Raw genomic sequence first — 72,089 nt, 5'->3', positions numbered from 1 at the left:
AGGTTTTTTAACTGCATGAGAGGACACACACAAGCTAGGGACCCCAACGTAGAGAAATACTTTGGCGTAGTGTTGGGGCTCTATTGCGTTGATCAATTCAGTAGCTAAATTTCTCTTGATTCATATGTTCATGGCAGTAATGCAGATTCCATTTTTCACATATTCACTCTTGCATATAGCTATTGGATTTTTCAAGTCAGTATTCACACAGCAGTTTCTGCTATTTCATGATTTCATGTATTCACCTTACATAGTCACTGGTGTGCATACCTTATCTCCCCATAACTCACTTTCTCTCAGTCTGAGCTGTCAGTTTGACAGCCGGGACTCAGAATAGCCGGCTCCTACTACAGGGTGGCAAACGGGGAGACTGCCGGGGAGACTCTGAGACCGCTACATCATGCGGCCCAACAGCGCCCCCTGACAGTGGAACATGCCCCGTGAGCCCCCCTAGATACGCCTTTGACATGGAGCAGAAAGGAGAAGACACAAGGGACCAATACAGAAGAGGTCACAAATTAGGTGGGTAACCCTTTCATCCAGGCTTTTGAGAAAATCAGACATCTTGAAGTATATACAACTTTTTTTGTTGGAATCGGAAAGTCTGGACATTGACCATCAAAACTGTTTTTATAGTTTTTTTAGGTCTCAGTCTGCCAACCAATTTTCATCATATTGTTGGATCAGACTTTCATTACTGTTTTGCTTCCAGATTTTGATTAATATTTTATCAATGTCAGTTAATATCAGAGTTGCATCATTTTTCCTTGTATGCAAAAAAAGCCCCTGAAGATTTTTCTGTTATGTTGTAGGTGAAGAATAGACATCGCAAGGATACATTGAGCATAAGTCCCACTGATATCGACGTCCCAACGCTGCCTTCTGCCTCTGTAAAATGCCAGGGATGGGGCAAGCGTGGGTGAGGGTCTTTGCAGAAGTCCTCAACCTACCCCGGCACAGTACAGACACGGGGGGCAGAATGGAGTAGGTGTTATGCGATAGTGTGGGAGGTAATACCTTCTGTCAGCTGCTGTCGTTCACTCTCTGAGTCCCGTTCACTCCCATGGGCTTCAGGCCCCATGCGCACAGTAAAGAGTTGGATGCAGGGTACAACTTGAATAGTTTCACTGCACAACAGTCCAACAGCCATTTTCCATCTTTTCAGTACATTAACATCGTCATCCTCCTTATCTTTCAGACACTTCAGTTCCAACAACCGGCTCGGCCTTGCGGGGACGGCCATGATGACTGACTGATGACTGACCCTTCCTCTTCGGACCCACTCTCCCAGCATGGTGGTGGGATATTCGGCTAACAGACGGGTAGACCACTTGCATTACCGCCGCAACTGCTTTCCCTAAGATGACGTCTGAGGTAGGAGCACCACTGGACTTAGGTCCCACTGCAATAGAGCCCTTGCCATCACTTTGCTGTTCTCTTTCTTTCTGATTCTGTTCCTGTAGCAGGGACCAGGGGATAGTGAAGGTCTGGGCTTCCTTCACTCCTTAGGTCCTGTCCCTGTCATCGCCACCTTTCTGTGCTCCACTCTGCACTTCTGTCCCTTCTTGACTTTTCTCTTGTTAGTTTCTTACACTTGCACTGCTCCCTATCTGAATGAAATAGTGATGTGTCGGTTGCGAACGATCCGACACAAAGATCCGGCTCCCTGCTGTGAACGACAGGAGCCGGATCACCAGTGTGAGCCACTGAAATATCTAAATGGCTCTTTTCGCCGTCAAAACCCCGCCCACCCGCGGCTAAACTCCGCCTACTCAATCTAAGTGGCAGCTTGTAAGTGGGTGGGGCTTAGCCATGGGTGGGCGGGGCTTTGGCGGCGTTTCTATAATCTTAAATATGTGTTCACCTGGGGTGAACACATATTTAATAAGGAGCCGAGAACGAGCTGAAAGATCCGGCTCTTTTTGGGGAACGGAGCCATAGGAACCGGATCACCAAAAAGAGCCGGACTGCCCATCACTAGAATGAAACAGGAAGCTGCCTTTCTCTATATCTCTTCCTGTGCTGATGAGTCAACCTCTCACTTAAAGGGAACCTGTCAGGTCCAATATGCACCCAGAACCACGAGCAGTTCTGGGTGCATATTGCTATTCCCTGCTTAACTGTCCCTGTATACACTAGCATAGAGAAAGATCTTTAGAAAATGTATTTCTAAAAAAGTATTTCTAAAACTTTTACCGTATGCTAATGAGTGTGGGGACTAGCCCCCTGGGCGTAGGTTCCCCTGCCAGTCATTCCCATTAGCAAATTAGCATGTTAGTACGTCCCTGTGGGTGTGCTCACATGCTAATGAATGTGCAGCATCACAGGATGATCTTACTCACCTCTCCGCCGCCATCGTGTCCGACACTGGAAATCGGCTCAGTGCACATGACCCCGGAGTTTCGGTCAAGTGCACTACTTTAGTTTGAAGCCAGCACGCATATACCCAGCTTCATAGTGCGCATGACCGGAACTCCGGGGTCATGCACACTGAGACGAAATCCCCCGACGGAGGCGATGGCGGCAGAGAGGCAAGCGAGATCATCCTGTGATGCTGCTGTGACGCCCTGGGCAAGCCAGGTAGTCACAGAGAGCCCCGCACAACACCAGTCCCCTTACTAGGTAACACCAGCCAACCACATAACACCCAATTCACCTCCCTCAGGGCTGGATGGACACACCAGGGGGCGGAGCCAGGTGGTTGGACACGCCCATGTGACGCCCTGGGCAAGCCAGGGGTCACAGGTCATGACACCACCACACCCTACACCCCGAATAGGTACACCAAAGCTACACCAGAAATCCTTGTTGCCTTCTTCCAGGGGCTGATGTCCACACCAGGGGGTGGGCCAGGCGGTTGGCTCCGCCCACCGAGGAGTTCACAGTCCTGAAGGCGGGAAAACCAGGCACAAGTTGAAGGCAGATTAGTGAGAGTTGTAGAGAGAGTGAAGTGGTAGAGGAGCAAGAGAGAGGAGTTAAGGTGGAAGAGAAAGTGACAGTTGAAAGCCTGAAGTTGGTCCGGGTGTGTGCCCCGGACTGAGACAGCAAGGTTAGCAGACGGTGGTGACCGTCTGCAGGAGAGGCAGGTTGCCGAAAGGACCGTGGATGGGTGGTGGCCCGGCGGTACCTGACCGGTATACGAAGAGAAGCCAGCACCATTGGCAGGGGCCTTTCGGATCCCGGCAAGGCTAGGAGTCGCCGTGAATTTGCCAAATCCGTCAGTGAAGGGGACCTCCGGGTCTCCCAACAACTAAGTCCCGATTGAAGGCAACAGTCCAACCGTAGGAGAGAGACACCGCCACGGCACCAGTTTCTCAGGGCCAGCGCCTGCGGGCAAAGAGGGGCTCCTCCGGCCCATATCCAAGTCGGGGAGTGGGTTATCGGTGGGAACCCATCGCTACCAACATTTCACTAGGTGCAGGGACAGAGACCGTCACCGCCAACTACCGGGGAAAAGCAACAGCAGCCGTCCGTGGGAACCGTCTTTCCAGCCGTGTGTTTTACCGAGAACTGTGTCAACATCTCAGGCTGAGTGAATACCACCGTGCCGTACGGCACAGCGCTGTTCCCGCGACCCTGCACCTCACCAGGCCCCGCACCCGGCCTGCCATCCATCCCTACCCCATCACCGGGCCCCGGGACAACCAACCCCCTACCCACGGAGGGGAGGAATAACAACAAAGCTGCTCCCTGTCACCGCTCCCAGGATCCCCATACAGAGCAGCGGTGGTGTCCACACAATCACCACAACCGTGGGTGGCGTCACGGACAACAATAAATCCCCAAAACCAATCCCCTTTTCACTCATGGGCGAGGAGCGCCGCTCGAGTCCCCGGGATCCGGCCCATCGCTCGAGCCACCGAGCAGCAGAGGCCGCAGCAGCAGCGGCAGCCGCACCCGAGCAGTGGGAGAGCGCAGCGTCACCTCCTCCGCCCGCGACAACTTGGCGTCACGAACAGGATCTTACCGCTCTGCCGTTGGGTAGAGGTGCGCCTTGTTACCGCCGGAGGTGTCCGGCCGAAAAATTTCAGAAGCCGCCATCTTTGGCGCGAAAAGTTCCCGCTCGAGCATCTCCTAGTAGAGGCGCGAAGGCCAAAACCCCGCCCCGATAGAGGAGGGGCCGGAAAGAGGCTAAGGGGGACGGAAACAAGATGTCTGCGCCCGACGGAGCCGCTGGAGGAGCGGTGGTCGCAGCCGCAGTGGCACCCGTGGATGGGAATGGGCCTGCCCAGGTCCCGGCCGCGCTAGCGGGGGGTGCCGCGGTCCCAGCTCTCGCTCAGGTGATGCCGTTCTCCTTGCCCTATGTGCCCGGAGATACCTGGCTACCGCAGTACGACGGGAAACCTGATGCGTTACAGGTCTTCCGGAAAAAGCTTAACCCGCTCCTGGAATTGTACCCCTTGACTGATAAGCAACGTGCAGCGGTAGTGCTGGGCCAGCTAACCGGCGCAGCTGAGCAGGAGGCGGAGACCTGGGCCGAGGGGGACCGGTTCTCTGTAGCCACCATCTTTGAGAAACTACAGACCGCTTTTGAGACCCATACCAAAGCCGAGCTGAGGATGCAGTTTTACCAATGTCGGCAACGGCCTGTGGACAGCATTCGGGACTACGCTTTACATCTGCAAACCGCCCTCCGCACACTGAAGCGGGTGGACACCATCAATGAGGCGGACAGCAACAAAATGATAGTAGAGCAATTTATGCAGGGGATGAGGTCCTCTGAGGATCGCAAACAACTCCGGCTGTGGGCCCTAGAACACTCTGATGTGGACTTTGCTGTCTTAAAGGAACGGGCCATTAAAGCCCTGCAACCCCCAGCTTCGGAAGTTTTGGAACCAGGCCCATGGCCAGTTCAGACGGCCCCCGTCGTGGTGGCCCCTGCCCTACCAACCTCTCCAGTACCTACAGCTCCAAGCAGCACGATGGAAGAACTGGCTGCCCAGGTCCGTCGCATGGATGGAGACCTCACCAAGATTCTCGCCGCACTCCAACCTCTGACCAGATCCCAGCCTCCAACCGGGATACAGCTCGCCGACAGCCCTGACGATGTTCCCTGGATGCAGCGGAGAAGTGCTAACAACTCGCGGAACAGACCTCCAACTTGCTACAGGTGCAGCAAGCCTGGCCATTACTTCCGACAGTGCCCGTTAAACGAGCAACCCCTGGGGCCACGGGCCAATCCTCAGGAGTAGAACCCCGTGGCCCCCCAGACTGGCGGGACCGGTATATCGGGGCCCGGCCCATCATCCCCGTGGCTGTGGACGGCATAGCGGTGATGGCTCTCTTGGACACTGGATCACAGGTAACCACCATACTATACACATTGTACCAACGGTATTGGGGGACAGACGAGCTGGCTCCCCCAGATACTAGTATAACACTGATTGCTGATGATGGACTCCCACTGACCCAAGTGGGGTATAAACAAGTGGCCATGACTGTGGGGCGAGCTGAACTGCAACACCAGGGTATAATTGTGATCATGAATGAACCCAGTGATCATAACCCGAAGATAGTGCTGGGAACCAATGTGATGGAGCACTGTATGAGTGATGTGTTGGCCCTACTGCAGCAGCTGGCCGCCACAGCGGCGGGAAGCCGACAGAGCTGTGCAGCGTGAGATCCGAGCCTTGATGTACCGTCAGCATGTGAACTCAACAGGAGGAGAGATTGGTGGAGTGAGAGTGATGGATGCTGCTCCGTTGATTGTGCCCCCTAGGAGTGAGATGATGATTTGGTGTAGGGCAGCAGTAGGGCCTCAGGGGCGTGACTACCCTGCTATGATGGAGCCCATACCCTCCGAGCACTGGCCCACTGTAATGGCCGCCCGAGGGGTGGTAGATGTAAAAAAGGGTAGAGTGCCCGTGAGGGTGCTGAACTGTGGGGAGGAAGAAGTCAGGCTTCCCCGGTATGCTACCCTTGCCAAGTTGCTCACCCTGGATCCCCACACCATCCACGGGGCAGCTCCTCCAGTTTCCCCACCTGCTACCAGCCCTCACCTGCCCCAAGAGGAGTTAGACGAGTGGCACCAACAGTTACACGTGGGCACTGACGATACCCCTACACATCACAAAGAAGGGGTATACAGGGTGGTCCGGGAGTATGAGCAAGTTTTTAGCAAACATCCACTAGACTTTGGGCAGATCAAAGGGGTCCAACACCACATCCCCACCGGTGAGCACCCCCCTATCAAAGAGAGGTACAGGCCTATTCCCCCTGCACACTACCAATGTGCCAAGGATATGTTGAGGAACATGAAAGAGGCAGGGGTTATTAGGGACAGCTGTAGTCCCTGGGCCGCCCCGTTGGTACTGGTCAAGAAGAAGGATGGCACCATGCGGATGTGTGTGGATTACCGGAAGATTAACCAGATAACGCATAAAGATGCTTACCCACTGCCCCGTATTGAAGAGTCTTTGGCCGCACTGAGAACTGCGAATTACTTCTCTACCCTTGACCTCACCAGCGGGTACTGGCAAGTAGCGGTGGCACCGGAGGACCGGGAGAAAACTGCCTTCACCACCCCAATGGGGCTCTGTGAATTCAATAGTATGCCGTTCGGGCTGTGCAATGCCCCTGGAACCTACCAACGGCTGATGGAGTGCTGTCTGGGGCATCTAAACTTCGAGACCGTCCTGTTATACCTGGATGATGTGATTGTGTACGCTCAGACGTATGAAGCCCATCTGGAGCACCTGGCCAAGGTGTTCGCGTCCCTTGCCAAATACGGGATGAAGTTGAAGCCCTCTAAGTGTCACCTGCTGAAACCCAGAGTGCAGTACCTGGGGCATGTGGTGAGTGCAGAAGGTGTCGCCCCCAACCCTGAGAAGATCACTGCCATCCAAGACTGGCCAAGACCAACCACAGTGAGGAAAGTAAGGTAGTTTCTGGGTCTGGTGGGGTACTACCGATGCTTCATCAAGGGGTACACGAAGATGGCTGCCCCCATGCAAGACCTCCTCGTGGGACAGACCAAAGGTGGTAGACCCATCGGAGCCCCACTGGTGTGGGAAGAAAGGCATGAGGAATCCTTCCGCCAGCTGAAAGTGGCCTTGACCGGAGAGGAGGTCCTAGCGTACCCTGATTACAGCCACCCATTCATCCTCTACACTGATGCCAGCAATGTGGGTTTGGGGGCAGTCCTATCCCAGGTTCAGGACGGGAAGGAAAAAGTGATTGCTTATGTGGCGCCCCTGACCTGGTCAGGCACCACTGAGTACTGCACCCATGCTGGGGACAGTACAATACAGGTAATCCAGAAGGCTGACAGGGGTGTGGAACACAGGCGCATAGTGATCAGGTCTCACACATGTACCCATGAGAGGACCCCTGGGGATCCCAGGAGGGGGCAAGCCTTCACCTTCACTGGAATAGTGGAGGGGGTAGAGCCTCCATCTCCTCTCAAGGGGTGTGGTGGAGAGTCTGGTTGCTAGGTGGCGTAGGCAAGAACAGGAGAGGAGGAGCAGTGAGCCAGTTGAGTGTAGAGTCCAGGGAGCTCAAGTGAGGAGCAGATCCCTGGAGCTGTGCAATCTGACAGCGTCCGCGCAGTGGCTACAGACGGGGGAGAACGGTCAACTAGGAGTGCTGCCTGAAAGCCAGCTTCAGCTAGAGAGTGCAACGGAGTGGGAAGTAAGGAGACTGCTAGAGAGCACCAGGCCCAACCGGGCGGCAGATCCCGAAGCGAGGATAGATTCACCTTTCCCTGCTAAACCTGCCGGTGTGGGGCTCTTAAAGCCCACACCACAACACTACAAAAGCCGCAGCCACGTAACCACAAGTTAGGGCCCATAGGTCATAGGAGGCAAGAGGCTGGAGTGGCCTGGTCCGGGGAACAAGCGCACGGCGAACAACAAGGGGAGAGAGGCTGCAGCATCTTCCCTGGGTGACCCCCATAGGGACTCAAAGTCGGGGTCACCCCAAACCACCAAGGGCTAAGGAAGGCGAGTCAGTAGTCACCCTCATAAAGTCAGCCTGAAGGATACCTGGTTCCCACCTGGTTCATCCCAGCTACGCCCGGGCTACTCACCCTGCCATCAAATGTGAGTAAAGCCCTTGAAAGACATCCTGCCTGTGTGGTCATTCTGCGACTTGTGGTACTACAAACCTACACCGGGCCCTGGGGCTTGCCTCACTCTCAGGAGGCTCCTACATCTAACTGCACATATCATCAGCCCCAGGCATCCCTAACCTGCAGTGGCGGTCCCCACTGACCGCAATACTGAGAGTGGCGTCACGATCAAAACAGAAGACTTCCTACCAGTGACGGAGATCCAGCAACGTGGAGTCCCTGAAGGTAATGCACCGACACTGACACTACACCTGTGGGGCTTCACATCTGGCGTCACGAACAGGATAAGGACTAGACCTGTCCAGACAGGTGACCATGTGCCTGGGCGGTCCGCTTGAAAAATTGGAAGCGCCGCCATATTGCCACCATGAAAAGCGCGCTGAAAAACAACAGCAGCCCGCGCTGGAAGAAGTTACCGCCCACGAAGAGGTGTGGCTACCCAGAGATCCCCTGCAGAGTTCTGACCTTGCCGGCTGTGAGAGCGGAAGCGTCCAGAAACGGCGAGAGAGAAGGGAAGCCACAAACCTGCTGCTGCGGAGAGCAGAAATGGAATCCAGACGAGGATACCCAGAACCAGGCTCTGCTGCCTGGTGGTGCCGGGAGCTTGCCCTCTTCTGTGATCAGCTGGAGGCCAGGATTATGCGACGGCTCTATGAGGAACGCAAGGAGCTTCTAGAGAAGGCTGCAGCGGTCCGGACCTATGAGGAGAGAGCCGCGCGGAGCCTGCCGGATCGAGCGGCGACGACGATTCAGACCCCGATGGGTGAGTCCGGTGTTGCCCCGGCTAGAACAAGAGCCCCGACCCTAGCTGCTACGACCGCGGTCCCAGAGGAGGCGCCCGGCGCGGCGACGCTGAGTGAGGCCGCAGCCACGCTAGGTGCGGCCCGCCAAGCCCAGGCCGCTGCAGCGATGCCCCGCCTGTCCCGCAGGGCTCCGACCACCACGGCGGTGCTCATCCGTGCTGCAGGTGTAACGCTGACCCAGGCTGCCACCCTGCTGAACCCGGTCCGCCAAGACCCCAACGCAGCAGTGACGCTCGTCCGCGCCGCAAGTGATATGCTGAACCAGGCCGCAGCCCCGCCGGGTGCGGCCCGCCAAGCTCCGATCACTGCAGCGACGCCCGGCTCAGCCTGCACGGACCCCATCGAGGCTGCGACGCCAAGCGAGACCGCGGCTGCAGTGTCCAGTCCGGCCCGCCAGGAACCGGCCGCGACAGAAACGCCAATCCAGGCCGCCGCCATACAGGGCGCGGCCCGCCAAGACCAGGCCGCCGCCATGCCAGGCGCGGCCCGCCAAGACCAGGCCGCCGCCATGCCAGGCGCGGCCCGCCAAGAGGAGATTACCTCGCCATTTACCCCGGCCTGCAAGGCCAGAGCAGACACCGCTCCCCAGTCCACAGAGGTCCCTGCTAGGAAGACCCTGATAGGAGAGGACCCTGAATATTGGAAGCTGAAGGCTGACCTAGAGGCCCAGTTCCCACAAGAGATGGTGGATCGGTACCTGCTCCCTCCGCATACCCCCAAGGAAATACAGGCAACCCCTGCAGCTGCGCCGAAGAGTCCATCGCCTGGGCCAGCTGAAGAACACTCATCCCCAGCGCTGCCACAACCAGAGTGCAGCGAAGAACTAAGGGGGAGAGGAGACCAGGAAGCAGAAGGGCTGACTCTGACGCCAACCGCAGCAGACCCCTACCCAGAGCCGGAGATGCTGCCCTATTCCCGCTGGGAGGAGGAAGACTTGACACCGTCAGCAGATGAAGATCAACCCAAAGACCTCACCTGGGAGCCCACAGGCATGAACCCAGCCCGTAAGACACGGCGCAGCAGAACAAAGTATCCTCCAACACCACAGTCTCCAGAGCAGAGAGAGGTCACAGCCAGAGACCTGGAGGAGAAAAGGAGCCTAAGAAGGTCCAAAGCCCAGGCCAGAGGACCCCTGTGTTATGGCGTAGTGGAAGATTTCAATCTGAGAAGTGGTTATGGATTCATTGTAGCCCCTGGCATCAAGGAGGGGATATTTGTTAACAGGAGAGATGTAAGCGCTCATCTGCCTAGAGGACACCCTGGCAGAAATCTAAAGATGGGAGACTCAGTTCAGTTCACCATGCATCAAGGCGAAAGGGGATTGTATGCCCTGGACGTAGCGTTATGTCCCAGCAAACCTTACAGCCATCCCATGCTACAAGAAAGACAAGAAAGACAAGAAAGACAAGAAAGACAAGAAAGACAAGAAAGAAAAGACAGAGATAAAGAACCAGATGTAGAAACAGACGAAGATCAAGAAAGGAAAGATAAAGAACCTATAGATGAAACAACCACAGACAAAGATCCTACAGACGAAACAACGACGGACGACGACGGAGAGCAAGAAAGTCACAGGTGCCGGTGCCCTACATGCCCACGCCCTGGTGAAATGGAGGAGTAGAGTAGAGAGAAGTAAAGAAATACAGCAAGTTACCAGTTGAAGTTTTGACAAGTTTTGTTTGCAACGTTTAAGAAATGTGCCCACAAAAACTATTGTGAGAAAACCATAAACCTTAAGGCTATGAACTGGCTATAGCCACAAACTCTCGCAGTGTAAATAGTTACACCAGTGGCACCACCACCAGGGCCAGCCTGTTTAGGGGCTTGGCTCGTCTGCGACCAGGGGGGCCCGTCCGTAGAAAAGGGCCTTGGCTCACCTGCGACCAGAGAGCACGCCTGTTTATGGGGCCTTGGCTCACCACCACAAAGAGGGTACCTGGCCAGCACCAACTGTGGAGGCCGCCTCTGCATCCTGCCAGAAGAGGCTGACGGCGCGGATCCACCAGGCCAGGTATACCCTGAAACCACCAGCCCATGAAAGCCGCCTCTACATCCTGCCAGAAGTGGCTGAAGTCGCGGCCAACGGGAGAGGAAGATTGGAGGAAAGGTCTGGGGAAACGGATGGCCCAGACCTGGTTACCAAAAAGAAACCGGTGACCTGCCTCCTGAGAGGGTTTTGGGTGGGTTAACGGACTTGTGGGTGGAGGGTGGTGATGTACGATAACTGGTGATCTTAAAATGTTTTTACATGTTTTAATGTTTTATGCATTTTAAAATGTTGTCTTGCAGCCCGAGGACGTGCTGGTGATAACTAAGGGGGAATGTGGCGCCCCTGACCTGGTCAGGCACCACTGAGTACTGCACCCATGCTGGGGACAGTACAATACAGGTAATCCAGAAGGCTGACAGGGGTGTGGAACACAGGCGCATAGTGATCAGGTCTCACACATGTACCCATGAGAGGACCCCTGGGGATCCCAGGAGGGGGCAAGCCTTCACCTTCACTGGAATAGTGGAGGGGGTAGAGCCTCCATCTCCTCTCAAGGGGTGTGGTGGAGAGTCTGGTTGCTAGGTGGCGTAGGCAAGAACAGGAGAGGAGGAGCAGTGAGCCAGTTGAGTGTAGAGTCCAGGGAGCTCAAGTGAGGAGCAGATCCCTGGAGCTGTGCAATCTGACAGCGTCCGCGCAGTGGCTACAGACGGGGGAGAACGGTCAACTAGGAGTGCTGCCTGAAAGCCAGCTTCAGCTAGAGAGTGCAACGGAGTGGGAAGTAAGGAGACTGCTAGAGAGCACCAGGCCCAACCGGGCGGCAGATCCCGAAGCGAGGATAGATTCACCTTTCCCTGCTAAACCTGCCGGTGTGGGGCTCTTAAAGCCCACACCACAACACTACAAAAGCCGCAGCCACGTAACCACAAGTTAGGGCCCATAGGTCATAGGAGGCAAGAGGCTGGAGTGGCCTGGTCCGGGGAACAAGCACACGGCGAACAACAAGGGGAGAGAGGCTGCAGCATCTTCCCTGGGTGACCCCCATAGGGACTCAAAGTCGGGGTCACCCCAAACCACCAAGGGCTAAGGAAGGCGAGTCAGTAGTCACCCTCATAAAGTCAGCCTGAAGGATACCTGGTTCCCACCTGGTTCATCCCAGCTACGCCCGGGCTACTCACCCTGCCATCAAATGTGAGTAAAGCCCTTGAAAGACATCCTGCCTGTGTGGTCATTCTGCGACTTGTGGTACTACAAACCTACACCGGGCCCTGGGGCTTGCCTCACTCTCAGGAGGCTCCTACATCTAACTGCACATATCATCAGCCCCAGGCATCCCTAACCTGCAGTGGCGGTCCCCACTGACCGCAATACTGAGAGTGGCGTCACGATCAAAACAGAAGACTTCCTACCAGTGACGGAGATCCAGCAACGTGGAGTCCCTGAAGGTAATGCACCGACACTGACACTACACCTGTGGGGCTTCACACTTATGCTAGTCGAAAGCTCCGGCCGACTGAAAGGAACCCTGAGAACTACAGCTCCTTCAAGCTTGAACTCCTGGCGTTGGTATGGGCTATCACCGAGTGGTTCCGCCATTACTTGGCCGCAGCAAAATTCACCGCTTTCACGGATAACAATCCGCTGACTCACCTGGACACGGCCAAGTTGGGTGCGTTGGAGCAGCGGTGGGTGGCCAGGCTAGCCAACTATGACTTCACAATCAAATACAGGGCCGGTCGTGTCAACGTTAATGCTGATGCACTCTCTCGGATGCCCCATTTGTCAGAAGAAGGGTATGAAGATGACGACCTTGAAGAGATCGAGTTGCCTGCATTTCACCAGCCGCCAACTGAGAAGGTACATGTCCACCAACAACGGGTGAACCTGGACCCGCTGCCAAGTCAGGAGTGGCAGGAAACTCAAAACCAGGCGCCCGCTGTCCGCCTAGTCAAGACCCTGGTGGAGCGAGGCGCTGCTGGGATAGACCCTGCCGCCCCAGCTGAAGTCCAATGCTTGTGGAAGGAACGGACCCGGCTGTATCTACACCAAGAGAAGTTGTACCGTGAGCTGATCAACCCGAAGACTCATGAGAAAATCCGCCAGTTGGTGATTCCCCAAGCTAATGTACCCACCGTTCTGCAAGCATACCATGATGGTGCCGGACACTTCGGATGGAAGAAGCTGGAGATGCTGTTGAGAGAGCGGTTCTATTGGAGTGGGATGCGGGAGTCTGTAGAGGCCTGGTGTCGAAAGTGCGGTCCTTGCACGCTGAGGAGGAAGGACGAGGCTAGCCAGAAGGCGCCCCTACACCCGATCATTACACATCAGCCGCTGGAGCTGGTTGCCTTGGACCATGTAAAGCTCACTCCCAGCCGAAGTGGGTACACCTACGCTCTGACCATAGTGGATCATTGCTCAAGGTTCATGGTAGTTGTCTCGGTCAAAGACCTAACCGGCCGTACTGCCGCTAGAGCGTTCCAAGCTTACTTTTGCCGACCACATGGATACCCTGAAAAGGTGCTTACTGACCAAGGCCCAGCCTTTGAAGCGGAGGTGTTCCATGAGTTCTGTCAGCTGTACGGCTGCAAGAAGATCCGGACCACGCCTTACCATGCCCAAACCAACGGTATGTGTGAGAAGATGAACCATTTGGTCTCTGGCCTCCTCAAGACGTTGCCGCTAGAAGAGCGGAACCTGTGGCCGGAGAAGCTGCCTGACTTGGTCGATATGTACAACAATATCCCGTCCAGCTCAACGAAGTGCACCCCAGCATATCTGATGAGGGCTCGCCCCGGCCGACTGCCGGTGGACCTGGAAATGGGACTGGAAGCCCCAGAAACACTCCCCTCGACGGCTGAATGGGACACCCGGAGGAGGGTTCAGTACCGACAGATTCAGGAATATGTGGAGAAGAATTTAAGTCGGAGTCGGGAACAACAGGATCGGCGCTTCAACCAGAAGGCGTCTGCTGGCCCTTTCCAGCCTGGAGATGTGGTGCTGAAGCGGAAAAGGAGAACCCACAAGCTGGATGATCAATGGGAACAAACCCCATACGTCATACAGCCCACAGGATGGGAAGATGGGAAGGCCTACCAGATCAGTCGTGACCAAGGGGGCACTTGGGCCACGGTTTCCCGGGACCATCTGAAAAGGTGCCCACCAGCATTGAGGACAACGGCTGAAGTACCGGTTCCTCCACCAGCAGAGAAGGCAAAAGAGGTAATCCACACCGTGATGGGTGATTTCCCGGCGGATTGGCCTACACAGAACGGTGCGGTGATTCTTCCAGTGATACTATTCCCACAACCCGTGGATGAAGAAATAATGAAGGTGGTCAACCGTGAGCCAAAACCAGTGCCAGTGCCCAGGGATGAACCTGTGCCCAGCTCCCCTATGCCTCCGCCTGCCCCACACGATCACAGATAAGAGAGACTGATTGCTCCCTCTCCCCCGCTGCCTGTCACCACTGATACCGGACCCCGGAGGTCAACCCGCCCCAACCTAGGTAGACCCCCACTTAGGTACAGTGAAACTGTTCTTTAAAAGGGGGGAAAGAGTATGTGTGTGTTTTAAAGTGTTGAAAGTTCTTGAAAATGATGAAAATGATTACTGAAGATTCATCTGATTGTCTGCAACCGTGATTTGAAACCGGCCGTTGCCGGCACCGTTGTCCCCGTGGGGACCGTTTGAAAAGTTGCGTAAGGGATTCCTTACGGACAAGCCCGTGAACTTGCAGGGCAACCACAAACGTTAGTGGCATGTAAATAAATATGTTTTGTTGCAGCTAACCGTTACCGCCTCCGGAGAGGCAGGTTGGAGGGAGGGCCCGCAGTGGAGCAGGCTGGGGCCCAACCACCACCGGAACCGGTGGCTACCCTCTGGAGGGGAAGGACAGATCCCGCTCGGGTGACTTGGTTCAGGACTGGGGTCAAGGGGTGCTGCCTGTTTCTTAGGGGCAGCATCAGGGCCAGGTTACTTGGGTGGGAGAGAGCGGCAGCCGCAACCGTTACCGTAACGTTTAAGAAAAGTGCCTCCTGTTGTGGGATGATGTTCTTCTACTTGTATGTATGTTTTTATCTTTTTCAGAAAAATAAAACCGGTGTTGGACGGGCAGCCCGCGGGCGGTCTGCATTTTTCTAAGGGGGAATGTGACGCCCTGGGCAAGCCAGGGGTCACAGGTCATGACACCACCACACCCTACACCCCGGATAGGTACACCAAAGCTACACCAGAAATCCTTGTTGCCTTCCTCCAGGGGCTGATGTCCACACCAGGGGGTGGGCCAGGCAGTTGGCTCCACCCACCGAGGAGTTCACAGTCCTGAAGGCGGGAAAACCAGGCAGAAGTTGAAGGCAGATTAGTGAGAGTTGTAGAGAGAGTGAAGTGGTAGAGGAGAAAGAGAGAGGAGTTAAGGTGGAAGAGAAAGTGACAGTTGAAAGCCTGAAGTTGGTCCGGGTGTGTGCCCTGGACTGAGACAGCAAGGTTAGCAGACGGTGGTGACCGTCTGCAGGAGAGGCTGATCGGAGGTTGCCGAAAGGACCGTGGACGGGTGGTGGCCCGGCGGTACCGGACCGGTATACGAAGAGAAGCCAGCACCATTGGCAGGGGCCTTTCGGATCCCGGCAAGGCTAGGAGTCGCCGTGAATTTGCCAAATCCGTCAGTGAAGGGGACCTCCGGGTCTCCCAACAACTAAGTCCCGATTGAAGGCAACAGTCCAACCGTAGGAGAGAGACACCGCCACCGCCAAGGCACCAGTTTCTCAGGGCCAGCGCCCGCGGGCAAAGAGGGGCTCCTCCGGCCCATATCCAAGTCGGGGAGCGGGTTACCGGTGGGAACCCATCGCTACCAACATTTCACTAGGTGCAGGGACAGAGACCGTCACCGCCAACTACCGGGGAAAAGCAACAGCAGCCGTCCGTGGGAACCGTCTTTCCAGCCGTGTGTTTTACCGGGAACTGTGTCAACGTCTCAGGCTGAGTGAGTACCACCGTGCCGTACGGCACAGCGCTGTCCCCGCGACCCTGCACCTCACCAGGCCCCGCACCCGGCCTGCCATCCATCCCTACCCCATCACCGGGCCCCGGGACAACTAGCCTCCTACCCACGGAGGGGAGGAACAACAACAAAGCTGCTCCCTGTCACCGCTCCCGGGATCCCCATACAGAGCAGCGGTGGTGTCCACACAATCACCACAACCGTGGGTGGCGTCACGGACAACAATAAATCCCCAAAACCAATCCCCTTTTCCCTCACGGGCGAGGAGCGCCGCTCGAGTCCCCGGGATCCGGCCCATCGCTCGAGCCACCGAGCAGCAGAGGCCGCAGCAGCGGCAGCCGGACCCGAGCAGTGGGAGAGCGCAGCGTCCCCTCCTCCGCCCGCGACACCCACCAAGGAGTTCAGAGGGCCTGAGGCAGGAAAACAGTGCAGTCTGACAGTGAGTCAGTTGAGGAGAGTGGAGTGGAGGAGGTCAGGCCTGTGACACACTGACAGGTGCCAGGGTTGGAGCCCGGGCACCTTTGGCTAGGAGGCATACTGTCTGCAGGAGTCGGGAAGACGGCTCGGTGGAACCGTGGTGGACCGGGACAGGGTAGTGGCCTGCCGGTACCGACCCGGGGAACAGACTTGGGAGCACAAGAGGGGGTACTCAGACCCTGAAACGAGGTCTAGAAACTACTGTACTGAGTTAATTAACTGATTGAGGTCTGGACTTTAGGTCCTTTCCCACCCAAAGTCCCTCATAGAAGACAACAGCCCAACGAGGGGGATAGAAAGCCACCGCCAAGGCTCAGAGATCCCACGGGCCAGCGTCTGCGGGCAAACGGGCTCTTCCGACATCCACAAGCCGGGGAGCGGACTCCTGATGCTGCAAGCGCAGGTAGTCCAACAACTCAAACAGGTGCAAGAGAAAGGCAGAGACCACCAACCGGGTGGGGGAACCCGACTGCAGCCGGCTGCGGGCACCAACCACCATCATCTTGGTTTACCAGAGACTCGAGTGTTTCATTCTAATAGTGATTACACCAGTGCCCTCCGGGCCGCCCATCTCCCTGCACCGCCAAAGCACCCCCAACGGGTCCCAGGGCCACCATCCCTGCCCACGGAGGGGTTAACAACTTGCTGCATACCATCTCCCCTAGGTGCCCCGTAACTGCGGCGGTGGTGTCCACCTTCACCACATCCCGTGAGTGGCGTCACGAACTTAAAACACGGCTCCGACCGTACACCTACGTCCCCAAACCGCCAACCCCTTTTTGGTCGGAGTGACCGCAGGACTCCCGGGTCCGGAGACCCTCGAGCCACGCACTGAAGGTCCAGACCCAAGCGGCTCAGTTGCAGCCGAGCACGGGGCGGCACACTGCACATTCATTAGTATGTTAGTACGCCCACAGGGGTGTACTAACATGCTAATGGGGGAAACTGGCTGGGGAACTAATGCCCAGGGGACTACTGCCCTCAGTCATTAGCGTACGATAAAAGATCTTTAGAAATACTTTTTCTAAAGATCTCTTGACCTATATGCTGGTGTATACAGGGACGGTTAGACAGGGATTAGCAATATGCACCTAGAACTGCTCGTGGTCCTGCGTGCATATTATCCTCCTCCCCCCCCCCCCTTTGGGAGGTGCCTGAGCAATGTGTCCTGTCAGTAATCTGCACAATTGCTAGTTGTCAGGTCTAATGAATTTCTACTTGCCTTAACTACATTCACCAGTGTTCACGTCCAGTATTTCCACACCCGAATTCCTGAGTTCGTTCCAGTCCTGCCTTCCTGCACCCGAGTCCCTAAGTCCAGTTTGTTCCTGTCGTCCAGTCTGCTCCAGAAATGATGTCTAGTGAAGAAATCATATGTGAATCAGGCGGTGAGTGCACTGGGGGCGTGTCAGTGCACTTAGATGATCCAGTACAACTGCACTGACACGCCCCCAGTGCACTCACAGCCTGATTTGCATATGGCTTCTATATTACACTATTTATAACCGGCAAATTGGATTTTTACAAATAAGGTATTATTTGTATTAAAGGGAACCTGTCATTTCCCCAAACGCTAGATTTCTCATGACTGGCACACAGGATTTCTACACAAATGATACCATTCTTTTCTGATTGAAGCTGCTCCACTCCTGTATGTGACTCGTGCTCATAGGGTCAGTCTGCTATGCAGGTAACGTCAATGAGAAAACAGTGATGGCGCCCCCGTATCAGAGATATGAATGTGTCCCGTGCCCAGTACAGGACTACATAAGTGTGGGATGCAGTATGCTGGAGAACTGGCAGAAATCATTGCTGCCCAGCAAATGCAGAACTGTGATAATGCAGTGTCCCTTTAAGGCTCATGACGTCATACCGCGGCACCTTTACGTACACACCTAATCATGTGACACGATCACGAGGGTATTTTAGACAGACAATAGCGTCAACCCTTCTTATTGCCCAATCTGTGAATAAGAAAGGGCGGGGACAGATGACTGACGGGTGAGTGAGCCAATAACGTCCCAGACCTGGGTGACTCCGCCTTCACGTGGGCGGGCACCTTGTGGGAAGGCGGAAGTGTCTTGTGTATTGTGCGCCGGGCTGGGAGGCAGCTGACTGCTGACACCACGGGTCACTATGAGCCGGGCAGTGCGGAGGTGTGCGGGGCGTGTGTGGTGAGGAAGGGCAGCCATATGCTGCGGTGCGGGGACAGCTGTGAGGCTCAGTGCGGAGTGTGTGCCCAGTGCAGACTGTGAGGCTCAGTGCGGAGTGTGTGCTCAGTGCAGACTGTGAGGCTCAGTGCGGAGTGTGGACCCAGTGCAGACTGTGAGGCTCAGTGCGGAGTGTGTGCTCAGTGCAGACTGTGAGGCTCAGTGCGGAGTGTGTGCCCAGTGCAGACTGTGAGGCGGAGTGTGGACCCAGTGCAGACTGTGAGGCTCAGTGCGGAGTGTGTGCTCAGTGCAGACTGTGAGGCTCAGTGCAGACTGTGAGGCTCAGTGCAGACTGTGAGGCTCAGTGCAGACTGTGAGGCTCAGTGCAGACTGTGAGGCTCAGTGCAGACTGTGAGGCTCAGTGCAGACTGTGAGGCTCAGTGCAGACTGTGAGGCTCAGTGCAGACTGTGAGGCTCAGTGCAGACTGTGAGGCTCAGTGCGGAGTGTGAGGCTCAGTGCGGAGTGTGAGGCTCAGTGCAGACTGTGAGGCTCAGTGCGGAGTGTGAGGCTCAGTGCGGAGTGTGTGCCCAGTGCAGACTGTGAGGCTCAGTGCGGAGTGTGTGCTCAGTGCAGACTGTGAGGCTCAGTGCGGAGTGTGTGCTCAGTGCAGACTGTGAGGCTCAGTGCGGAGTGTGTGCTCAGTGCAGACTGTGAGGCTCAGTGCGGAGTGTGTGCTCAGTGCAGACTGTGAGGCTCAGTGCGGAGTGTGTGCTCAGTGCAGACTGTGAGGCTCAGTGCGGAGTGTGTGCTCAGTGCAGACTGTGAGGCTCAGTGCGGAGTGTGTGCTCAGTGCAGACTGTGAGGCTCAGTGCGGAGTGTGTGCTCAGTGCAGACTGTGAGGCTCAGTGCGGAGTGTGTGCTCAGTGCAGACTGTGAGGCTCAGTGCGGAGTGTGTGCTCAGTGCAGACTGTGAGGCTCAGTGCGGACTGTGAGGCTCAGTGCGGACTGTGAGGCTCAGTGCGGACTGTGAGGCTCAGTGCGGACTGTGAGGCTCAGTGCGGACTGTGAGGCTCAGTGCGGACTGTGAGGCTCAGTGCGGACTGTGAGGCTCAGTGCGGACTGTGAGGCTCAGTGCGGAGTGTGTGCCCGGTGCAGACTGTGCGGCTCAGTGCGGAGAGTGTGCCCAGTGCAGACTGTGAGGCTCAGTGCGGAGAGTGTGCCCAGTGGCCCATGGCCATTCATTACTGCCCCTATACAGGTGTTAGTCACTGGCCGCTTGTGCTCTAGTCCTAAAATGCCTTGTACGTGTGGGAACTGGCGGAGATGGATCCGGCCGCTGGTTGTCTTCCTCTATGTGGTTGGACTAGTGGTGGCCATTCCAGTATGTATATGGGAGATGCAGAAAATGGAGGTAAGAACCTAGTGGTCCACAGTGTGTAAGTGCGAATCATGGGGGTGCATAGTGTAATCCAAATCCGGATAATGACTGGATCCAAAATCTGCCCCAGTCTTAATGTAGCGGTCACATGTCCATGATTGACAAACTGTACCCAATGTTTCTGGATCGCGGGTCCCCAGGCTGTGACTTCTGTCTATCAGGTTCTGCTTCGCATACATGTGACTGGGTAGCAGCCTAAGGGTACTGTCACACTTTAGCGATCTGACCTGCTCAGGATCGCTGGTGAGCTGTCAATCAGGCAGATCTCACCAGTGACCAGCGACGCGTGGAAGCAATGCTGCGCTTGGTAACGAAGATAAATATCTGGTAACCAAGCGCTTGGTTATCCAATATTTACCTTGGTTACCAGCGCACATTGCTTAGCGCTGGCTCCCTGCACTCCTAGCCAGAGTACACATCGGGTTAATAAGCAAACCACTTTGCTTATTTACCCGATGTGTACTCCGGCTACATGTGCAGTGCAGGGAGCTGGCACTGGCAGCCTGAGAGCGGGGGATGCTAGTAACCAAGGTAAATATCGGGTAACCAAGCAAAGCCCTTCGCTTGGTTACCCGATATTTACCTTGGTTACTGCTTACCACAGGCTGCCAGACGCCGGTTCCCTGCTCCCTGCACATTTAGATTGTTGCTCTCTCGCTGTCAAACACAGCGATGTGTGCTTCACAGCGGGAGAGCAACGCCCATAAAATGAACCAGCACTGTGTGTAATGAGCAGCGATCTCACAGCAGGGGCCAGATCGCTGCTCAGTGTCACACACAGCGAGATCGCTAATGAGGTCACTGGTGCGTCACAAAAACCATGACTCAGCAGCGATCTCACTATGTGAGAAGTACCCCTAAGTCTACGTTCACATTACAGTATTTGGGTCTGTATTCTGCATTTGTAATGTAGAACTAAGAGTGGAGAATACAAAGGAAAATGAGAGAAAATTTTCATCGTTTTCTAGCTTTTCTATGCGTTGTTTGGGTTTTTTGTTTTTTTTTCCAAGACAAAAATCACTGAATGCATTTAAGAGAATGTTTCCATTTAAGTCATCAGGGAGCTTGTACAAGGTGTATTTTTTAATAAGAATTGTGGAACAGACTCCGCTTCAGAATGTCTTTTATGTTTTTTGTTTTTGTTAAAGGGAACCTGTCAGGTGTAATATGCACCCTGAACCACGAGCAGTCCTGGATGCATATTAGTAATCCCTGTATACATTAGCATAGATGGAGATCTATAGAAAAAGTATTTCTAAAGATCTTTTATGTTATGCTAATGAGGCCGGGGACTTATTTTTAATTTGGAGCAAAATCCTAAACTGCAACCACACCTTTTAGGTATAGCCTTAAAAAGTGAACACAATGCACAGCTGAGCACATGGTCGTTCTTATGTCACGTCTTTTAATTACTTCAGGGTTTGGAAACACTGAAACGAGTAAAAGAAGGGAGGATGCTGATTCTACAAAGTATGGAATAAAAGACGCAGACAGCGAGCCACTGCAAGCACTATGGGGACACCGCCATGAAAGCTGCTTCAGCAAAACAACCACCAGCTTCAGTTTTCTTGAAGCAGCTTTGCTGGGGAATCTTGACAGGTGCACCCGTGTCTAAGGCCTCTGCCACACTCATGTGAAAATCACGCACGTGCCGCGAGACACGTATTCTCCCTGCGTGTTACATGTAGGGAATTACGTGTCTCCGGTACGTGCGGGCCACGTGTGTTCTCCGTGTGCTATCCGCGATAACACATGGAGAACTGGTAATTTACATACTCACGTGGTCCGCGCTGCTGTCTGTGGTGCTGATCTTCAGTCTCCAGCCCTGCCGACTCCCCGCTGCTGCTGCCGCCGGCCGCAGTGAAGTGAATATTAAATGAGAATAATGAGCGGCGGTCGGCAGCAAGTGACAGCAGCAGCAGAAATAGGAGGGCTGGAGAAGGTGAGTAAAGGTTTGTTGTTTTTTTCTCTGACACGTGAGTTTTCTCCGGCGCATGTCACACGGGACCGCATCCACACTACATCCGTCTGGTACGGGTGCGGGCCGTGTGACACCCGTGTTGCCGGAGAAAAACGGACATGTCAGCGTGTAGAAAAATGCACAAACGGACACACGTTCCTTGTGGTTTTACGTGTGTGTGCCAGCTACCATAGGGTAGCATTGGTGTACGTGTCTGTGCCCCCGGTACATGAAAAAACTGGCAAACACGTACCGGCGGCACGGATGGGTGTCGGAGGCCTAAGACACCCTGAGCACATACCCTCAGGGTATCCAGTAATTGCATAGTGTTGAAGGTAGACTTCAGTTCAACCCATGACCTAGCATGTTGAGCCAGAGGAAGGAAACAAGCACATGGGGCAGACACGATTAGCTTCAAGTTGAGGGGGTAAATTCCTTCCCAACTGTACATTCGACAATCAGACTAGTTCCCTGGATCAATACCCCATCAGTCTAGTGCATGTAACCTGTAATATATCTTTCATGAAAGACTTCCAGGCCTCTCAAATTTTAGTAGCGAATCAATCATTACAACATTATATGGCAGATCCATAGTCTTACTGCTCTTAAGGCCCCTTTACACAAACGACATCGCTGTAACGTCACCTTTTTTGTGACGTAATAGCGACATTGCAGTGTCTGACACGCATCAGCGACCTGGCCCCCGCTGTGAGGTTGCTGATCACTACACCTCTCTCAGGACCATTCTTTGGTCCTTTGTTTCCCGCTGCGCAGCATGCATCGGTTTGTTTGACACCGTTACAGCGACTTCGTTAGCAACTTCCCTTTCAAAAAGCTTCTTTACAACGTCCCCAATGACCAGCTAGGTCGTTCTGCAGGTCCGTATCACTGTTGCGTCGTTTTCCAGGTATGCCTGTTTGACAGATCACCAGCGACTTACCAGAGACTTTGTAGCGATCCCGGCCAGGTTGGGATCGCTAGAAAGTCTGTGTAAAGGTACCGTCACACATAACGAGATCGCTAGCGAGATCGCTGCTGAGTCATGGTTTCCGTGACGCAGTAGCGATCACGTTAGCAATCTTGTTATGTGTGACACCTACCAGCGATCAGGCCCCTGCTGTGAGATCTCTGGTCGTTGCAGAATGGTCCAGGCCATTTTCTTCAAAGGCGATGTCTTGCTGGGCAGGACACATCGCTGTGTTTGACACTGTGTGACAGGGTCACAGTGACTGCTAAGATCGTTATACAGGTCGCTACTGTTCCTGCATCGCTGGTAAGATCTAACTGTGGCATCTCACCTGCAACCTCCCAGCGACTTACCTGCGATCTCTATCAGGTCGCATCGTTTTCGGGGATCGCTGGTAAGTCGCTGTGTGTGACTGGGCCTTAAAGGGACCTTTACAGTAGAGAATCTGCATCTGTGATTATGAATAAAATGAGTAAAGCATGATAAGATGCCAGGGAGGATCCTTTGTATGATGATGACTAATGAAAGCTTTTGTTTGCTGTGTTGCAGGTCGGCGTTCAAACCAAAGCATGGTTTATTGCTGGCATATTTGTGCTTATGACCATACCCATCTCCTTGTGGGGGATTTTGCAGCATTTGGTTCACTACACGCAGCCTGAGCTGCAGAAACCCATAATACGGTACAGTATAGTCGTCTGATGTCAGTAATCTGCTTTGCACAGCATTATTATGATTTTTCTAAACAGCCCTTTTTTTCCTCTGCAGTATTCTGTGGATGGTGCCCATTTACAGTGTGGACAGTGTAAGTATTGTGCATTTATTGTATTGTTGACTCTGCAGATTCCAGGCATCGCTGGTGGACTATATTGTCTGCTTATATTATAGCTAATGGCTTATTCATATAGATATTTATGGCTTCACATCATCCTATAGCTCATATCAAGTGCTCTGATCAATGTAGCCAATGAATAGTGGATGTCGGACCCAGGCTAACAGGGCTGCTTCCCTAGCTCCTATAGACTTTTATGGGGGGGCTGTATGCACGCTTGAAAACTAATCCAGTGGGTAAATAGTCTGCTCTAGATTGGTGAATTGAAGTCACGGATGCCCTTTTTCTTATATTACCCATAACATAAATTAGACAAGCTCTACATTTTTAGGGTGGGAATACCCCTTTGATATAAATCCATTTGATAGAGGATCCTCTGTATATAATGTTGTTTGCCTTCCTTATGCTGTAATATTTGCTGCTGGATAATGAGGTTTCTCCATTTCTCGCCTTATGTCTCCTCTGTGCCTATATACCAGTGGATTGCCTTGAAGTATCCTGACATTGCCATCTATGTGGACACCTGCAGAGAGTGCTATGAAGCCTATGTTATCTACAATTTCATGATTTTCCTCCTGAGCTATTTAACAAATCGCTGTCCAAATCTGGCACTAGTTCTTGAAGCAAAAGATCAGCAGAGACATCTACCGCCTCTGTGTTGCTGTCCCCCCTGGCCTATGGGAGAGTAAGTAATAAGGCCTACTGAGTTTTGGAGAGATGGACTAGCCTGTGTTTTACTTTTGGAGCAGCTGAATCCTTCCCTGTTCACAATTTTGGTGTTACTTGAGGTTTACAGATTTTATTTATTTAATTTTTATTATTTTTTTTTTTTTTGTGCTGGTTTATCAATTATGACTTTTCAGAAAGTTGCACAAATTGTTGTAAATCTACTAGTCGTTTTTTTTTTTGTTTGTTTTTTTTCTTTCTTTTAAATGATTTTTCTGTATGTTGTATATATTAGTGTAATACTTGTTCCATCTTTGTAAATAGTGTTAATTTTTACTTATATGCCTCGTTCAGTATTTGCTTTTTGGGTTAAATATGTGAGGTGGTGCTCGTGTGGCTGTTATATTTTTCCTGGTTGTTCCACTCCTGGTTTGGCTTAGAAATGCCGCGGTAAAATCTCTCCAAATACTTAACGTGTAAACATGGTCTAAACCTGAGACGGGTTTTTTTGACCAGGGTTTTTTCTCATGATCTTCAGACAGTGCGGTGGTTGAGGGGTGCTCTCTCCTACTTAAAGGGATCCTGTCAGGTCCAATATGCACCACAACCACGAGCAGTTATGGGTGCATATTGCTAATCCCTGCCTAACAGTCCCTGTATCTAGTAGCATTGATAGAGATTTTTAGAAAAAGTGTTTCTAAAGATCCCTTTATCATATGCTAATGAGCTCAGGGACTAGTCCCAAGGGCATTAGTTCCTGCGCTCATTCTGCCCTTTTAGCATAGTAACATGCCCACAGGGACGTGCGAAAAATGCTATTCAATGCCCACTGCCAGCGTCATCACCAGTGGTGACGCATGTACCTGTCCATTGCTACAGCATCAGACGCCAGGTAGTGCACATGATCAGGTCATGCACACTATGAAGCCGGGTGTACACGTTCTGACTTCAGAGAGGTCTAGTGCGCATGACCAGAAGTGTCGGGGAATGAGCAGAAGGGAATTACGCCCTTACGACTAGTCCCTAAGCTCATTAGCATATGATAAAGGGATCTTTAGAAACAGTATTTCTAAAGATCTCTTTATCTATGGTACTATAGGCTAGGACAGTTAGGCAGGTATTAGTAATATACACCCAGAACTGCTCGTGGTTCTGGGTGCATATTGCACCTGACAGGTTCCCTTTAAGAGTATGTGTATACGTTTTTTGGGGGGGATTTTGGAAGGATTTCCCATGGACTTTTTGACACCTATATATAGTTTCTCCAGTAGTGGGGTGTTGTTTTTTTTGGGGGGGGGGGGTTTCACCCCATTGAATAATAAAGCCAGGCAGTTTTCCATTCAAAAACAATGGTAAAATGCTCCAAAAGCAGTCTGGGTGGTTTTTTTCAGCTTTCTCATTGATTTGTACTTGTCAGGTACAGAGTGTGTAACTCCTGGAGAATGGGCTCTCACTTCTATTAGCTGCTTAGCAAGTTATCACACAGAAATACACATGCACGTTTTTTTCAGTGTTTGCTGTTAGATTACCAGTATAGGAACTCCTGAACCTTTGTTGCCCAACTTCACAAGGTTCCAAATGGCACGTTTTTCTAGTTTTCCATTGTTGTCCCTCACCTCCCTTTCTAAGTCCCTGAGTAACGAGGTGTTCTGTCAGTCACATGGGAGCTTATATATGTAGTTAAGAAATACCAGACTAGAATTTGTCAAGAAATGTGACTGTAATTGAGGGAAGACATTAATTCTGGGTGGTATTAGCTCAGATCTGGCGTGCGGTGGAGATCCCGCCTCTATAATCGGTGAATTCTTTCTTGCAGTGTGCTGCTGTTTAGATGCAAGCTGGGTGTGCTCCAGTATACAGTGGTTCGACCAGTTACCACGATAATTGCCCTGTAAGTATATATAACTTATCAGTGTGTCTGTCTTCACTTGTTTACTGGAGGTTTGATGCTCCAATGTTATTCCATCTAATATATATTACAAGTGATATATGAATGTATGAACACTGGGAGAGGGTCTTTTTATGGAAAGACTAAAAATGGAGACTATCTGATAGCCATGAAAATAGAACAATCCAAAAACGTAAAGAAGATAGAAAAAATGAGCTCTCTACGCCCAAAGCAACCACTGGTCTCAGCCGGGTCATGCCATATACTGGTTACCACTGCTGGAGCCAGGTAAGCAGAAAGCTAGCATGGAGCACTGGGGATTTTCTATGTACTGGCCAATGCGGCCGATTTTTTTTTTTTTTTTTGAAAATATATCATTATAAAATGATTCCCCCCCCCCCCCTTCAGAAAATTGTCATATAGGCTTCTTTTTTTTTTAATCAGCTGAGTATTATTTACCCTCCGTTGGTCCATCGCTGTTTCTCTGATGCTGCTCCATTCTGTGTTTTCCTGCAGCAGTGAGATCACTTTCACAGCGCTGCAGCCAATCACTAAGCTCAGCAGCTTGTGCTACCATTATCTGCAGAGCTGCTGAGCACAGTGCAGCCAAATACCCGGGACCATGGCGGAACACAGCACTTGACCCGGGGAGGGATACTAAAGCACAGTTTATTTTACAACTAACTGAGCCTATGAAGAAATGTATTAAAAGTGACGATAACCCTTTTAAGTATAATTTTGAGAAATGTTTTGGAAATGTCTTAAGTGAGTTTACTAATCTGTCTTTGCTAAACATTGTGCTGCCTATTTGCTGTTTGTGAAGCCACAACCCCTTGCATTGCTGTATCTTCCTACCTACCACATGCTGCTCCCATCCATAAAATGGCCCCTAATGGAGGATCATGCAACTGGTCATTCCTCTACTCAAATACGGTGCTGCACTTGTTACTGGGATGGAAAAGGAGTGCATGTGTAGTGTATTACAGTGAAGAATGCACAAAGTTGTGCCTTGTCCCATACGTCTCTAACTGCATGTGTTAGAAAAATACGTCTTTACTAGCGAGTACAACGTTCAGCTCTCTACCTCTGTCCCTGAGACAGTTAAAGGGAACCTGTTGGGTGCAATATGCCAGAACCACGAGCAGTTCTCGCTGCATTTTACTATTTTCTGCATAACATCCCTGCATCTAGTAGCATAGCTAAAGAGATCTTTAGAAAAAGTATTTCTAAAGATATTTTATCATATCTTAATGAGACCAGCGACTAGTCGCAAGAGCGTTACTTCCCCCGACTAGTCCACTCTCTTAGCATGGTAGTACACCCTTGTGGGAGTGCTAACATGCTACTCAAAGCAGCATCACCAGCGGGTACGTGCGTACCTGTGTCCTCTGGACAGAAGTCTGGGCACTTCCGGTCATGCGCACTAGACCTGTCTGAAGCTGGGATGCGTACACTCAGCTTCATACTGCGCACAACCAGAAGTGTCCGGGACTTCTGAACATTGGAGACAGCGGACACAGGTACTCGCGTCACTACTGGTGATGCTGCATTGAGTAGCATGGTAGCACGCCCCTGTGGGCATGCTACCATACTAAGAGGGCAGACTAGTTGGGGGAAGTAATGCCCTTTCGACTAGTCCCTGCACTCATTAGCATATGATAAAAGATTTTTAGAAATACTTTTTCTAAAGATCTCTTTATCTATGCTACTAGATGCTGGGATTAACAAGAACTGCTAATGGTTCTGGGTGCATATTGCACCTGACAGGTTCACTTTAATACAATGACATTGAATGCAAATTTACATCTTCAGAGAGGAAGAGGATTTGAACTCTAGTGCCACCTATCGGAAGTAGCAATCCTAAAAGCCCATTTTGACTCTGTAACAAGCCTTGCCATATGACGTGGGATAAAAGCCAACCCTGAATCTTAATTTGTCAGCACGATGCTTTGCGGTATTGCCCCTCGTCAGTGCAAAGTATGAGCATCTAGAAATCAAGTCCTCTTCCTCTCTGAAGAGATGTAGAAATCTGCTGAGTTTTGGGGTGCCAGTTAATTATGATTAACAAGAGCTACTGGATCTTTAAAAGAGGATTTATTACAAATATGGTATTTACAATGATATACATAAGGGAAAGGATACAATGAAGGGGAAAAGGTAATAGGAGAGGGTGGTGGAAGATGGCAAGTGGGTAGATTGATATAAAGGTAGCATACCGAGCTAATCACACACCATCAAACATGGCCCATACAGTGCCCATCCCTGTAACACCTCCACATGATAGTACCATCCAATCAGGTCAGTCCTTTGAGTTGTCCAGGAACATGCATATGGCTGCTGATGTAAATGCTTTCCTGAGAGTGGCTCTCCAAGGTCAATTTGTTAAAAGATTAAAGGCCGCTTTACACGCTGCGATCTCGCTAGCGTGCGTACCCGCCCCCATCGGTTGTGCGTCACGGACAAATCGCTGCCCCTGGCGCACAACATCGCTCGGACCCATCACACTACTTACCTGCCTATCGACGTCGCTGTGACCGGCGAACCGCCTCCTTTCTAAGGGGGCGGTTCGTTCGGCGTCACAGCGTCGTCGCTAAGCGGGCGCCCAATCGAAGCGGAGGGGCGCAGATGAGCGGGACGAACATCCCGCCCACCTTCTTCCTTCCTCATTGCGGGCGGCCGCAGGTAAGGTGAGCTTCCTCGTTCCTGCAGTGTCACACATAGTGATGTGTGCTGCCGCAGGACGACTAACAACATCGTACCTGCAGCAGCAACGATATTTGGGAATAGGGGAGCATGTCAACGATTAACGATTTTGCGACCTTTTTCGATCGCACATAGGTGTCACACGCAACGACATCGCTAACGAGGCCGGATATGCGTTACGAATTCCGTGACCCCCAACGACATCGCTTTTGCGATGTCGCTGCGTGTAAAGTGGCCTTTAGACGAGTCTTGACAAACCTGTGAACCCTCTGGATTGTGTCCTGGTATATAGCAAAGGTCTTTCATATCACAAAGCCTGAGGACAGGTTTACACTCCATTGAGGTTGGAGACTTGATGTCCATCTCCAGAACAATGGCTTGTATTCCACTTGAACAAGGGATTGTTTACCAATGTTTATTTTACTAGGCCATAAACAAGGACATTCAATTCATGAACACCACAGGAGTTGTGTATCTTCCAAGAGGCTAAAGGCACCCAGTTCAATTCACATGAAGGTGCAATCTTTAGCCTGTTGATAGAACAAAGGTCAGATCATCACAGAACACACAATGGCCTTCTTGCCTCACAGGTCATGCAACTCTTCACTGTACATGGCTGATTCCTTTGATGTAAAGTCCTGGTAATACCAGTAGCTCATAGATACATTATGGTGTCCAGTAATTCCTTATGATACATACATTGCCTATGTTGGCTTCCAATAAGAGGTAATTTGCAAATTTAATTTCCCAGCGTAGCTCTTAAGCCTCCTTACACTTAAATGTCAATCATGTCACTTTCCACAAGGAAAAACCTTGCCCCTTAGACCCTACAGTGACATGGCGCATTTTGCAATTTGTCCACCCATATAATCCCTGCTGCGTTCTTGTAATTGGCAGGGGTCCCAGCTATAGGACATCTTTACCCCAATTCATCAAAGCAATTATGCAAGTAATTATTATTATTTATTATTATAGTGCCATTTATTCCATGGCGCTTTACAGTGAAAGAGGGTATACATACAACAATCATTAACAGTACAAAACAGACTGGTATAGGAGGAGAGAGGACCCTGCCCGCGAGGGCTCACAGTCTACAGGGAATGGGTGATGGTACAATAGGTGAGGACAGAGCTGGTTGCGCAGTGGTGTACTGAACTGAGGGCTATTGTAGGTTGTAGGCTTGTTGGAAGAGATGGGTCTTGAGGTTCCTCTTGAAGCTTTCCACGGTAGGGGAGAGTCTGATATGCTGAGGTAGAGCGTTCCAGAGTATGGGGGAGGCACGGGAGAAATCTTGTATGCGATTGTGGGAAGAGGAGATTAGAGAGGAGTAGAGAAGGAGATCTTGTGAGGATCTGAGGTTGCGTGCAGGTAGGGACCGGGAGACTAGGTCCCAGATGTAAGGAGGAGACCGGTTGTGCATGGCTTTGTATGTCATGGTTAATGTTTTGAACTGGAGTCATTGGGCGATGGGAAGCCAGTGAAGGGATTGGCAGAGTGGCGAGGCTGGGGAATAGCGGGGGAAGAGGTGGATTAAGCGGGGTTTAGGATAGATTGTAGAGGAGGCCAGAAGTAATCTGGCATAAATTGCTTTGAAAAGTGGTAAAATTATTTCTCAATGCGGAATTGCACAAAGTTTTAGTGATTTTTGACATTTTCTCTTATGTGCCTCTTAATGAATCAGGTGCCTCTGACTCCAGCATGCCCTCTCAAGACTGGTGTGAACAGAGCCACATGTTCTGAAAGCTGTTTTACTAAGCTGCGTATGAACTACAGCAGTAAATGCCACCGTTTAGATTTTTATTACCCCAGTATTATAATGAGCTATGCGTGTCATACACATCTGTATTAGGCTGGTTGTCATTTTTGGGGCAGATTTTGATGTGGTTTTTTTTTTTTTTTGTTTTTTTTTTACCTGTAGTCTAGAAACAAAACTAAGTGTACAGCAGATCTGGGTGAAATGCAAGCCGCACCATGGCCTCTGCCGCCCCATACCAATGATGCCGCTGTTTGCATTTTCAGGATGCAGATTGCGGTGAATACATTAGTATTAGTGGAGGATGGAGTCAACTGCTCCATCTTCTACCAATTGGCTCATGTGAGTGACACAGCAGACGCAATGACTAGTGTTGAGCGGACCCGGATCTGAAAAATCCGGATCCGCATGGTTCGAGGTTCCGATCAGCGTCCGACCAGTACCCGGGTTCCAGTATGTGAGGGTTCATACTGTATATTTGGGGTTTTGTGGCATCATACTGTAGATAGTTGGCTATGCCAAGGCTCACTGTATATAGGAGGGCTGTGCGGGGACTCGTACGGTACATAGGGGTAGTGTTGGCATAATTCTACTTGAGTGCTACAAATATTAAAGTAAAATAGAAATTATAATTAATATTGACAGAATTAATTTAAGCCTATCGGTTTGGCCATCCACAACAGTCACGGTTGCATGTGGCTCCTCTGTAAAATTAATTGCCCACCGTTCATTTGTCTACTCCCTTTTGTATCTTCTCAGTGCTCTGGGCTCAAAACAGGAGTAAGGCCCTGTGCGCACACTGCGGTTTTTACCGCGGTTTTTCTGCGGTTTTGCTACAGAAAATGTTCATAAACTTGCTGCATTCCTTCCCCAGCAAAACCTATGATAAAAAAAAAAAAATGCTGTGTGCACACTGCAGTTTTTTTTTCACCCAAAAGTTTTTGCTGCGGAATTTCCGAATAATGTGCATGTCACTTCCTTTCTGCAGGTACCTGCGGTATTCTACCCCATTGACTGTAATGTAATCATGAAATATCGCAGGGAATAACGCAGGTAGCAAAATATGTGCGTTTCATTGCATTTTCCTGTGTTATTCCCGCGTATTTCGCATTTTTCGGGACATAATGTTCCTCACTACCCTGCGTTTTGCAAGGAAGTGATGTCACTAGGAGAGGAAGAATAAATTGAGCAGAGAAAATACACACACCTCATACTCCCACACAGACACATACATATATAATACATAGGCACATAGAAAACAACAACATACGTGCGGAGGGCTGGTATTTGGCCAGATACTACTCCCCATACAAGGACTATGGGAACCAGAATCGGGCGCAAAGGGGTTGGAGCAAGCGCTTCATACTTACCCATCACCATGTGGCTGTCACACTGCTCCGGCGGCTTCTGCTTTTGAAAATGCTGGCCGTTCGTTATTCCATCTCATATTCACTGCTCCCCCGCCCACCGGTGGCTGTGATTGGTTGCAGGCAGACACGCTCCCACGCTGAGTGACAGCTGTCTCACTGCAACCAATCACAGCCGCCGGTGGACGGGTCTCTATCGTGCAGTAAAATAAATAATTTTTAAAAAGCTGCGTGCGGTCCCCCCCCCACCCCCCCAATTTTGATACCAGCCAAGATAAAACCACAAGGCTGAGGGCTGGTATTCTCAGAATGGAGAGGCCCCCCCCCTCCCCCAGCCTAAAAATATCAGCCAGCAGCCGCCCGGATTTGCAGCATCCATTAGATGCGACAGTCCCGGGACTCTACCCGGCTCATCACGATTGCCGTGATGCGGTGGCAATCGGGTTAATAAGGAGTTAATGGCAGCCCATAGCCACTAAGTCCAAGATTAGTAATGTTGGCGTCTGACACGCCATGACTAATCTGTAAGTGACAATAAACACACACACCTAAAAATCCTTTATTTGAAATAAAACACACAAAAAAAACCTCTTTCACCACTTTATTAAACTCCCTAAATACCCCTCCAGGTCCGGTGTAATCCACACAAGGTCCCACGACGCTTGCATAGTGATCCGGTCGCATCTGAGACGTACTCAATGCAGCCTCATTCCGTGAATGATGCTGCAGGGGTAACTACAGGACATTTCTCATGGTCAGTGATATCAACACATTACCGCTCGCGAGAACTTCAGGGCTTCACAAGCGGTAAGAGAGTGACGTCACCGACCGGCAGTGACCCTGCAAGAACTCGGACCCAAGGTCCCACAGGGTCACTGCTGTATGAGAAATTGAAATAAAAGCTGTAAAATCTATTTGTCCTTCTCTCTCTCGATCTCACTTTTTTCTTTTTTTTTTCTTTTTTCAATGTGCTTTATTGCATTGAAGGCATAAAAACACAGGTACCAACCCATGGCAAAACCACGGCAAGCCGCAGTAAAACTGGATGCGTTTTTTGGGTGCGGTTTGCTGCGTTTGTTTTTTTTTTGCCTGATCTGAAATCTTTCTGAGTGTGCGAAAAAAATTTTTAAGAAAATTCTATTTTCAAGTGCGCACAGGGCCTAAAAGTTTTTTCACTGTTGTAGCACAAAACAAGAGGTCGTGGCAGATCACTAGATTTAATGGTGAGTGTACGTGAATGTCTTGTGAAATGTTTTTCATGCCCCATATCTTGGTAAGTGTTGAATGTAAAGAATAGCGAACGTTATGGAAATATGATCATTACTCTTCTGCTGCCTTTTAGGATTTGTCAGTTGACTGGTATCTACGGCGAAGGAGATTTTAATCTAAAAAATGCCTGGACGTATTTGGTGATAATTAACAATGCCTCTCAGTTGGTAAGATGTATGAAAATGTATATTTACATTGTGCCTTATAGAAGCCAGTTTCTGCCTGTGTAAACTAATACCGTATGTGATGATTTTAATATAATATTATATATTTATTTAGTTGTTGCTTGGAGAACCTGTCAGCCAGTGGCAGTTTTTACTCTTATTTATTTTTATTTTATTTTTTTTATTACTGTTGCTCCACTGAATGTGGTTTGGTTTTTTTTTGTGTTTTTGTTTTTTTTAAACCTGTCAGCTAACTTGTGCCTCTGACAACTGCTGGGGTATCAGAGATCCGCCCATTGCGGTTAACCGGTTAAATTCCGGTGTTCATCTCTGACAGCAGGATTTAACACGCACCGATGGGGAGTACATTATTCCCTGCTCCCATCGGCGCACCCGTGATGTCATCGCTGGGCGCTGGTGCGTTGACATGACAACTGGGGGTCAGCTGATGACCCTGTTTGTCATGCCAGCATTCAAAAAAAAGATCATGATTCACACTATACAGAGCAGGGCTGATGCTCTCTGTACAGAACAAGCTATTGGACAATCGCAGCTTCAAGTCCCCTAAGGGGACAAGGGAATACAATGAAAACTTTTTTTTTTTTTTGGCCGCGGGAGCATTGCAATAAGAGGCCATCAAAATATCGCATCTAAGCAATATTGTATCAGTAAAAAGTCAGCTTAGGGAACAAGAAAAAGGCATCACTTAGCCCCAGATCCCAAAAAATAAAAACATTATGGCTGTCTGAAAATGGCACCAAAAACTACCTTTTTTTTTAATTGGAAAAAAAATCCAAGTGTGGTGAAATTGCAGTTTCCCAGCACAGTACACGGTAAAATGAATGGTGTCTTTCCAAAGTACAAGTCTTCCTGCAACACAACAGCCATCATATATTACCAGAAAAATAAGTTATGGCCCTTGAAAGAAGGGGAGAAAAAAAACGAAAGCTCAAAAACCTGGAAATGGCTGTGGCATGAAGGGGTTAAGGGAGCAGTGGACTGACATAAGAAATCGGCCACTTTTGGCCTGGGGACATTTCTTTTTAAGGCATATTGTAATTTTTCTTTTACGTAATTGTGGTATTTATTTTGAAAAAGGGCAGTCATTAGGGAAGCCACATGGGTTGTCACCTTTTGAATCCGTTACCTAGACAAAGATGATGTGTGTCATGGGGCAAAATTCCATTTCCTTGTCATTTGCTTAGAACAGCGGTCCCCAACCTTTGTTATAATGACAGCTACGTCAGATGGTCGAGAGCCGCATTCAGTAGTGACGTCCAGAACCTGGTATCAGGACAGCCAAAGCTTCCCGTTAAAAAGCACATAATGGAAGACGTTTCACCTCTCTCCCTTATAGACAGAATACCCGCCCACTTTACCCAGACTGGGTATTCTTACATCAAGCATTCCACCCTTACTATTACAGCTTGATTCAATCACCTCTTACTATCATCTTATCTGCAACTTACAATATATATCCCCCCAATATTTCAGCTTTCAGGTCTGCTTTTCTGTGAGGGGCTACTCCATAAAATTCACCATCTTAAGACCTGCTTTTCATAGCTGTTTGCTAGTCCTGGTGGTTCTTTACCAAGCTGGCCGATATTCGCGAGACACACATAATGGCCTGCGAGCCACATGTAGCTCCCAAGGAACTCCTCGCTTAAAAAGTAACAACTAAAGGATTGTCAAGTTTCCTAAACTAATACTACGGCAGCATAGTGTAGAGATGGAGCAGGCAGAGCAACAGCACATAACGTTTTCTATATCTTTTTTTTTTTTTTTTTTCTTCTCTATTTGTCTTCAAAATTGCAGTAATATAGCAATCAAGACTCCTAGCTGAGCTCCTGTTCAGGTCGTCTACCCTTCAGGGCCATTTGTTTTGTTCTTGAGCTTTTGTTTCTTACTCCCTTTGTTCCAAGAGCCATAATTTATTTTATTTTCTCCCTTTTTGTGATGTTTACCACTTAGGTTAATCTTATAATTTTATCATTTTTGCTTCAGCTAAAATTTATTTTTTTACATACTATTATTAGTTTTTACTTTAATTTCCCTATTTTGATTTCCGTTGAACCTGCAGTAATTTAATTTTATGTACGCTATACTGCAATAGTGAAGTATTACAGTATATAGATATATTGATGTTCTCATCTCACTTGCTGCAACAGCCAGGCCTTCAAAGGTGGACCATGGAGGCTTTCATTACGCCCCCAAATCCCATGACAATCCATTGGCATCTGCAATTAAAGGGCATAGATGGGGTATGGATACCAGTGCAGATACAATCCAACCATTTTTACGGCAATGTCAGTAATTGAGTTCGTCATCCTAATATCAAAAAAGCGATTGGAGCAGGATCTAGTCATTGCTGTTAACCCCTTCACGACCGGCCGATTTTAGGGGGGTTTTTTTCGCCATTCTTTTGAGACGTAACTTTTTAAATTTTCAGTCAATATTGTCATATGAGGGCTCATTTTTTTGCGGAACGAGCTGTACTTTTAACCTTTGTCAGGCTGCATAATTTTGCCAAAATTTCTCGACCCCTTATCTCGGAAGGGGGTGGAGATATTTTATTGAAATTTGGCCAATATGTTCTGGACCAAAACTGCTGAGATGTCACGAAATTTCAGCCCTCTACGGCTTTTCGAAAAAAAAAAAAAATTATTGTACTTTAAAAAGGGAATAGTTACAATTGTACCTATTCAGCCGGACGAAGGTTAAATGAAATCATAAGTTTTACCATATAATGTACTGGAAAATGGCAGAAAAATTGCAAATAAAGTGTGATAGCACTATTGGTTTTGAGATATTTTATTCACTGTGTTCACTATATGTTAAAACTGATGTGTGGGTGTAATGCCTCAGGTCAGTGCGAGTTCGTTGACACCAAACATGTGTAGGTTTACTTTTTATATAAGGGGGGGTGGGGGGGGGTTAAAAAAAAAACGGACGTTTGGAAAAAAAGTGGCGCATGTTTTACGCCATATTCCGTGACCCGTAGCGGTCTCATTTTTCGGGATCTATGGCTCAGTGACTGCTTATTTTTTGCGGCTCAGGCTGACTTTAACTGTACCATTGTTGCGCACATGCTACTTTTTGATCGCCTGTTGTTGCATTTTGCGCAAAAGTTGTGGCGACAAAAAAACGTAATTTTGCCGTTTGGAATTTTTTTGCCGCTACACCATTTACTGATCAGATTAATTGATTTTATATTTTGATAGAGCTGGTGTTTCTGAATGCGGCGATACCAAATGTGTGTATTTTTTATTTTTTATTTTTTTAACCCTTTAATTTTCAATGGGGCGAAAGGGGGGTGATTTGAACTTCTAGGTTTTTTAATTTCTTAAAACTTTTTTTTATTTTTATTCTACTAGTCGCCCTAAGTGGCTATAGCGATCAGCAATCCGATCGCTCTGCCCTATTTGCTGATCACAGCTACACAGCTGTGAACAGCAGATACGCTCACTTTCTGCTTCACTCGTCTCTGGGCCGAGTGAAACTGAAAGTAATTCATGTATAGTACAGTAGTCATCACATGACCCTCTGCTACCATGACAACCAACGGAAGTCACGTGATCACATCACGTGACTTCCGGTATCGGCCGGTAAAGTTTACCGCCGATGCCGTTATAATGGCGCTGTCACATATTGACAGCGCCATTTAAGGGGTTAAACGGCACGAGCAGATAACTACTCTGCTCGTGCCTAGCAGGCACACATCTCAGCTGTGAAAATCAGCTGAGATGTGTGCCGATCGTGGCATGCTGCCGCCTCCAGACCGCGGGCAGTAACATTATGACCGCTAGGATGTAATATTACTGCCTGCGGTCATTAAGGGGCTAAAGGATAATGCGAGCTCTAGAAGACAACCGCTACCTGCCTGGTATAAGTCTAATGGTTTTGCTCTATTACTTTAATCCCTTTGCACAGTTTAATGTCGTATATATATTATTTGTGTTTGTACAGTGAGCAAAATAAGTATTTGATACACTGCTGATTTTGCAAGTTTTCCAATCTACAAAGAATGGAGAGATCGATCATAGGTACACTTCAACTGTAACGGACAAAATAAAAGAAAATCCTGAATATCACATTTTGTATTTTTGGGGGGGTTGTTTTTTTTGTTTTTTTTTTTTTATTCTTGTATTTTTATTGCATGAAAAGTATTTGATACAAGAGAAAAACAGAACTTTAATATTTGGTACAGAAACCCTTTTGGTGCAGTTACAGAGGTCAAATGTTTCCTGTAGTTCTTGATGAAATTTGCACCCTGCAGCAGGGATTTTGGCCCACTCCTCCATACAGATCTTCTCCAGATCTTTCAGGTTTTGGGGTTGTCACTGGGCAACATTGAGTTTTAGCTCATTGAAGGAGGTTCAGGAGGTTGTTGGCCAAAATCTTGTGATACATGACCCCATCCATCCTCCCTTCAATACGGTACAGTCGTCCTGTCCCCTTTGCAGAAAATCACCCCCTAAGTATGATGTTTCCACCATCTTGCTTCACAGATGGCACGGTGTTCTTGAGGATGTACTCATCCTTCTTCCTCCAAACCTAGTGAATGCAAGTGATACCAAAAAGTTCTATATGGTCTCATCTGACCACATGCCTCTACTGGATTAATCAGATGCTCACTGGTGACCTTCAAAAAGGTCCTGGACATGTGTGGCAGGAGGATTTTGCGTGCCCTTCTCAATTTTAATCCATGATTGCGTAGTGTGTTACTAAGGCCAGGGCCACACGGGGCACTACTGCGATGCTCACATGACACTCTGCTCGCGCTGGCAGCACAGTAGGAGCCGAGTGTCATGCTAGTATCCCTGCGACTGCGGTCCGACTGTGCGAGCGGACCTCAGCTGCAGAGAGCGGGCCAGTGCTGAGGAGGGGCGGGCCGGTACGGAGGAGGGGAGAAGGGAGGGATTTCTCTCCCTCTCCTCCGTAGCCGGCTATTGCGATTCTCGCTCTGCACGCGCGGTACACTGGTGTACCGCGAGTGCAGTGTGATTTTTCTCTCGCCCCATTCACTTGAATGGGTTCGAGAGAAAAGAGTCTCGCATTAGTCGCAGCATGCTGCGATTGTTTTCCTGGTCTGATTAGGACTGAGAAAATAATCGCTCATGTGCGCTGACACACAGGCTAGAATTGGTCCGAGTGGAATGGGATGTTTTATCTCACAGATTTTCTCGCTGTGTGGCTTAGGCCTAACAGTAACCTTTTGAGACTGTGGTCCTAGCTCTTTCCAGGTCATTGACCTGATTCCCCTGCCCTTTCTGAGAATCATCCTCACCCCATGAGGCGAGACCATCCATGGAGCCCCAGACCGAGTAAGATTGACAATCATCTTGTGTTTGTTCTATTTTCTAATAATGCCCCAACAGTAATTGCCTTCTCACCAAGCTGCACAGTAAACGTAAAAATGAGTCCAGCTTTCATTAAAGCCACTTTCGTCATGACTGCCATGCACATTTTACAGTAAATACTCCTGTGTATCTGGATCTATAGAAATATATTCTCATCTTTCTCGTTAACCACCTTGGTTTCCAAATTGACTGTTAAAAATGTATGCTGTCTGATGTTTTAAAAAGTTGTCTAGAAAAAAGAGGTTGCCAAATCTGACTCTGAATAAATTGCTCCTCACAGGAGAGCTTGTAGGGGTCTCATTAGTGGTCACTCGCTTATACCTACAGTGAAGTTTCTAGCCCATAATTCTTTATACTCTATTAACCATTCAACCCTGTACTGAGTTCAATGTCATTTTCCTAAGCTGCTTATCTGTATGCTATTTTTTATTTTCTAGTTTGCTATGTACTGTCTTGTCCTGTTCTACAAAGTATTGAAGGAAGAATTGAACCCTATTCAACCCGTTGGCAAATTTCTGTGTGTGAAGATGGTCGTCTTTGTTTCTTTCTGGTATGTGTGCCTCTGGTTATTGAACCCACTGGACAGGAACTTCATTGTTTTACTAAATCGGAAAAAAGAAGGGAACACCAGTTTAAAGCTAACCTGTCACCAGGTTTTTCCCTTCTGAGCTGCAGCCACCACCAGTGGGCTCTTATATACAGCGTCCCAGAATACTGTATATAAGAGCCCAGGCCGCTCTGTATAATGTAAAAAACAGCTCTATAATACTCCCCTAGGGGGTGGTCTGATCCATTGGGTGTCGCTGGTCGTGGGTCCAGCGCTTCCCTTCTGCTGTGATTGTCCTTCTTCCCAGCCCAGTGTGGATGATGCATTCTACATCATCCACACAGGCCAGCATTGCGCTCCTGCAGATGCACACTTTAATCTGCCCTCAGCGGACAGATCAAAGTATTGTAGTGCTCATTCGAGGGCTGTTTTTGGCCTTTCCCTTCACCTGTGCACTACAATACTTTGATCTGCCCTTGGCATGGTAGATCAAAATGCACCTGTGCAGGACCGCAATGTCAACCTGTGTGGATGATGTAGGATGCGTCATCCACACCTGGCTGGGAAAAAGCATAACTGCGATCACAGCAGATGGAGGCACCGGACCCACGACCAGCGACACCCATTGGACAGGACTGCCCCCTAGATGAATATTATAAGGGTGGTTTTCATTTTATATAAAGTGGTCTGGGCACTTATATACAGTATTCCAGAATGATGTCTATAAGGGTTCACTGGTGGTGACCGCAGCTCATAAGGGAAAAACCTGGTGACAGGTTCCCTTTAAAATATGGGCACCCTGCGCTGTATTTCACATTGCTGAACTGTTAATGTGACCCTAGAATCAGAAATGGAAATTTGTCCAAATATACAGACAACCTACCTATTTCCTTCCTTCAGAATGATGGACTCCATCTTCTTTACAGTATAGTCTCTGCAGTTTCATGGAGTGTATTTTCAGAGGTTTGTGATGCGCTTCATGACCAGATTACTAAACCGTGCCAGGTCTCACCAGAAAAAGATTAATCTTATTAGGATAAGACCCTGCTTCACCTTTTATAGGTGCTCTGGAGAAAAATATTTTAACAATAATAAAAAAATAATAAAAATTTTGGGGTAGTGTGTCTGTTACCTTTTTATTATCACCAGAAAAAGAAACTGGTAACTGAAAAATCATTGCTCTTTGCGGCCCATATGCACATATTCAGTGTTTTGGGGTTTTTTGCAGTAGGAAACTGCTGCATACATTATGCCTTTTTGATCCATTGTTCATGCAGGTTTTTTATTGCATTTAATTCTTTTTTTTTTTTTTTTTGCATTCAGTCACCTAGTAAAAAAAAAATTTGAAAATTGAAATGGAACGGTTTAAGACAGGGGTGGACAGTGTGAATGAGATTTAAGAAATCTCATTTATTTTTCTGCTACAGTAAAAACGCAAAGTGTGAACAAGCCCTAAGGGGAATTTGTTTCTTAGGAAATGTGGCAATGCTTGTCTTCGAATACAGCTATTTTCTGTATTCTCAATTCTTACTGTATTTCATGTAATATAGTATGAAAATTTTATAAGTGGTATGTGCTAGTTAGCCCCAGATCACTAACCTTTTAGGCTTTCTTCACACCTGCATTACACAGTTTCATTTCTCTCTTCTGTTAGTATGTGCAAGTTTATCTTGTAAAATGCCAGAAACCATAATGGAAAGCTGGTACACCCCAATATTGTCTTTTTGGTCTTTCTGGTTCCATTTGCATATACCGTATATTTCAGATTATAAGACGCACTTTTCCTCCCAAAAATTTTGGAGGTAAATGAGGTGTGCGTCTTAAAATCCGAATGTAGCTTACCAGGTGCTGCCGGCGCTGTTGAATACGGCGCTGATGTGTGCATTGGTGCGCGGCTGCTCTGTTCTGTTCGGCTCGGCGCGCGGCTGCTCTGTGCGGCAGGCAGTCATTCTGAAGATGTCGGCGGTCAGAGATTCAAATAATCGCGCTTAGTCAGCGCCTGCGCAGATGGAGCTCTCAGCTCAAGCTCTCATCTGCGCTTGCGCCGACTCCCAACAGCCATTATTTGAACTCACCATAGACCGCCGACATCTTCAGAATGGCAGGTGACTCGCCACCCCCCCCCCCCCCCCGCACAGAGCAGAGATCACAGTGAGTATCTGTGCCTCCCTCTGTACCATTACCAGTATCACCGTACTCAAATACCTACTGCCTCTGCCTTCTGTGACCCCCGCTCTGCTGCTGCCCCCTCTCTCTGGTAAGACCCCACCAGATTATAAAACGGACCCCATTTTTTTTTCTTTCACTTTTTGTTTTGTTTTTTTTTCCTCCAAATTTGGGGTGCGTCTTATAATCCGGTGCGTCTTATAAAACGAAAAATACGGTAACTTGTCAATTCTCAGTGTGACTTTGTTTTTTATATTCCCAGAATAAACCATCATTGTGCACACGGTGTCTTTTTAGACTCGCTAAGCTGTCGTTTTCCTTAAGTGTCTTCTCTGGTGGTTTTGACATTGTTCCTGCAGCATGTCCACCACCAGCGTCTTTCACTCTATACTTTCGAGTTCAGAAGATTGAGCTTGTTCCTTCTTATAACCATTTAATTGTTTCTGAACCCTGAAATGGTTAAAAGAAGTGACACAAGATGGAACCATGAATATGCAGTATTTACTCGTCATCATTCTGTCAGCACTATAGGTGCTATAACGTCCTCTCCCTGCTGCAGTGTGATAGCACCAAGAGAGTACAGTGCCCATGTATTCTTATACCTTGAGCCTGATATAAAGATTGGTCTATTTTTGTTATACTGTATATTGTGGTCTCTTTTGTATTAGACATAGGCAATATTCAGATTTAGTATTCTTATTCCTGCATCAACACTCAAACCAACCAATGTGTGCAAGGCATCAGCTTCCCTGCCAGAATCCCCTGTAGACTGATCATTGGGAAGATTTGTGTTTATGTACATAGTTGTGCTGGAGTTGGTGGTTCTCGTGGCTTTAGACTTTGTGTGTCGATGTAAAATAAATGACGTCTTTATTTTCTTTCAGGCAAGCTGTGTTAATTGCACTCATGGTGAAGGTTGGAATCATTTCTGATAAACATACTTGGGAATGGAAAAATGTCAAAGATGTTGCTACTGGCCTCCAGGTAGAACGATCTTCTAGTAATATCTGCCTGTATCTATATAGTATATAAACATGAAAGTTATTCACTAGAAATATATTTAGTGTGTTTCTAGTTTTCCTTTGTTTTTTGGGGGGTTTTTTTTGTTTTTTTTTTTCCCCTTCACCTAAGGCATTTAAACCTCCCATTATTTTATTGCTTGTCTGATACACTGCAAGACGTCAAACTCCTATAAAGCCCCTGGAAATACTGCACAAATGGCCCAATTGGTGGCAGAACTGTTGAGTCACCAGATTGTGCCATTTAAAGACTGACAGCAGCATATAAGTTATTAAACAGCAGTGATCAGAGCTTCACTCCGATTGCTGCGGTTGAAGGCAGCGCACTTATGTAAGACCTTTTTAAAGGGTATATATTTAAAGGTGGCAATAGTATAAAATAGGGAAATATACATTTCCTACCCAAGACGTCCCCTGCCGTTTCAATGCCACTGCTTCAATGGTCCCTTCTGGACCTGCTGATTAGCTTTTCTTGTGACTGCTGCAGCTAATCGCTGGTTTCGGTGATTACGCATCATTCCGACAAATGTCACCTCTGAGACCAGTGATTGTCTGCAGCTGTCACTTGACTGATGGGAGCATTGCACCCTTTAAAAAAAATAAAGGAGACCCGGAATAATACTGTATTTTTTAAAAACTTTTAAAATTAAGATAATTCTATTGTAAAATGTACGTTTTGTATGTAGTAATTTTTGCATACTTCACCAGTAAACTCGCTACCAAGAAGAATATTTTCTTTTTTTTTTCTTTACATGCTATTTCTTTGTCGCTCCATTGGGAGACCCAGACAATTGGGTGTATAGCTATTGCCTCCGGAGGCCACACAAAGTATTACACTCAAAAGTGTAAGGCCCCTCCCCTTCTGGCTATACACCCCCAGTGGGATCACTGGCTCATCAGTTTTCATGCTTTGTGCAAGGAGGTCAGACATCCACACATAGCTCCACTGTTTAGTCAGCAGCAGCTGCTGACTATGTCGGATGGAAGAAAAGAGGGCCCATACTAGGGCCCCCAGCATGCTCCCTTCTCACCCCACTTTATGTCGGAGGTGTTTGTTAAGGTTGAGGTACCCATTGCGGGTACGGAGGCTGGAGCCCACATGCTGATTCCTTCCCCATCCCTGTTACAGGGCTCTGGGCGAAGTGGGATTTTAACGGTCTCCAGGCACTGAGACCGTGCTCCATCTGCAGCCCCTGGAGAAGACGCTGGATATGGAGCGGAGTACATCAGGGACATGGCCCTGCTTCCTCAAGGTACTCTGTGTCCCCGTGCATTTCGCACGCACACCGCAGCATTGCTGGGTGTGTTAGTGCGCCGGGGACATCAGCGCTGCTGCGCTTGTGCCATTGTCTCACTTCAGCTTAGCTGAGTGGGCAGACTTATGTAGAACGGTCGCGCCGGCCGCTGGGACTGCGACGCGGCTGGGACTTGTGGTGCGCCGGGGACTTCCGCGCTGGCCGCGCTTTTACGGCGGCCGCGCTTATAAATCGAGTCCCCGGCTTTTGCGGCCTAGTTCGTTCGTTAACGCCCACAGGCCTGCCAGTCAGGGTAGGGGCGTGACGCTGCACATCACGGCAGCCCGGAGAGCTGGAGTATGTTTTGCATACTCCACCCCTCTCACTGTGTGCACTGTGAAACCGGATTCCCGCACTTTCTCAAGCACGCCCACGGCTTCCTTCTCTAACACAGGACGCCGGCAGCCATTATTGTCAGTTCTTTCTATAGCGATAAAACAGACAAGTGTGGGAACACCCTGACAGGGATTCTGAGGTTCACACAATCGCTGTGAGCAGGCGTTAATCAGCACTTGTGGTGCTAACCCCACTAGTGCCGAAGTGCATTGAGATATATGCTTCTACGCTATGCATTGCACTGTTTTGGTCGTACTTTTGTATATATCCTCCTTATTGTGCGGAGGAGATTACAGCATACTGTCTGTGGAAAACAGAGGTGCAGAAGCACATGTTTTCCATGCAGCCGGTACAGCAGGTACGGCTATATGGCCGGCAGGTTACATACACCCCTATTGTATGCAACTCAGCCGGAGTCTCTGCTAATGATCCAGAGGCTGGGGATGAAGTCTGCAGTGTTTACTGACAGATTTTCTGAGACTATGGCTGTGATACTAGAAGCCTTGCAGTCCAGACAAGTCTCCCACACCATGAGCACTGTTGAATCATTGATCCATGGTCCCCCTCAGTGTGAACAATTACAGCTCCGGGGGGGTCACGTGCATCCCAGAGTCACGGCTCTGACACGGACGACAGTCCCAGACAGCCTAAGCGGGCTCGCTGAGCGGCCCTCAGTTTCATCGCACTGGTCAGGGTCCCGCAGGTGGACTCTCTGGGTGCTGAAGCGGAGATAGCTGCTCAGGAGTCTTATCCTGAGACCGCTCTCAATCTCGGTACACCTGATAGGGACGCCATAGTGTATTATCTTATAGCGTCCATCAATAGAATGTTGGTCATTTCTCCCTCAGCTCCTCCTGTGAAGGAGCCAGCTGTACGGCAGGAGAAATTCTATTTCAGGTATCCCAAGCGTAAATTAGGTATTTTTCTGGACCACTCTGCCTTCAGAGAGATAGTCCAAAAACACCACGCTTATCCAGATAAGCGCTTCTCCAAGCGGCTTAAGATACACGTTATCCCTGCCCCTGACGTGGTCAAGGGCTGGATCCAGTGTCCCAAGGGACATCCTCCACTCTCCAGGCTTGTGGCTAGATCCATAATTGCAGTGGAAGATGGGGTTCCACTTACAGATGCCGCTGACAGACAGATGGATCTCTGGTCGAAATCCGCCTATGAGGCTGTAGGCGCGCCGTTGGCTCCAGCATTCGCAGCCATAGAGGCACTCCAAGCCATTTCAGCTTGTCTTACACAGATGGACACAGTCACACGTACATCTGTACCGCAGGTGGCATCCTTAACCTCTCAAATGTTTGCATTTGCGTCTTACGCGATTACGCCTGTCCTACACTCTACGAGCCGTACGACAGAGGCGTCCGCTCACTCCGTGTTTTTACGCAGACCCTGGTCGTTAAGTGAATGGAAGGCAGATTTTGCTTCCAAAAAAGTACTTAACCAGTTTGTTTTTTTCTGCGGAACGACTGTTTGGTGGGCGTTTGGATGAAATCATTAAACACTCCAAGGGTAAAGATTCATCCTTACCTCAGCCCAGACAAACAAACCCCAACAGAGCAGGGGTCCCCTCGTCCAAAAGGACTCAAAAAGATCAGAGGAGCTCAGATTCGTGGCGGGCTCAGTCACGCCCAAAACAGACAGTCTGAAAACCCGCTTCCAAGGCGGCTTCCTCAGGACTTGCAGCCTCCTCTCTTCGCATCCGCGCTCGGTAGCAGGCTCTCCCGCCTTGGCGATATTTAACTGCCATAGGTCAATGGCCGTTGGGGGAGAGACATTCTGTCTCACGGGTACAGGATAGAGTTTAGTTCGTCCTCCAACTCGATTCTTCAGAACTTCTCCACCTCCCGGCCGAGCCGTTGCGCTTCTGCAAACGATGGGCACTTTATAGGCAGAAGGAGTGGTGACTACGTTTCTCTTCAGGACCAAGGTCACGGTTTTTGCCCCAATTTATTTCGGGAGCCAAAAAAGGACGGGTCGTTCCGTCCCGTTCTGGATCTAAAACGGCTCAACAAGCTCGTGAGCACCAGGCGGTTCTGGATGGAATACTCCGCTCCGTCATCGCCTCAATGTCCCAAGGAGGTTTCCTAGCATCAATAGACAGGATGCTTATCTCCACGTGCCGATTGATCCAGAGCACCAGCGTTTCTGCGCTTCGTTATAGGAAACGAACACCTTCTGTTCGTAACTCTTCCTTCCTGCTGGCGACAGCCCCACGGGTCTTCGCCAAGTTCATGGCAGCAGTAGTGACAGTTCTGCACTCTCAAGGTCACTCTGTGATCCCGTATTTGGACGATTTCCTGGTCAAGGCACCCTCTTAGGGAACACTGCCCGTAGGTTGCGCTGGAAACTCTCCAGAGTTTTGGGTGGATCATCAACTTTCAATGTCAGATCCGACCCTGACCCAATCGCTACCATATCTAGGCATGGAGTTTCATACTCTCTCAGCGATAGTGAAGTTTACGCTAAATCAACAGCGTTCACTACAGACAAGGCTACAATCTCTCCTTTAAGGACCAGTCGCACACATTGAGACGCCTCATGTACTTCCCAAGGTCCTTCCTACTCCCATCCTGGGTGGTAGTTACGACAGACGTGAGTCTATCAGGGTGGGGAGCAGTTTTTCTCCACCACAGGGCTCAAGGTACTTGGACTCAGAAATAATCCAGCCTTCAGATCAATGTTCTGGAACACAGAGCAGTGTATCTGGCTCGACTAGCCTTCCAGCAGTGCCTGGAAAGCAAGCAAATCCGAATTCAATCGGACAACTCCGCAGCGGTGGCATACATTTACCACCAAGGAAGAACACGCAGCCGGCAAGCCTTCCAGGAAATCCGGCAGATTCTGACGTGGGTGGAAGGCACGGCATTCACCGTATCCTCAGTTCACATCCCAGGGGAAGACTGGGAAGCAGACTTCCTCAGTCGCCAGGGTATGGACGCAGACGTATGGTCTCCTCAAGATCTGTCGCCGCTGACAGATGCCGGACGTCGACCTAATGGCGTCACGGCACAACAACATCGTCCCGGCTTCATGGCACGGTCTCACAATCTTCGATCTCTGGCGGCGAACGCCTTAGTTCAGCATTGGTCGCAGTTCTAGCTACCTTATGGGTCACGCCGCTGGCATTGTTGCCCAGAGTGCTGCGCAAGTTCAGGCCCGACTGCCGCCGCGCCATCCTCGTCGCTCCATTGGCCGAGGATGACGTGGTACTCGAATCGGTGGTACCTCACGGTGGGCCAACCGGAGGCACTACCAGACCGATCAGACTTGCTGTCTCAAGGGCCATTTTTCCATTTTTCCAGTTGAATTCTGCGACCCTCAACCTGACGGTGTGGCATTGAGTCCTGGAGCCTTGCGTCTTCAGGATTATCTCAGGACGTGGTTGCCACCATGGGGCAGACTAGGATACCAACGTCCGCCAAGATTGACCACAGGATGTGGAAGATATTCTTATCTGGGTACTCGGCTCAAGGGGTTTCTCCCAAGCCGGTTCCATCGTCTATGTTTCCTTCCTTCCTGCAATCTAGGTTGGAAAATGGGTTGTCGCTCAGCTCCCTCTCGGGACAAGTCTCAGCGCTATCTGTATTTTTTCAGAAACGCCTAGCACGACTTCCGCAGGTACGCACGTTCCTGCAGGGAGTTTGTCTTCTCAGCACTCCGTACAAGCGGCCGTTAGAGCCCTGGGATCTGAACAAGGTTCTAATTGCTCTTAAGAAGCCGCCTTTCGAGCCTAGGAAAGATTTTCCCTTTCCCACCTTTCACGGGAAGTGGCCTCTCTAGTACGGTCACGGCTCTTAGGAGAAGTTTTCGAGCTACTAACGCTCTCATACAAATCTTACTTCCTGGTCCTTTACCAGGACAAGGTAGTTCTGCGCCCGATTCCGGGATTTCTCCATAAGGTGGTATCCCACTCTCATCTCAATCAAGATATCACCTCACCTTCTTTGTGTCCTCATCCAGTCCACCAACTTCAGAAAGATTTGCAGCTGTTGGATCTGGTGAGAGCACTCAGGTTCTACACGGATGCACTCTTTGTCCTTGTCGCGGGTCGGCGTAAAGAGTCGCAAGCTTCCAGATCCACCCTGGCTCGGAGGATCGAGGAACCATTTCTTGAAACCTACAGTTCTACTGGGCTTCCGGTTCCTTCAGGGCTGAAGGCCCATTCTACCAGAGCCGTGGGTGCGTCCTGGGCATTACGGCACCAGGCTACGGCTCAGCAGGTGTGTCAGGCACCCACCTGGTCGAGTCTACTTACTTTTACCAGGCATTATCAGATGCATACCTACGCTTCGGCAGACGCCAGCCTAGGTAGATAAGTCATTCAGGCGGCGGTTGGCCACCTGTAGGAGAGGGCCGTTTGACGGCCCTATCATGAGGTATTCTTTTACCCACCCAGGGATTGCTTTTGGACATCCCAATTGTCTGGGTCTCCCAATGGAGCGACAAAGAAGAAGGGAATTTTGTTTACTTACCGTAAATTCCTTTTCTTCTAGCTCCAATTGGGAGACCCAGCACCCGCCCTGTTTTCTCGGGGGTTTTTTCGGTTTTTTCGGGTACACATGTTGTTAATGTGGAATGGTTTCAGTTCTCCGATGTTCCTCGGATTGAATTGGTCCTTAAACCTGTTATTGGCTTTCCTCCTTCTTGCTTTGGCACTAAAACTGATGAGCCAGTGATCCCACTGGGGGTGTATAGCCAGAAGGGGAGGGGCCTTACACTTTTGAGTGTAATACTTTGTGTGGCCTCCGGAGGCAATAGCTATACACCCAATTGTCTGGGTCTCCCAATTGGAGCTAGAAGAAAAGGAATTTACGGTAAGTAAACAAAATTCCCTTCTTTTATAGCATGTTAAAAAAAAAAATATATATAAAGAAAGTTTATGAAGTCTGTTGATGTTCAGTAACCTCTAACGTTTCCAAAATATTTTTTCATGAACCAGGATTTTGTGATTTGTGTTGAAATGTTCCTGGCAGCCATCGCTCACCACTTCAGTTTTTCCTACAAACCGTATGTGCAGGAAGCTGAAGAAGGTTCGTGTTTTGATTCCTTTCTTGCTATGTGGGATGTGTCCGATATCCGAGCAGATATTTCCGAGCAAGTACGCAATGTTGGTAAGTACAAAATGTTAAGGATAACCATTATACAGCAACTTGGCATATTTTTCGGATTATAAGACTCACTTTTCCTCCCAAAAATTTGGAAGGAAAATGAGGTGTGCGTCTTAAAATCCGAATATAGCTTACCAGGGGAGGGAGGGGGTGCTGTCTGTGCAGCTCTGTGTGCAGGCGCCGGCGGCCAGGTGCATGTTGCTGCATGCGGGCGGCCAGGTGCCAGTTGGTGACGGCGGCTGGCTGTCTCTGTCCCGGCTGCCTTTCTGTGTGGGTGGGCGACCTGCTGGCCGCCACTCTGTGCGGGCGGACTGCTGTGCAGCGAGTGTCAGTCTGTCCGTGGTCCCGGTTTCAAATGATGGCGCCAAAAGTCATTGCGTGCTTGGATGAGGGCTCCATCTGCGCACGCTCTGCTCCGGGCGCCATCATTTGAACCGGGACTGTGGACAGACTGGGACACAGCGCACCGGCCTGCTCCAGCGCTGCCGCACACCCGCCGCTGCCGCGCACCCGCCGCTGTCGCGCACTTTTCTCCACCACCGCTGCCGCCCCCTCCGGTAAGACAACACCGGAGTATAAGACAGACCTCTTCTTCTTCTTTTTTTTTTTTTTATCTCTAAATTTGGGGTGCGTCTTATAATCCAGTGCGGCTTCTGTGACGCCCTGGACTAGCCAGGTAGTCACAGACATAACACCATACACACCCCCTTTCCTAGACAATTATACCAGTCAAACAAAAACCCTTGTTGCCTCCCTCCAGGGTCTGATGTCCACACCAGGTGGGGCGGAGCCAGGCAGTTGGCCCCACCCACAGAGGAGTTCACAGGTCTGGAGGCGGGAAAACAGACAGATTAGTTTTGGAGGTGAACGTGAGGAGACAAACTGTCGGTGTCTGGGTAGGGGCCCAGACACAAACAGCAAGGTTGGCAGACGGTGGTGGCCGTCTGCAGGAGTTAGTGAATCGGGGAGCGGAGTGAAGCTAAGCACACAGGCAGGGCCATCGGACCCCACCAGGCTTGGAGCCGCCAACAGTAGTCACATCCGAGTGTGACAGGAACCCCAGGGGTTTCCCAACAACCAAGACCCGACAGAAGGCAACAGTCCACACCGAGAGGATATACAGCCACCGCCACAGGCTAGAGATCCAAGGGCCAGCGCCTGCGGGCAAAACGGGCTCCTACGGGACCCATACGCCGGGGAGCGGACTACCGGTGGGCAACCACAGGAGTCAGAACATTCTAACAGGTGCAGGGAAAGACAGCCACCATCAGCCGTCCGGGGAGAGCACAACACTGCAGCCGGCTGCGGGACCCGTCCATCCAGCCGTTTGGTTTACCAGAGACTCTGTCATTGACTGTCTGAGTGAGTACACCAGTGCTTTCCGGCACCGCGCCGCGCTGTCCCTGCAACCCTGCACCCCCAGCCATCCAGCCCTCCCGTTACACCACCGGGCCCCGGGATCACCAACCACTACCCACGGAGGGGACACCATCCTTCCCGGGATCCCCATCACCAGCAGCGGTGGTGCTAATAATCACCACGACCCGTGGGTGGCGTCACGAACTATCTCCCTAAACAAACCACCCCCTTTTCACTCGTGGACGAGGACCGCTGCTCGAGCCTCTGAGCAGCAGAAGCCCCGGACCCGAGCGCGTCGCCTCTGCCCGCGAGACTTATAAAACGAAAAATACGGTAGATTGGCCTCTGGGTGTTCTCTTGTGTGCTCCTCATGATTGCACAGATTCCTTTTATTTTTTTTTTCCTCCATATTCCATACTTTTTGAGATGATGACCCAAAATTGTATTCAACAGTGGATTCCTATAAAGTGGTCTTCCCAAATATGATGGTCAGTATAGATAGTGTATATATAGATAGTATATGTTAAAACTGAATATCTGGTCTTGATAAGGGGGTGGTTTAACTGAACAAAACTAAGCCTTGTACGTAAACCGGTATAGTTAAAAAAAAAAAAAAAAAATATCAATGTAGGGACCTTCCACTGTTTCTACACAATGTTTTTTACATTTTAAATCTGTGTTAGTCAGAGATCCCTTATAACTTATTAGGATAAAGAAAGATCTGCGGAGTTCCCCTTATGGGATCACTTTTAGCTTAGGCTGGCCATACACATAAGATGGATGTCGGCGTAACGTTGCTTTGGCAGAGTGTCATCTGACACTCCCATACACAGGAGTAATCTCTTGGGTGAGCGCCCCTGTGTTCTCTATGAGAAAGCCCAACTAGAGACAAGCAGGGCGCACGCTATACCGAGAAAATATACAGTAAATCACTGGGTGGGTGCCAAAATTGTAGAGAAAATATGACAAGAAAGAAAAAGAACAAGAGACCCTGCAACCAATAAATTCTACACACCAATATAATAACACTTTATTGTATAAAAAAAAAATGTTTTAATATCCTTACACATGTTTTGAATATAATAAGACAAAAACACAGGCAAGGAATACAGAACAAACTATAATAGCATGCAAGAATAGATTCAACCGATGGCAGGAATCTGGCATAAAGAGATCCAGGTGCTGTATCCCTACAGAAGGCAAAACATAAAAAAATCCAGGCTGAGGATAAAAAGCCCTTAACTTTTTAGAAAGGTGGTATGCCTGGTCAAAAAATACAGTACCAACCAAATGTTCTTTTTCTCTCTGAGAAAGCCGACGACTGACATGTCTGAAATCTAGACGTGTGCAATCGACATTTCGCCTGATCATTAGTCATTTAGTGTCTCCATAAGATATTAGATCATTAATATTGGTGGGTTCAGCTGACATTAGACAGTGTATGGGGGGGGGGGGGTCTTAAACCCTGAAGTCATTACTATGCCTGCGTGGGCTGGTAGGAATTTCTGTCAGGCTTCTGTACTTCACAGTGTGAGACATCACACAACGGATCCTTCTTGCCACCTGGCCCTTATCACATACCAGGGATGCCACTGGTTGGGGCTCCCTGGTCTCTCCTGCTGCAAGGACACTTTAACCTTTGGGAAACCTTATTCATTCGACTCTAAAGGCCGTTTTACACGCAGCGACATCGCTAAAGCTTTTATTGGGCGGCCGCTTAGTGACGTTGCTGTGACGCCGAACGAACCGCCCCTTTTAGAAAGGAGGCGGTTCGCCAGTTACAGCGACATCGCTAGGCAGGTAAGTATGTGTGACTGGTCCGAGCAATGTTGTGCGCCATGGGCAGCGATTTGCCGGTGACGCACAAACGATGGGGATGGGTACGCACGCTAGCGATCTCGCTAGCGAGATTGCAGCGTGTAAGGCGGCCTTGAGACACACCTTTTTGTTGGCTTTTCAGACATATTGCTCTAAGGGCTATCGTTGTCTGATGCTTCTCCTTAATTGAGAATCATCAGGTATTGGTAGTTTTCTATTTTGTAGTTTTTTGGGGGGTTTTTATATGATGATTAGTTACACTTTTTTGTTATATTTTCTGAGCCTGCATTTAACAAAGACTATTATTATAATGACTTGTATCATCATAACCGCTGTAGTTTGTGTTAGTCTCCTGGCATTTTCAGCTAGTTGTACACATTATTATTATTTGTTATATTATTGCTGCTTCTTGTAGTTTGTCTTACAATGTGGTCCACACCTCTATATTTATATCATTTTTATTAAAGGAAACAAAATCACCAGAATTTTTGTATATAACCTAAAACCAGTGCTATACTGGCGCTATACTGGCACTATCATGCTGATTCTATACATACCTGTAGTGGTCAGCTCAGACGTTTAGGTTTTGAAATCAAAGAAAGTAAAGTTTATAAAATCAGCAGCTTCTTGAGTGACAGCAGGTGAGAATCAGATAATATCTGGGGGGTATTCACAGTTATCCCCTCCCCCTGTTAGAATTAGCATAAGTATTCTACAATTGACCTAGCTGGATCTGTCGTGAGGTGATACCCATGTGACCAGAAGGGGCGGGGCGTCAGCCAACAGAAAAATGTTGCTTCTTGATATCAGCTTTGTTGTCTGAGGCCCCGCCCCTTCTTGTCACATAGGTAGGTATAACCTCACCACAGGTCCTGCTAGGTCGATTGTATCATACTTATGCTAATTCTAACAGGGGGAGGGGCAACTATGAATACTCCCCCAGCTGTTGTCTGATCCTCAGCTGCTGTCACTCAATAAGCTGATGATTTTATAAACTGTACTTTCTTGTATTGCAAAACCTAAACATGGGAGCTGACCACTACAGGTATGTAGAGAATCAGCCTGATAGTGCCAGTATAGCACTGGCTTTAGCTTATATATGAAAATGATGATTGGTTCCCTTTAAACTTCGCAATAATTGATTGCATCACTTAGAGCTGTCCCATGTACCAGGTGCTTTGCTTTAGTTGCATTTATGTCTATGTGAATGTGCAGTAGAATAATCACTCGCAGCTATTAATACCATTGTTATTCCAGGAACTTGTGGCGTAGTAGTATATTTATTATAACTTGGGAAAAATTGTTTATATCATCTTGTTACAGGAAGAACAGTTTTGGGTAGACCCAGAAAGATGTTTTTTCCTGAAGACCTGGAACAGAATGAACACACTGGCCTGTTGTCCTCTTCAACTCAGGATCCTATATCTGCCGCGTCATCTGTGCCACAGTCTCCTTCTGGACACTACCAAGGGTTTGGTCAGACAATAACGCCTCAAACCACACCCACATCTGCCACAATTCCTGAGGAACTCTACAGCACAGAGTCTCCCGAGGGAGAAGTCCCTGTGCCAGAACCAGAGCCTGAGGAGGTGGAGGTATCACATGAGAGCAGCAAACGCTCCTAAGCCTTAGGAAACCGTGCCAAATGTTCTCATAACTAGAAACCCCCTTGTTGGGAAAATGGTGCCCAAGTGGACATCTGCTGCTATAACTAATCAAGGTGGAGATATAACTCATTATGGTCTAGTTTGGGCACTTTTTTATGTAAAGGTGTATTTTTTAAAAGTGGCTGAATATTGGACATTCATGTGAGTATACACAAACAGCTTGGACATTACCTTAAGTCAGTAGTAACTGTGATCCTCGACTTATCCACCACACGTTTTGTCACTAGTACCAAATTCATTAGACGCTTGTACATAACATTCGCCTCAGCTATTGGGTTCTGTAATTTTGTTTTTTTAAAACGTATTCTATCTGTAAATCTACTCTTTGGCGTTGTATAGTTTTGCAGCCTGTGTGTATGTAACAATGTCGACAGCAGATGCAGTGGGCGAGGCCGGCTTTGGGCTACCTCTCTTATCAGATGGGGCCTAATGGGGTCAGATCTGCACTGCACTAATTTAGGTCAACTTGCCAGTACTAAAACAGTGCCTTTCCAGTCTGTAAGCTATCCGTGATAATGGGATTTTCCATTTATTTAATCTGGCTACTTGACAACCCTTGTCCAGTGGCTGCCTCCCCAGACATGGTGGAGAACCCTTTCCATTTTTGGATGTACACTTAGTATCTGTCAACTCTAAAGAAAGAAAAACTGTTTTGGAAAGTTGGTGCTTACAATTTAATCAGCGACTAGCACAAATTTAAGAGCGTAAAATACTAGCTCAGTCTGCCTTATTTATTGCCCTTCCTGGGCCAGATCTAGAATCCGTAATGAAATGCACAAGTCACTTGTATTATGTTACAGCTGTGCACTTAAATCTTGACCGTCTTAATTCTTATTTCGTAAATTAATAGTACACATGAAAACAAGCAATTTTGTAAAGTATCTTATTAGACAAATTTGGTTTTCTCCTCCTGGACTGATCTTTAATTCTCAATTCCAGGGATATTTCTGTATTCAGTGAAGACAGACTTCATATTACTGAGATAGGAGATGGCAGTTGATTTTTATGAGATTCCATGCAGGAAGGCGGGGGAGGAGGAGCTCTTCCTTTACCGCCTCCCTCTTCTTTTAGCTCCTCCCTTCTCCTGTTTACAATAGGAGATTGCAAATGCCATTTCCTATCTCTGTAATATAACAATCTGTATTAAGGCCGATTCTCCTAACTGAACAGTCTCAAAAATTGCAAGAAAAAGTAAACAAAATATTGTATGTGTTCCAATAAAAACTACAGAAAGAGAAAATGGCAATACATTTTTTTTTTCTTTACGCTGTTCATAATAATAATTATTACCACTTAAATAAAAAAAACTATACAAGTTTGGTATTGCCATAATCGTTCTAACCTGGATAATCATTTTGGCAGATATTAATTTTCCGCACAATGACCACATGCCATACATTTACTGCGTGGGTGTTGGCTGTAAATCATAGCTTGACCTTGCTGTTATCACTTTGATTGGTGGTAGTACCGATTGTGGCATCTGAGGGGTTAAATGACTGCAGTCAATAGGGACAGGGGCATATAGATAATTGTTTGATGGCGGGTCTAAACCTTTTAACCATGATGAAACCAGGCCGAGTAGTATTATTATCACATTTGTAAAGTTATGGAGAAAAATTACCAAAACAATGTTTTGGAACTATAAAATGCAATATTTCTGCTTTAAAGCAAAAGTAAACAAAGTACTCAGAATTAGTATTGACACAAAGTCCTGATCTATAAAACTGTCCCATTATGTACTCCCAAATGCTGTGCACTGTAAGCCTGCTTTTTTTTTTTTTTTTTTTTTTTTTTTTTTTTCTTATAAATTTGTTTTCTTTCAGATTTTAATCGATCTGCAAGGGAAAATGCATCCTAGCAAAGTCTGAGAATCCTGAAGTGCTGGGCACACATTGCAAATGCTGGTGCAGAAAAAAATTTGCACCAAGCAATTGTTCCTTTTGTTATTTTTCCTGCATTTTTCCTATTACAATGCATAGAAAAAAAGCATCTAAAAACAGAAAACCGAAGCAAAAACGCACTTTTTTTTTCCTTTTTTTTCTGGAACATTTTCCTGCAAAGAGAGGCAGTTTTGGGTGTAGCAAATCTGGACCCAAATATGCAATGTGGGAGTATACCCTAGAATAAACAAAAAAAATCATGCCAAAAATGTAGCTTTTTTTCATCTTACTGACACATACAGAATGGAATAATAAATTATCAATTAACTAAAAGTTGTACCAAAAAAAAAAAAATAATATCCCACAAAAAACGAGCTCCCATGGATCTGTTGGTAAAAAAAAAAAACAAAGTTATAGTTATTGAAATGACTATACAGAAATACAGAAATAAAATGTAAGGTTTTATGTGCAAAAGTAGCAAAACACAAAAAAAATATATAAATATGGTACCACTGATCATGCTGACCAGAGAATAAAGTTTTATCAGTGAACAGCATCAAATAAATTCCTGAATTGCTGGGGGGTTGTTGTTGTTGTTGGGTTGGTTTTTGTTTTATTTTTTTATATTGTATTTTTTTACTGTCTCCCAAAATTCAGAAAAAGCTAAATACTTAAACTTATCTAGGAATAAAATAAGCCTCTACACAACTATTTCAGCAGAAAATTAAAAAGTTATAGCTATCAGATTATGGTGATGCAAAACAAATATATTTTTATACAAAAGTGTGTGCAAAAATAGCAAAAGAAAATACCAAATCACCCTGTCATCGCTGAATTCATACTGACCCAAAGAATAGACTTAACACTTTTGCTGCAGTTTATTTGATCATTCAAGCTCCCAAAAATTGGAATAAAAATTGTTGTATATCCTCCTAAATAGCACCAATAAAAACTTCAACTCATTGTGCAAAAAAAAGTGCGCACTAAGGTCTGTTATCTGTCAATAGAAAAATTAAATGTTTTCTGCATCATTAGAAGCTCTAAGGTGTTGGATAAGCAACATGGCTCTAAAAACCAATCCAGTAAAATCCACTCTCCCAAAACCAAATGGCCCTTTCTGAGCAGAGTCTAATGCCCAAACCACAGTTATCTGCATGTATAGCATTGCTGCAGAGGGGAGAATTCACTTAAAGGAATTCCTGGGTTTAATTATTGATGTCCACTGGATAGTTCATAAATGAGTTTGGTAGGGGTCCGACACGTGGCACACCTACCAAGCTGCTTCAACTGCTTCAGCAGTGACCGGAACAAAGTTATTTTAGGACAGGACACTGTTGCTTAATGGCTATAGACAAGTACTGCACTTTAGCATCTATTGAAGTGAATGTACTGCAATAGTTGTCAGGGGCTGCTAAGCAATGCACGTTGCTGCTATTTATCCCCCTACATCACTTACCTCTGGACGTTGATGGAGTAGAGTTCAGATGATGATTTGATGCCATCAGACCCCCTCATAGCTCATATTGAAATAGATAATCAGTTCATTGAGTGGTACAGTTGGAAGGGACCTCAAGGGCCATCTGGTCCAACCCCTTGTGAGTGCAGGTTTTCCTAAATCATCCCAGCTATATGTTTATCCAGGTTCCGCTCGAACATTTCCATTTATGCAGAGCTCACCACCTCCCATGGGAGCCTGTTCCACTCCGATTGCCCTCACTGTCAAAGTTTTTGCTAATCTGAATCTCTTTCCTTTTACGTTTCATCCCATTGCTTCTTGTACTAATGAGAATAGGCTAGTTCCCTCTGCACTGTGACTACCTTTCAGATATTTGTAGCTAGCTATTAAGTCTCCTCTCAGCCTTCTCTTTTTCAAACTAAACATCCCTAGTTCTTTTAGCCGTACTTCATATGACATGGTTTGCAGACCACCTACCATCTTGGTTGCTCTTCTCTGGATTTGCTCCAATTTATTGATGTCTTTCTATAATTGAGGCGTCCAGAACTGTACACAGTATTCCAGGTGGGGTCTGACCAGGGTAGAGTATAGGGCAGTGATGGCGAACCTGTGGCACTCCAGCTGTTGCAAAACTACAATTCCCATCATGCCTGGCCATTGAAAGCAAAAGCTTTGGCTGTGAAGACATGATGGGAATTGTAGTTTTGCAACAGCTGGAGTGCCACAGGTTCGCCATCACTGGTATAGGGGAACAATTACCTCTCGATCTAAATTCAATGCTCGTCTTCATACATCCCAGAATTTTGTTGGCCTTTTTAGCTGCAGCCCCGCATTGTTGGCTCATGTTGAATCTGGGATCCACTATTATGCCTAAGGTCCTTTTCCCCGGTGCTATCACCTAATGATATTCCTCCCATGCAATATATGCTTTTTACATTTCTTTTACCCAGATGTAGGACTTTGCATTTGTCCTGGACAATTCACTTAATTTATGTGGCATGTATCTCCAGAAACACAAGCTAGGAACTATGTATGGGGCACTAGAATAGCTTACTTGCAAATTCTACTCTGCAACATCCACTACGCATTCATTTCTGGAAAACGGCAGTGGGTTCAGAATAGTCGCAATAGAAAATAGTCAAAATACATAAATTCCTTCAGTGTAATTTGCAAAATGGTGTCACTTGTGACTATTTTGGCATTTTGGGGACTCTGCAAATGGTGCACAGAAACTACTTTAGGAAACTGTCACAAAAGCTAAATGGTGCTACTCAACTGAGCACTGTCATATGCCCAAACAGTAGTGTATTGCCATATGTAGGAGAAACACCATTTTAACATATCCCAATGGTAAAGAAACCGTTATGGGAGAAATACTCATGACAACACTGTGAATTCCATGAAGGGTATAGTTTCCAAAATGGGGTTTCTTTGGAGTTTCTCCTGTTCTGGCACCTCTAGGGCTGTGCAAGGGCCACCCATGAACTATTAAGGCCAAATTTGTGCTCCAAAAGCGAAATAGTGATTCTTCCCTTTTGAGCCCCAGTGTATGCAAATAGCTTAGTTCCCAATCACATATTGGGTATTGCTGCATTTGAGAGTAATTTGTATAAAAATTCTCCTTGAGGCCATTGTGCCAGATTTCCTTTAAGCCTGTAAAGAAAATAGAGAACTATATACAAAATTAAAAGAAGAAATGGGATATTTTACAGCCTGTTATCCTTGTACTAATTACATTTTCTATGAAAAAAAAAAATTCTCCTTGAATTGAAGAATTTGTTTTTTGTTTTGTTTTTTTTTTTAAAGTATTCACAAAAGTATTTAGCCCCTTAACCATTTAACGACTTATGACATACTTTGTCCGTCATAAGTTGTCTCCTTACCTTTTGATACGAGCTTGCACAACAAGACCACATCTTTTCTTTTTTTTTGTTAGCTGAATTATTCAGCCATTGCCTACCTCTAACAGATGTGGGTGGAGTGGAGATCCACCTGCAGCTGTTAGCCTGTTAAATGCTGCTATCCATCTGACAGCAGCATTTACTGCACGAAAATTGGGTGGCACTCCATTATAACCTCTCATTAAGCTCGATTAAAAAAAAAAAAAAAATGTACAATCTGATGAGTAAATGGCATAACAAGAAAAAAAAAATCAAAACACCAGAATTGCAGTTTTTCATTTGCCACAATAACATTAAAAGCATGTAGTAACAGGCAATCAAAATATCATCTATACACTAAAATGATATCCATTAAATAAAAAACAAAACATTTGCTCTGGGCACAACAAACAATCCCTTACAGGGCTCTATACCCTGATTGGGGGAACGAAAAGCTTCGGTGTGTGTAATAAAAATTATATATATATATATATATATATATATATATATATATATATATATATATATATATATATATAGTATGGAAGAAGAAAGTGTTTACCTCCCTTGATGGTTATAAGTGGACTGGGAAAACCTGGAACCAGTAGGTGCAGTTTGCAGAAAGAAAGAAAAATGCCATACTGCACTTCCACCCAGGTAAGTATAAAGAAACAACTTTCTAGACCTGGATGGAAGTGTAGGATGGCATTTTCTTCCTTTCTAAAAACTATAAATGTTTGGTATTTCAGCATGGAATAAAATCTTCTTTTATTAGGACATAGTAAAATTCACCTCTCAATGAAGGCCAAGGTAGGAGTGGGGGGGAGGGGAGGGCAAAGTGCAGACAAGTGCAGATTTGGTCAGACAACAGACCGTTTTCACGCGACTGCGCTTCTACAGGTCTGCGTGAACTAGGGGTGGTCAGAACCAAGTTTTAACCACTCCTTGTAGGTGAACACTTACAACTAATTAAGCAAGTCCAAATGACTCATACAGACAATTCTTATTTAACATGAAGATAAAAGCAACACAATGAAAACTGCTTGAATTAGAAAGAAAGGGAACAAAGAAAGACAAAATGGTCAATAAATGAATACCGACAAATCATTTTTATCATTTAAAGGAACCTTTCACCAGATTTGGCCCATATAAGCTACAGCCACCACCAGTGGGCTCTTATATACAACTTTCTAAATTGCTTTATAAAGAGCCCAGGCTTTTCTGTATAATGTTAAAAAAAAAAAAAAAGCAGTTTTCTAATGCTCACCTAGTGGGTGGATCGGTCCGATGGGTGTCCCTGCTCTCCGGTCCAGCGCTTCCTCAATCTTCTGCGATCTCAGTCTTCCTACCCAGCCCCATGCATGACTCGTTCTGCATCATTCACAGAGAGGGCTCCATTGCACTCATGCGCACTTTGATCTGGCCTGCTAAGAGCAGAGCAAAGTACTTTGATCTTTTCCCACACCTGTGTATTAAAGACCGCATGTACACTACAGTACTTTGATCTGCCTGACTGAAGGTAGATCAAAGTACGACTCCGCAGGACCTCAATGAAGGCCTCTGTGTGATTGACGCCAGATGCGTCATGCACGGGGATGGGCAGGAGGACTGAGATCGCAGAAGATGGAGGAGCTGCCAAACCAGAAAGCACCGACACCCATCGGACCAGACCGCCCCCTAGGTGAGTATTATAAGTGTTTTTTACGTCAGATTATAGGGGCCAAATCTGGTGACAGGTTCCCTTTTAAGCCAAATGGGCCCTGTGCTTTTGTACTGATCCATGTAATCTCCCTTTTCAGAAAGTCTTTATGGAGATCACCTCCTTTTGTAGAGCTTTTATTTCTTCCAACCCCATAAATCGTAAGGCTGAGTGCCCATGCTGCAGATTTTGACGCAGATTTTCAGAAATATACAGTAAAATCTGCATGTCCATTGTGAAGCCAGCAAAGTCTGAGAATTCGGAAGTGCTGTGCCCACATTGAGTATTTTTCCCTTGCGTATTTAGTGCAAATTTCTTTTTTTCTGCACCAAATATGCAAGGGAAAAATAAGCAATGTGGGCACAGCACTTCTGAATTATCATAGACTTTGCTGGCTTCATAATGGACATGCAGATTTTGCTGCAGCTTTCTGAAAAGATGCGTCAAAACTACGCAGCGTGGGCATTGGGCCTAATACTCCTGCATCTGAATTATGGATTTCTCTTTTATGTTGGATTAATCTAGGTTACCCCTTACCAGCAGTTATTGAATGGCAATGTTCCCTGATTCATATAAACATATTCCTTATGATCTTTGCTATGTAGAAATAGCTTCTCGGACATAAGATCATATAAACAACAAATTTAGTCCTAAAGGTAATTAAATCTTTCACTTTGTGTGAAATGTCCTAACCTAATGGGATTTGTTGTGAAATGCTGACTACAAAATGTGCAAGAATTGCATCTAAAATTACGTTTGGGAATGGTATTGCCCAGCCAGTTGCTCTTGGAAACATCACTCAGAATTCTGTTATTAACCAATGCATCTTTCAAACTTCGGTCGTGCCTGAATGAAATGAAAGGTCCCAATGCTGCTGTATCATGTAAATCTGGATCTCTTTCTAATACGTGCCAATGGTTTCTGATCATTGACCTGATTTTTCTATCCATCTTATTAAATTCAAAAGTAAAAATGATTTATTTTTATTTTTTTTTTTGTCACCCTTTATTTTTTGACTGATTTTCATTTGATAATAAATCTTGTTGACTTCTTGTAATTGCTCTTTCAAAAGCTTAATTCGGGATATGCTTAGGATGGCCTCTTTTTTTCTTAAATCTGGAATGAAGTTCTGATGCCTGCTCTACAAAACCTGAATATTTGCTGTTAAAGGGAACCTGTCACCGGATGTTTATAATACTCGCCTAACGATCAGTGCAGAGCAGACTGGTCGGATGGGCGTCTCCGTTCTCCAGGTCCGCGCCTCCTCTTTCGGCCATCTTTGTCCTTCTGACGCTAGCATGGGTGATGCGTTCTACGTCTTACACACAAGCCGACGTTGAGGTCCTGCGCAAGCGCACTTTGATCTGCGCTGAGTAGGGCAGATCAAAGTATTGTAGTGTGCCTGCGCAGGACCTCAATGTCTGCTAGTTTAGATGACGTAGAGCACGTCATCCACACTAGCTTCAGAAGAAGGACAAAGATGGCCGAAAGAGGAGATGCCCATCTGACTAATCTGCTCTGCACCGACCGTCAGGTGAGTATTATAAACATCCGGTGACAGGTTCCCTTTTAATTTTTTTTCAAACTGACAAACTAGCTGTAAGGCACAGACTTTTTCACATGCTGTGGGTGGGCACTATTATAGTGCAAGAGTGAATTAGACGCAATTTCTTTTTTCTAAATGTTTTAGTGTGCACCCTGGAGTTTACTATCTCAATATGCACAACTAAAATATTCAAACTGTTCCCAACATAAGCTGCTGTGAATACCATATTCCTCTCATTCTTAGTATTTAAATAATCCACAAATTCAGAAAACTGCTCCTTAGTCTCAGACCAGACAATAAATACATCATATACGTAACTGGTAACTAATAAATTTTAGGAAGGGGTTACCACTGGTTATACACATGGCGTCTTTCCAATACAGATACGAGCAGGGTGTGCCCATGTCAGTGTCAGTTGTTTGGACATTCCAAAAGCCATTGAACTGAAATGCTTTATGCTGAAGGATGAATCTTAATGAGCCACCAACAAAATAGGCAAACTCCTTTTTTTGCCCTAGATCCACAAGAATAGACCCAATTGCTTCTACACCTTTTAGCTAGTGTTAAGCGAGTAGTTAAATGTTCGTACTCGCTATGCTGTTAGCAAGTACTGTTCTGCTACTCGCATATTCGTTACGAGTAGCAGGCACAAGGTAAGTCAAAGGGAACACTTGCTAGGTAGCGAATAACTCGAAAGCTGTACTATTCGCTACTCGCACGAAAAGTACGGCTTTCAGGTTCCTCGCTACTTAGCAGGTATTTCTCATTGACTTACATTGCGCCTCCTACTCGGAACAAATATGCGATTAGCGGACAATACTCGCTAACAGCGTACAGAGTACAAATAGTCCACTACTCGATCAACACTACTTTTAGCCTGTGGAATTCTAGTGTATAAACTTTCGGTGTTAACCTTGATGGAAGCTCTGGATGGCCTTTTTCTTCCTTTCTTAAAACTATACGTGTTTAGTATCTGCATAATTGTACTGGCCTAGAAAATCATACTGCCAGGTCCGTTTTATGGTAAAATGAAATTTGTGAATAAAGGATCTAGAAAACAATTTCAGAAGTGCTTTTTTTTTATTTTTTAATTTTTTTAATTTTTTTTTGCTATTTCACCACTCTTGGAATTTTTAATTATTTTTTTTTCACTCTTTCCACTACATATTATGATAAAATGAATGGGGGCATTCAAAAGAACAACTTGTTTCACAAAAAAAAAACAAGCTCTCACATGGCTATAATCAAGGGAAAAATAAAAAAAGTTATGGCTCTCTTGGAATAAGGAAAGGAAGAATCAAAAGTGCAAAAATGAAAGCACCTGGTCCTTAAGGGCTTAAATTTAAAGAAAAAAAAATGACCAAAACCATCTTCCTACCAAGTGATGGCTTGTATCACTCTGGAATGAAGTGTGCCCAGGCCTGTGTCCACACATTGTCACACACTATTTTGCCACTGGTGTCCCAAGTTTCTTAATGTTCTTGAATCGAGAAAACATTTGCAGCATACAAATACAATCTGCATATTAAAGAACACGTAATCATAATACAAAAAAAAAAAAAACATATGTAAAGTATAAAATCCTCCATATGATTGATGTCGGCTGAACGTTAGTTCGGCTGCTAGCTATCTCGACCATACGTGGGAACACTTGAGGGCTCCTGTGTTCTCTGAGGGAGCCACTGCCAGAGTTTGTCTGTGAGAGCAAAAGGATCAACAGTCCAAAATCAGACCACTTTGATTCTTTAGTCCCCTGATGATCATCCATCCAGGGTCCCCAGGCACATTAGACTGTTGGCCAATGCCCTTTATCTGTGGATTTAACAGAGGTTAATCTAATGTGTATGGGTGCCCTGGACAAAAACTGTTCAAAATGTAAGAAGACATAAATAACAAGTATGTAAACCAAGAAAATATATCAATTTCCATTCTTTGTTGCTTGGACATGTGTGTGTCTGCTGGGTTATGGCTCTGTTTTGTGATCTTTACAAAGGTTTGGGGTTTCCAGTAATTTAAAACAGTCCAAGACATTAGTGAATAAACTATGCCATTCATTTGTATTTTGGTGGTTGTGTGTTTTTGAACTTTCCTGTTCCAGTAATGTCATACTCTGCTCTATGCCTAAAGCCAGCGATACACACGAGATGACTGTTGACTGAATGATTCTTTGGCTAATGGTAATCTCGACCAACTCTCGCATATACAATGGCACTCTCTTAGCTGAGAGCTACCGTGTTCTGTACGAGAAAGCTGCCTACTGACCTCTCTGCTGGCAGCTTATCTCTGGGAGCAAAAAAAAGAAAAAATAAATCTGTTGTCTTAAATCGGACATGGTCAATCGACCTCTTCCTTGATATGAGTTGGCCAGCGTCCCAATACATGTTGTGGCCGAACACGTCGATATTGGCAGGTGCAACCAACATTAATGTGTATGAGGACCTTAAGGACTTGTGCGCACGCTGCGTTTTTTGCCTCATTTTTGGTGCAGCTTGTTGCCCAAACTGTATATTTCTCCTTCTCCCAGCAAAGTCTGACAATTCAGAAATGTTGTACGCATGTTGCTTCTCTTTTTATTGCAGTTTTGGGTGCAGAAAAAAGAAGCAGCACATCATTTTTGTGCATTTTTTGTTTTGCGTTTTTTTTTTTAGCCCTTCCAACCATTGAATACACTAAAAAATACATGTGTTTTTGTTGCATTTTTTTAGCCACAAGATGCATTTTTCTGCCTCAAGGTGCAGTTTTAAGGTGCAGAAATTTTCTGCAGCATGCACACATGCCCAAAGACTGTGTTTAGACGTTTTTTGTTTGTTTTATTTTTAATCTGATGTTCTATTTTTAATCTGATGTTCAAAAATGAATAGTTCTTCAAGCAGAAACTGCTCCTTTTGTGAGAAGTTTAGCTATGTTCAGAGGGTTTTTGAAGCAAATCCATTCCTTCAAGAGAAGAAAAATCTGCTTTTAAAACTCTTCCTGTTCACTTCTGAGTAATCTGCCTTGCTGTTCACACAAGTTTTTTTGTTTTGTTTGTTTTTTTTATTTTTCCTGGAAACACTTAGTGGGAAAAAAATCTCTTTTGGAGTAGATGCCATCAGGATCCACATCAGCAAAAGAACAAAAAATGCATAGAAAAAAAAATGCTTCAGCAAATTCAAAACTCCTTGTAAAACATTTTTCATGCAACTGTTTTCTCTTGAAAAATTAATTGTTGAACACATAAAATAAAAACTCTGTACATACCCTAAATCTGAAAGTTTCTGCCATTTGGATTAAGCTGTAGATTTCAGCAGATGTGCTTCACCAGCGATCAGCCACATCCGTGTCTGTCCTTAGGGTATTTTCCATGTGTAGATCTGTTGTGGAAATTTCAGTGACTAAGGCCTGTTTCACACGTCAGTGGTTCTGGTACGTTTGTGCTTTTTTTAAAACTTAATCAATGGGTCTGCTCACACATCAGTGATTTTTCACTGAACGTGTCTTTGTGCAGCGTGCACGCGTGGCCATGATTCTGCACGGAGACAAGTCAGTTTGTTTTCTGGCATCACTGATGACCCACGGACCACACTATGGTATGATCCGTGTGTGATCAGTGAAACACGTACCAGAAAATCATGGACTATTAAATATTTTCAACTTGCCTTGCCTGCGATTCACTCTGGAGCCTCTGCTCTCGGCAGCTTTTGCCTGGCTCCTGAATATTCATGAGAGCAGGAAAACCCGACCAGGAAGTAGGTGCTGAGAGCGGTGGGCGGACGCTGCAGAGCTAGAGACTTCAGCACCATGGACAGCAGCAGTGAAGGCAGGTGAGTAATGTCCATATGCAATCACGGATCACAGATTGCACATGGAGAACCCACGTGTGCCGTGAATCACGGAACACGGAGGGATATGTGCGTGTTTTACACCTCAGTGAAGAACGTCTGTGTTTTTCACTGACGTGTGAAACGGGCCTTAAAATAAGTTCCTGATATTGGGTTGTTCCTGCAGCATATCGTGGATTTCTGCACACCTCATTCAGATGAATGAGACTTGTGTTTATAACAAATCTTTCATGAGTAAGTCTATGCCTTTATTGGATCGAACCCATAATCCCTGCAGAGAAAGATGCTAGGACCAAAAACTTAATAGAGCCAGTAAATAAAAATAAATGGCTGATGTTTATTTCATTGTGTAAAATTTTGCTACTGCACTATATATATTATGTTTATCTTAATGGGTTTGTCCCATCTGGAACTTTTATGGGATATATGAGCTATGAATGCTTTTTCAAGGCAATTAATCTGAAGAACAGTCCTATGGATATACTATAAATGTCTGAGGGTATAACCTTTTAACCCTGTTGTACTGTAAGGGTATTTTATGATGGTGATTAAGAATATATGCTTTAAATTTTATTAGGATACAAACTAATTACGACAGAAAAAAAATTTACTTTATTTCTCTGCAGAATAAAACCCTCGGACTTCATATGGTGAGCGGTCTTTCATTGGTATTGTATGGTTGTACTGACAATGGAGATTGTAAAGGTAAAACGTGTTCAACTGGAGTTCCAGCCCGGCCTTCAGTTCTGTCTTACACTTGATGTAGAACATCATTTTTCAATTAAAAATGGCTACAGAAAAGTGGACAGATAGAGATGAATTAATATCTATTGTTGCAGCTTGTCCTTATGCAAGTATATGTGACTTAACTGCAATGCCAGGCCATTAACAGATGTGGCGCTGTTTCAAGAGAAAGCAAATACTATTTCTTTTAATTATGGCAACTCCTTTAAAGCTCCATTTAAAGATCCACATTTGGTAGCACGCTTAACACAACATCGTTCTGTAGTGCCACTGATGATGAAAAATACTTTTGTTTTTTCTAATTATTATGTTCTTGATATAATACCATGGAAAACTAGATTCTGATTGTATTAGTATTTGGTATATTGGTTACCTGTTATTTCATGGCTAGTAAAATCATTGAGTCATGTAATACACATTACCTACATTGTGTCAGCTTGGCTAAATGATTTGTTTTGTTTGTGTCTAAAATGAATAATTGCACTAGCGGTTGTCTTTATTTTTTTTTTAACATTCCACAGAATATTCTTTATTTCCTATGAGCATGGTTATATTGCTCATGAAGTTGCAGAGCTCTTCAAATAAAATGTTTTATGAAATATCTTTTGTAAAGTGGTGATTTTATTAAAAGGTTTAACCACTACACACAGCTACCAATGAGGAACCTTAAAATGCCAATACATGTGATAAATCAATGGGAGTCATCCTTACAGTATGGGTGAAGTGGGGCACCAGATCGCCTGCCCTGGTAGTGCACTGTCTCTGCAGCGAAGGCTGGCACATGACGCTGCACCTCTAAGGCTACTAAAAGTTATGGACCCAGAGAGATTCGACGTGGCAGTGGGTTTCATTCAGTCTGATTAGAATATTAAACTAAATCTCATCATTGATTTTTTTTTTTTACATTTTTGTCTAGCGGTACTAGAGCAACAATGATTTTTTTGATGTGCGGTTCATGTCTTTTTCTACAGCTATGTTACATTAAATTCACCAACTATTAATTAGATGTGCATTAGGGCATCCCAGCTATCCTGATTACAAATCCCGATGATCAAATTCGTAGGATTTTGGTTCTTTCCTTCCTTATTGAGCAGATGAGCAAGCTTGGCTGCTCATGAGGTTCACATCTTGCACTGTTTGTCTTTTTCTTTACAATAAAAAATATATTTATCAGCATAAAAACCTATTTTTGAATATTATTAATTTGTTACTATGGAATACTACTGGTCAAATGTAGGTTTAAATAAACCTACCTGATGATCTGTACTTTAAAGATATACAAACCTGCCAATGGTTAAAGTAGCAGCCTTGCAGGCCATAGGACACTGGCAGATGCACCTGCCGTTTTTTTTTAAGGTATCACAACACTGTGTGCAATGATGTGGCTCTTGGGCAAGTGCATTTAAAGGACATACATTCTCCTATTGCCATTCCGGAAACGTTTTTAGAAAAGGTATTCCATCCAGGATAAGGATGCCAATTAGACAGGCTATTATTACATGGATTTCAAATTCTAGCAAATACCAGAAGTCTTGCAAACAAAGTGAATGAATTGGAGACTCATATGTCAGCCACAGATTACGATGTGAAGGGCATTATGGAAACCTAGCAGTCATGACTGGGTGACAAATGTAAAGGGTTACATCACCTTCAGAAAGGACAGGAAAGACAAAAAAGGTGGAGGGGTGTTTATTTTTTTTATTAAATTTAACATAAGACCCGTGCTCGATGACATTGGGGGGAGCTGCAACTACATAAAGTTAGTGTGAGTAAATATACATGGGGCGGGCGATAATGGAAAGCTGCTATTTGGAGTTTGCTATAAGCCTCCTAACATTGCTGAACAGGTAGAGGATGAAATGTTGCAAAAAACTGAAAAGGCAGCAAATAATAATAATCAAGGCGAGGTGTTTCCGAGTTTCTTCGGAATTTTGGAACATGTTGGTGTTGGATTTTGCTTTCATTTTGTGAGTGTTTGTTGGATCTGCATTTCAGCAGGGTTTGGGTGAGGAGTTGATTTCACTTGGTACTAATGGCAATGGTAGTGGTTGTTCGTTTGGGGTGAGAGTGCGCAGGAGACACGCACAATTAATGGGTGGGGTCATTTGACCGGTTACTAGGGTGGGTTAACCCCTCTTATGGGTCATTAAGGAGGCTGTGGTGGTGAGATGGATGTACTCCTATTTAGGTTTTGGGACCGCTCTTTGGCGGCGGGGGTGTTGTGACACATTGGTAAATGTGGAGTCTGCTCGGGTTGGTTTTGGTGGCGGCACTCGCACGTACAAGGTGTCATACATGCTCACTGTGGTGGAAAGGAGGGGGTATTTGATGTCTGTGAATTGCACAAAGTGCGGGGGGGTATCCAATGCAGGAACGGGTTACCCCTGGTGGTGCAGTAGTATACTTCGTTAAGCTGGGTCCCTGCTATATTGGTCACAGCAGGGCATGTTAATGTGGGTCCCTGCTGGGCTCTATCCCAGCGGGACATTGGTTGGGCAACAGTTGGCTGGGTGCACTCGAGTCGGTGTGGTGCGGCTGAGGGCACGTGGTGGAGTTGGTGTTGCAATCATGTACAATAGACTCCTCATTTACCCCCCCCCCCCCCCCTCCATCCTTTGCTGGTGGTTATGTTTTGGAATATTATGTTTATGGATGAAATGTTATTTGTTCGGTGTTAAATGGGGCTGCTGTGGCCTTTTGCATCCAATGTCATACAGGTGTGTCTTATTTTAGGCTGAGAAGGGGAAAGTGTGTGTTTTGGTTGGGTCACTACAATAAAGTAATGGCCATCAGTCAGACTTTCCTAAGTCAAGACAAGCCCGGACGCCTGCCCCGAAGCGGCTCGAGGAAGGGCGAACATGACGGAGGAGGGATGCTAGGCCTGAGGGATAGCAAAGGGTTAAAGTGTAGTGCATTTTGAGTGGGAAAAGCTCAGGGTGGAGTTATAGGGGTTATGGGGCCATGGGATTGGTCGGGGGATGGTCAGTTGTAGGGTGGATATATAGGGCAGAACTGTGGGGGGTGGTCAGTCGTCATCTGGCAGACGTCCGGAATTGTCCCGCACTCCCACTTTAATTTTAGGATCTTCTAGAGATCGTCATGGACACAAGAGGATTGACCTTGTCGCAGCAATTGGCGGAAAGAAGGGGGGTACTTGAAGTCGGTGGATTGCACAAAGTGCGGGGGAGGGACCCAGTGCTGGAACAGGTTACCCCTGGTGGTGCAATAGTATACTTGGTAAGGTGGGTCCATGCTGTTCTGGGTCACAGTGGGACATGTTAATGTGGGTCCCTGCTGTGCTGGGTCTCAGCGGGACATGTTAACGTGGGTCCCTGCTGGGCTGGGTCCCTGCAGGACACTGATTGGGCAACACTCGGCTGGGTGTCTTCGAGTCTATGTGGTGCAGCTGAGGGCATGTGGTGGAGCTGGTGCCGCAATCATGTACAATGGACTCTTCATTTACCCCCTCCTCCTTTGCTGGTGGTTATGTTTTGGAATATTAATAGGTTTATGGATGAAATGTTATTTGTTTATTCGGTGTAAATGGGGCTAATGTGTCCTTTTAAATCCATTGTCACGCAGTTGTTGTGTCTTATTTTAGGCTAAGAAGGGGAAAATGTGTGGATTTTAGGTTTGGTCATTACGGTGAGGCAATGGGCGTCAGTCAGACTTTCTTAAGTCATCTAACTAGAAGCATTGGAGACAGCAGTGAAGTTGCAGCAGATAGAAGGGCGACAGGAATGTTCTGTTATATTCAGTTGTTAAATATGGAGCTTATTTATTGTTTAGATTTGGTAGTTGTGTCCTAAACTAGGAATAAACTGTACAATTTCTAGGTTTACATCATTTTGTTGTGGTATGAAGGGGGGGCAAAAAGATTTCTTGCACAAGGGCCCACTGCAGTCTGTGACCTCTCCTGTTGCAACTTGCATGTCACAGTACCTGTGAAGCCGCAATGTGACTACATTCACTTGTACTGCGCGGTAATGTAGCAGCGGCACCAAAGGAACCTTGGTCGTGCGACAAATGTCATGGATAAAGCCACCATGTAGTCCTAAGCTGAGGGCTCACATGAGTGGAAGTTGATAAAAAAAAAAAAGATGCTACTTGGACCAACGTTATTCAATGAGGCATTGCAGATCTGCTGTTTTTTTTTCTCAGTTGTATTTGACCCTGAAATTGGAATAGGGCGAGAAAAAAAAAAATCTGATGCCAAACGGATCATCAGTACAACATCACCTTTCTTCCACACGCAGTGAGTGTCCCCCTGGTCCTTATTATTGTCTTTGGAAGGAATAAGTTATGTGCCAGTCCTTTATATTGACCACACATGTATTTATACATATAAATGAGATCTCCACTGAGACGTATTATTACTAAGCTAAACAGATCTAACTTTTTCAACCTCTCATCATATGGGAGGCCCTCCATTCCTTGCAATTATCTTGATGCTGCCTATGAACTGACTCTAACTTCAGAATGTCCTTTTTATAATGTGGAGCCCAAAACTGTATCCCATATTCCAGATGTGGCCTTGTTGAGGAGGACCTTTCCATCAAATAATTAACCTCTTGACAAGGGATTGTGGGAAATATGTCGATTTGCCTTACATAATTCAGGTTTCAGATCATACACATGACACAGATATAAAGATGGCTGCCATTTCCTGTTCACCACACCTTGCTTGGAATGCAAGGAATGTCCAGATGAAAGAAGACCGCCATATAAGGGAAGACCCCTGGTCAAGCTAGAAGACCAACCCACAGATCAGATGACATCATAGACCAAACCATCAGCATGGATCCACTAAATGACGTCCCTCCCATCACCATGGTTTCATCCACTGCAGTCAGACCCGCCCATCAACAGCAACACGGATCTCCCCATTGGCTAGCT

General features: G+C 47.0%; 1 protein-coding gene across 1 annotated transcript; it reads left to right on the top strand.

The window, feature by feature from the left end:
• Nucleotides 1–18,879: 18,879 nt before the first annotated feature.
• On the top strand, nucleotides 18,880–58,111 carry TMEM184C (transmembrane protein 184C). Its single transcript, XM_075348041.1, has 10 exons — nucleotides 18,880–19,893; nucleotides 23,397–23,527; nucleotides 23,613–23,649; nucleotides 24,156–24,361; nucleotides 26,159–26,233; nucleotides 33,396–33,489; nucleotides 39,284–39,396; nucleotides 42,444–42,543; nucleotides 49,158–49,329; nucleotides 53,827–58,111. The coding sequence occupies exons 1-10, from the start codon at nucleotides 19,777–19,779 to the stop codon at nucleotides 54,126–54,128; spliced, it is 1,347 nt and encodes a 448-aa protein (XP_075204156.1). The 5' UTR covers nucleotides 18,880–19,776; the 3' UTR covers nucleotides 54,129–58,111.
• The last annotated feature ends 13,978 nt before the right edge of the window (nucleotides 58,112–72,089 follow it).

The sequence above is a fragment of the Anomaloglossus baeobatrachus genome, chromosome 1 (genome assembly GCF_048569485.1).
Source record: "Anomaloglossus baeobatrachus isolate aAnoBae1 chromosome 1, aAnoBae1.hap1, whole genome shotgun sequence".
NCBI lineage: Eukaryota > Metazoa > Chordata > Amphibia > Anura > Aromobatidae > Anomaloglossus > Anomaloglossus baeobatrachus.
Note: the sequence above shows the minus strand (reverse complement) of the source record. Positions and strands in the feature narration are given on the sequence as shown.

Bases quoted from the DNA above. Each gene is read 5' to 3' on its own strand.
- TMEM184C (XM_075348041.1), top strand. From the start codon at position 19,777: ATGCCTTGTACGTGTGGGAACTGGCGGAGATGGATCCGGCCGCTGGTT. The intron at 19,894-23,396 runs GTAAGAACCTAG...GCTGTGTTGCAG, and splicing joins GGGAGATGCAGAAAATGGAG to GTCGGCGTTCAAACCAAAGC. The intron at 24,362-26,158 runs GTAAGTAATAAG...TCTTTCTTGCAG, and splicing joins CCCCCCTGGCCTATGGGAGA to TGTGCTGCTGTTTAGATGCA.